Source organism: Eumetopias jubatus, unplaced genomic scaffold (genome assembly GCF_037043125.1).
Source record: "Eumetopias jubatus isolate StellerSeaLion01/CBP00866 unplaced genomic scaffold, mEumJub1_p1.0 scaffold_13, whole genome shotgun sequence".
In the NCBI taxonomy this organism is placed as follows: domain Eukaryota; kingdom Metazoa; phylum Chordata; class Mammalia; order Carnivora; family Otariidae; genus Eumetopias; species Eumetopias jubatus.
This window is the reverse complement of record NW_028274819.1, coordinates 63817110-63889198: the sequence shown is the minus strand read 5'-3', so window position 1 is coordinate 63889198 and position 72089 is coordinate 63817110.

Sequence of the window (72089 nt, the reverse complement as noted above, 5' to 3'; positions counted from 1 at the left end):
TTGTGATGAGCACCAGGTGATGTATGGAAGTGTTGAATTACTATATTGTACACCTGAAACTAATATAACACTGTATATTAGCTAACTGGAATTAAAATAAAATATTAAATTAAAATAAAATGAAACTTACAAAAATAAAAAAATGAAAAGAAAGATGAATGGCTGAAAGTCAGATATTATGAAAAACTAGTGTGAGAGGGAATTAACTGAACACAAGCGTTTGGGTCCTATTGAGTCCGGGACCTATTCAATCCTGTTGAAAACAGGCAGCTTCTCTTTCCGCTACACAATACCCAGCCTGCACATGTTTAGTCAAATGGTGTTGTGGACGGAACTCACTTTTGAAGTCAGGTAGATCAGAATTCACATTCTGGTTCTGTTCTTTACTAGCAGGGTCACACTGAGTAAGTTACTTACCCTCTCTGTGCCTCAGCTTCAAATGATTGAGGGGGATGGTTGATGATGATGAAGATGATGAAAATGAGAACTAACATTCATTGAGTTCCCACTGTGTGCTTGGCAAGATCCTTAAGTGTATGAATTCATCTAACAGGATTGTTGTGAGGATTAAATGAAATAGCATATTTAAAGTATGTAGCACGGAATCTAAGCAGGAATCTAAACACAGTAGCCAATAACTGTGGTGTAACAAGGGTGGGGCAGTTGAAGGGTCTGCTGCCCGTGTGAGCAATAAGGGGGTGCACTGTCTGTGGAGAATTTATAAACAATAATAAAGCTGTCTGGAAATTGGTTTGCTTTTTATGGTCACCATAAATAAGAAATTCTAAACAATGTCACTTACAAAATACTTGTCCCTGAAAAAACAAAAACAAACAAACCAACCAACAACTGTGGGTACTGTGGAGTTTGAATAATTTCAACATGCACAGATATATATGCATCATCTAGTACATTTTTGTTACTTATCTTTTATTAAAAATTGTAATTTACGTGGAAATTAATTTGGAGAACTTCCAGTTATTCCATGAGCCCCTGACACACGTGGACTCAGCTGCACAGGTGGATTTGGAAAGGAAATTTGAAACCATGTGGAATTGTTTTAGCCCATTTTGGGCATGTATTTCTGCCTTTAAGCAGTAGGTTCAAAATAAAGAGGGATAACACCATGATTGAAAGATGAAGAAACAGAGCTTGAGTTACTCCAATTCCTTTGTTCTCTGTGCCAATCATTCTTGGAACAATGTGCAGTTCAGTCTCTTGGTAGCAGTTCGTTACATGTTTACAACCCTCTCTTTTAAAGTAGCTAACATAAATATGAAGTGTTAACCCATACTTGCTTCCTTTTCTACTTTAATTATTTCAGTTTTAATTTGAATGGCATGCATAGATATACATAGTGCCAAAAAAGAACATTTTTACCGCTTGCATTCCTTGTTTTATCATCCTGATTATTTGTTTTATTTCATGATTATTACCGAAATTAAATTTATTTTATGGAGGAAGGAGACGTTAAAAAATGATCCCCACCAGATGTCAGATATGCTGGGTATGGGCCATGAGTGTTACTTTCTTCACTAGTCTTATTTCTGAGGTAGATTAGAAGCTTCATTGTCTTTCCTCACATAAGCCTGTCAATAAAATACTATTGCTCCGGCCTTGCTGCTTCAGTTTTGCCTTGGAAGGAGGTTGAGGTAGGGGTGAGTGATGACTCATTGACTTTTCTGTGGTCACCGAAGAAATTCCTGAAATGCAGGCAATTAGTGACTGAGGGGCAGATCATTTATTCTGAAAGCATCAATCACAGGAACGGAGGGATGTGATGAAAATACACAAATGCCTATAATAAACCTCTCGCCTGAGGCAGAGAAAGAACGAGGATGTTTACTGAATTGAAGAGCTGGAGTGATAGGGGAGAAATTCTCAGGGACGCTTGGGTCTCGGTAGCACCTGAAACTGCCCCCTAGACACTCTTTCTGTGGGAGGTGATCTGGGTAAGGGAGCGCGCACGGCCTCTTCTGTATTCACTGTGACTTCACCATCTTTACTGACAGATGGTGGTGGGCTGGGTTGTGCAGTCCATCCTGCAAGTTTCCACTGAACAGCCACTTTGCACCTGGGCTACATTCTCTCCTAGATTTTATTGAGTGCCTGTGATGTACAGGTACTGTGCTAGGAAGAATTTTCACATACACTCTTTTAAGAACTTGTGAAGCGCTATTAAGAGATGGCAATATGTGGAGTAAAGAAGCTGGGCTTTGTTGTTAACACCAACAAACCTAGGTTCAAATACGAGCCCTGCCCGTTCCCAGCTCTGTGACACTGGGCAAGTTGCTTAACCTCTCGGAACCAGCACTTTCTCATCAGTAAAATGGGAATAAATAATAACAGCCTCCCTGTGTCATTGAGACAAGTGAGGGCAGCAGGCTAAGTAAAGCCCAAGCATAGCATCTGACACATAGTAGGCCATAAAATGGGGACTGTTCTTACTCCTGTCGCAAACAAAGAAGACCTAGAGAGGTGAGTGACTTGTTTAGACTGTAGCAAACCAGCCACCCTTACGACTTTGCATGTTTATTTCTTACTAGGGTGCACTCTGTTATGGGTTTCCTCCAGGGGTTGGTGAATCCGTGCTTCTTTTGTTAGGTGGGGTCTCTCCCCAATGTTGATGCTGATAGAGGTGGTGGAATCACATACAGACATAACAGCCCTGGGAGAACCATGTGGTTAGAGCAAGAAGAGAGTACTTCCCAGAAGAAGCTTAGGTACCCCAGATGTGGAAGATGCGCAGGTGCTGGATAGACAGGAACAATGGGTGTCCACTCAGTGATGTTCTGCATTTTGTTAACCATTTGAAGCTACTAGAGACAACATGCATGCCCTTAGAACACCTGACTTTCCTCTCTTGCTAGGTGATATGTAGTCAATATGATATTGGGATTTGTGAGGCTGGTGCTGAGTAAAGATGCTTCGGTGCCCTAATGTTGAAACGCATGATGGAAGAATTGAGGAGCTCACATTTAGAAAATTGGTGGGGAATTCCCAGGACCTGCATCTCTGAATTAGGGGTCAGAGTATTGGTGGCATCTGATACCTCCCCAGGAATGCCCTTAATTGCTTTGGTTAAGGAAAGGGACTAAAGCCGAGAAGGGTAATAAGATGCTGCCACAGGGAAGGTCCTTTCTTTTCACTTCTAACTTAAAAAAAAAAATTTCAAAATGTACTCTTTGAACCCATGTGGGAAATATCCATCCCCTTTCCCCATGATTGGCAGGTCACAGGACATTGATAAAGTATCAGTGTGGCCCTGATGTTCTATTTCTTTTGGTTACTTCAGGACCTCAGAGAGGGTACTGGTACTATGAACTAGTTCACCAGTTTTATTTGTAGTCTTGCCTGCCTATAACCAGCTACAGAGTCAGGAGCTGCATTTAGACTAGTTTAAGTTCCAGATTAGAGAAATAGAGAATTTGGTCTTGTGTCTAATTCATTCCTTAATACACACAGGCTTAGTAAATGCTTCTTGAATAGATGAATAAACAGAGATACTTCCACATTTCAGAGGCAGTGTTGTGGGAATAGATTCTGTGATGGAGTGTAGTGTGCAGGATGGTTATTAAGGTGTGACATCCAGATAGATACCTATGGAAAAGAGGGATAGGAAGCATGACTAGGGACGGGGGAAGCTCTTTGAAATGCAGATCCAGTGACAGCCTCAGCCAACCCCTGGGGGAGCTCTGGAGCGAGAATGACTCTTCAGAGGTGTCTTTAGTTGGACAAAGACCACCAGTCTCTACATCACTGCATCCATCAGTCACTGTGTGTGAGTCTCCCTAGGAAGGATGTGACCTTGGGGAGGCAGCGCTCTGCAGCAGACGTAATTCCTGGAGCTGACACGAAAAGGCTGTCAACAGTTGTGCACTCCCTGCAGCTGGGTGACAAGTCCTTTACTGACAGGGAATGTAAGCAGAGCACACTGTGTCCACCATACAGTGGTATTTTGTAAAGGGGGGGTATATATGACAGTGTGTGTGTGTGTGTGTGTGTGTGTGTGTGTGTGTGTGATCATTACCATTCATCAAACTGGAAAAAAGGGACTTCTACCTTATTTACATACTTCAACTGGGGTGACATAATGGCCTTTGAACACAAGGTGGTGCTGTAGTGTCAGTTCTGAGGCGCTTTGGTGCCCCTAGGAATTCTGGAAGTAGGACCACCCTATTCTCTCTCTTTTTTTAAAGATTTTGTTTATTTATTTGACAGAGAGAGATACAGCGAGAGAGGGAACACAAGCAGGGGGAGTGGGAGAGGGAGAAGCAGGCCTCCCACTGAGCAGGGAGCCCGATGTGCGGCTCGATCCCAGGACCCTGGGATCACGACCTGAGCCGAAGGCAGACGCTTAACGACTGAGCCACCCAGGCGCCACCACACCCTATTCTCTTTAGAAAGAAAAAAACATAGCAAAGAGGCTGAGATGCTGTTTTGAAGTTGTTTTTTACCCGGACAACTGACTCAGAAGAGGTGAGATACCTTCCTCTCTCCCTCCCTCCCTCTCTTCCTTCCTCCTGAAGATACTCACCTTAGGGCTGGCTCCTGGGCTCCGGGCTCTGGCTGATCACTGGGGTAGCACAAATAACAAAATTTGGCTTCACTTTGGGAGCTTTGATGGAACAAGGAAATGGCATCTGTATGTATTCCATAAAGCGTAGGCTTCATGGCTGCTACATTCCCAAGTCAGAGCTTAGGGAGTGGTGGGAGACCCAGAGAGGAGTTAGGAGCCTGGAATCAGAGTACTTAGTTTTCCATCAAGAAGCAGCTGTAGCACAGGGGTTCAGCCCATTGTTCTCAAGAGGTCACATGCCTGGATCTATATCTGACCCCTACTACTTTCCAGCTATGCGAATTTAAGCAAATGACAATCACTTGGCTAGAACTATAATTATAGTTCTTCCATCATAAGGCTTCTGTGAGGATTAACTGAGAGCTAATCCATGCAAAGCGTTAAGTACCTGGCATATGACAGGGCTAACTATTATTTTTAATATTTTCTATTAGTTCCCAAATGTTCTTTTTTTTTTTTTTAAAGATTTTAGTTTTAAGCAATCTCTATACCCAGCATGGGGCTCATATGACCCCGAGATCAAGAGTCACATGTGCTCCACCAGCTGAGCCAGGCAGGCACCCCTAGCTCCCCAATGTTCTTGAGCATCTATATTTTGCCAGGTCCTATGCTAGCTGCCTGGGAAGCAAAGATGAGCACAGAACCCTCACGGAGCTCACAGGAGACAGGTGCACATATCCGGTAATGAAAATGAGGTGTGAAGTCCAGGATTGAGTTTATGGGAGCAGGAGGAGAGGCACCAAACTCATTCTTGATGGGGAAGGGACATCAGTGAGGAGTTTGGGGAAAGCTGCCAGACTGGGGTACTTCTTCTGGAATGGTCATTAAAAGATGAGTAAGAGTTCCACAAGGGGGGGTGGAGATGGATGGCTGGGCAAGAGCAATCCGGGAAGAGGGGACAGAAGGGAACCTCATGAGAGAAATTTGTGTGCAGGGAGTAACTGTTGAGTGCTGCTGAAGGACCAAGCCTGAGTATGAAGTGCCTCACAGACTTTGTCATGGCTGGGGACAGTCTTTGGAGGTTTTAAGTAGGACAGTGCATCCAGTGAGCAGGCCTGGCACTCAGAGCAGATTCGGTGTTAATGGATGAGTGAGTAAAGGCTGAGTAGGATTTTAGCAAATCAGTGTAGGGAGTATCAGTGGGATGAAGCTCAAGGTGGATGATGGCATCGGTCCAAGTCTAGAGACTCATTGTAAACAAGAAATATATGTGTCTATATTGTGAAGGCAATGCATGCTTATTATAAAAATAGTTGAGTAGTACAGAAGGCCATATATTAAAAGGTAAAACTTCTCCTCCCATTTCTTCAGTCTCCTAATCCTGACTCCTGGAGGTAACTACTAAGAATTTTCTTGGATTTCTTTCCAAACAAGTGTGGGCAGACCCACCTACAGAGAAAAAGGAGTTGTGGTGCTGAGATGTCGGACCCTGGAGCCAGCCTGCTTGGGTTCCCATGATAACTCTAAGTCCCTGTGAGCTTCATGGGCTCACTGCAGTTACATGACCTCCCTGGGCCTCAGTTTTCCTATGTGTAAATGGACACCTACACTATAGGGTCAGTATGAGGAGTAAATAAGTGCCTTGCATATATTAACTCAGAGTACCTGGCTTAGAGTGATATTTTTATAGAGAATCTCTCTCTCTTTTTTAAAAGATTTTATTTATTTATTTGACAGAGAGAAGGAGAGGCACAAGCAGGCAGAGCAGTAAACGGAGGCAGAAGGAGAAGCAGACTCCCCCGCAAAGCAGGGAGCCCAATGTGGGACTCGATCCCAGGACCCTGGGATCATGACCTGACCCGAAGGTAGACGCTTAAATGACTGAGTTACCCAGGCGCCCCTTTGTAGAGAATCTCTTAAAAATGATAGAGGATATTATAAAAATGCTTCGCAGTATGGCTTTTTCTCAGTTACTAGAGAATCTCGCACACATTTTCACATCAGTAAACATAAATCTACTGCATTGCTCTTACTGCTGTGTAGCACTGTATGGTATGGATATACTCTCGTTTATTTAACCACTCATATTTACGGACCTTCAGGTTGTTTCCAGTTTTCTGCTACGAAGGCTATCATTGTGTCCTTGTTCAAGTAGTTCTGTAAGACAAATTCCTACAAATCACATTTCTGGTATAAGGGAGAGCCCCACCATCCATTAACTATTCTTTTTCGGTGAAAGTAGCTGGCAACTGCTCTCCGTCCCCCAGCACATCTTGAGGGACGACATCTTTCATCTGCAGGGGTACACCAGGCTGCGTCCTTGCCTTGAATAAACGGTTTAATGGAGCCAGTGGGAAACTCTGGGGAGGAGTTAGGCCAATGGATGTAAGAAGTCCCTCTGGGAGGCAGGGGGTTCTACTCCTCTCTCTTTTCCTTCCTGCTCTCACCTTCTACCTGAGATTCAGAGTTAGGGAGAGCTTTGGGGGGTAGACTTGGGCGATCCTAGTGATGTGTAAGAGTGATGAGTGCGCAGGAACCAGCTCTCTGGGGGCTCCCTTGCTTTCTGGGGACGTGGCTCTGACTGAACAGAGAAGCCTGTAGCCCCTGCATGGAGCCCTGTGGTCTGGCTGTAACCCAGGCGCTCACGGACTCTCAAAGACCTCTGGCATCCAGAAGAGGGTCCAACACCAGCCGCTCTGGCAGAGGCCAGATCTGTCACAGCGCTCGGGCGCGGCCTACTCCCAAACCTTCTGGGGCATGTGTCCACCAGTGCAGAGCACCACCCCTCTCAGCCCGGGAAGGATAGCGCCTGGACCTCACCTCCACACTGGGAGGCACCCTCCAGCCCCGTGGAAGGGGAATGCAGCCCTCCCCCCATATGTGTAGTTTCGCTTCCCGGGGTTCCAGCGACTCCTGCTCAACCATGGTCTGGAAGCAGACGATCCTCCTCCTGACGAATCGTCAGAATACGTTGTACGTACGACTACGTCACAATGCCTGCGTCATTCATTCCAGGTCGTCTCATCCCACAGGCGTCTTCTCCCACGGTATCGCAAGACGGGCAAGTCCGGCACAATAACGTATTTTGAGAGGGAGAGGCCACATTCACGTAACTTTCATTACAGTATATTGTTATAATTGTTCTATTTATTATTAGCTATTGTTGTTAATCTCTTACTGTGTCTATAAATTAAGCTTTATCATACGTAGTGTTAACTTTAAACAGGGCGAAGAGCAACTTCGTTTAAGTAAAAGAATGAGTTTACTCAGGAAAAGCAGAGGAGCTGCAATTAGGGACAAGCAGGCTGCGGTGAACTGCAGGCGAGTCTGCAGAAACAAAGGGAAGGTCAGCTTTGATTAGGCTTTAGGAGGAAATTGGGGAGGGTCGTTCTGAACAGAAGTTCACTGAAGAAGGACAAGAGTTTGAGGCTGTGGCAGTCTCAGTGGTTGCAGGCGGTGGTTCGTGCATTCTTACTGGGGCGGGGTGGGCCCTTCCTTTATTTAAAGGCAGGAGATAAATTCCTATGTGAAATGTGCCCTCCCTTGTTGAAATGGTATCTTCATTCTTCCTGCTGGTTCTGTAGGCTGTGGGACTGCTGTGTACGTGACAGCTCCCCCTTCAGGGTTTACGACTCCATTTTAAATGAGGTTTCCTTTTATTTTTACAGTATTTATGTATAGGGAAAAACATAGTATATATAGAGTTTGGTACTACCTGTGGTTTCAGGCATCCACTGGGGGTCTTGGAAGATCCCCCCCATAATAAAGGGGGACTTATGTAGTTTTGTGCAGAAAACCTTGTGGGCCCCAGTGTGAAGGGGAGCCTGCTTCTCTGAGGTGGCCCTGGGAGGTGGGCATCTCACACTCTCGAAGAATCCCAGTGACGAAGGCAGGGACCACAAGGGAGATACATGCAGTGGGCAAGAATTGTCTGAGGACTACTCCGGAATGAGAAGCACCTGTAGGAGCAGACATTTAATTTTCAAAATCTCTTTCTGCTGGAAGATATGAGCAGGGCTGACAGCTACCCTTTCCTTCTGAGAAGCCCTTGGACTTCCTGGGGTGGCCCCTCAGGAAGGAGATTCTGGACTTGCACAAGAGATCATGTGTGTATAAAAACAAAAAACAATGCTAGTATTTGCACCTTGAATTGGGAAGTAGATTTTCCCAAATTGTTCTAAAAATTTGGACTAGTTTATACTTCCATAGTGTATGAAAGTGCCTATTTTCTCTCATCTTTGACAACAGTGAGTATTATTAAGCTTTATTTTGCCAACTGATAGAGATATAAAGTGGTATCCCCATGTTGATTTAATTTGTATTTTCTTGATTATGAATGTGACTGAACATATTCATATCTACTTATTGGATGTTAGCGTTTCTGTTTGGCTGTGTGGCTTTTCCTCATTGATTTGTAAAAACTCATTTTATAGTAAGGAAATTGGTCCTTTGTCTAGCAAATGAGTGGCCAATAATTCTCCTAAGTTTTTGTGTTCTTTAAACTTTATTTTCTTGTGCAGAAGTATAAACACTTTATATAGTCAGATTTAGCAGTCTTTTCCTTTAGGGCTTCTGGGATCTATGTCATACTTAGTTGTTTCTTCACTCCAAGTGTATAAAATTATTAACTCATTTTTTTCCTGTTGCTTCTCTATTTGTATTTCTTTGCTTTTATGTAAATGTTTTTTAAGTCTCTGGAATTTATTTTGGTATAGAAAGCGAGGTAAGAATCTAGCTTTATTTCCTTTTCTAAAATGGCCAGCTAGTTATCCCAGTGCTATTTATTGGCTAATCTTTCTTTTTCCTGCTGATTTGAAACACCTCCTTTTTCATATGTAGAGCATCTTGCTCTCTGTACTTAAGACATCTGGGTTCTGTCTCCAAGTCTGTCACTAATTTCATGTGATTTCTGCAAAGCTCCATCCTCATGGGCCTTAGTTTACTCCTGTGTAAAGTGAAGGATTGGAAGAGATGATGTTTGAATCCCCTTCCAGCCTTCGTACTGTAGGCTGATGCCACACTTCTATCATGATATCAGACCCTCCCTCCTCCAGTCTTTGCCAGTCAATTGTGAAGACAGGCTCACCAACCACCCAGGGCTCAGGGCCTGTTGCTAGGGCGGTGTCTACGCCCTTTTATTGTTACCTTTCTCTGCATGAGATCATTATGTTTGAATCTTTGAAAGGTTAAACCCTCTCTTACATGAATTCTTGTGTGACCTCTTGTAATGAGACAGAAGGAAAGAAAAGGGTCTTAATAGGAGGTTCTTAACTTGGGTCTCTGGGGAAGAGGGTTAGGAAGAAAGTGATGGGAAGTTATTTAAACACTTTACAAGCTTTAGGAAAATGGGACCCATGGACTGATTTCAACATTAACCTTCCTTGCTTTGGGTTAGAAGACTGTCTATACAGTAAGCTCACAGTGGTCTATGCTTGCTGGTGGTTGTAGGCTGTATGAACAGTTACTGAGTTCCAGGTGTTCTACATACAGAATTGATTTAATGCTTTATAACCTTGCCAGATCAGTACAACTATCTCCATTCTGAAGATGTGGAAGCTAAGCAGGAACTTGCCTTAGGCCACCCAGTAGGTGTAGGGCTCAGTAGGTTTTGCATTGGAGAATTTGAACTCAGGTCCATACAACAATGCTTTCCCCTCCCCCCCATACTTCCCACACTACAGTTCCCCAGGGGAAGGTCTGATTGGTAGTTAAATATGTTGATTGCTAATAAAAGGGCTAATGGAGCTCTTTCCCTTGGTAGACAATCATGATACACACCTGTTAAGCATTGGCCCAGATGCAATTCCTGGGCTCCAGAGGTTGATGCCTTTGACTGTGGGATTAAAGTAACTGTGTTGGCCAGAATTTCCACCAGGTGGCGCTGCAAGCTCAGTAATGGAGTCCTTCCTGAAGCGCCCACCTTGAGCCCACAAGTGCCCCTGGGGACCTGCACACAGATTCAGCATCCCCCAGCAGATGGAATTTCTGTTTAAGCTTACTCTGAACTCTGGGCAGGTGGGGCACGGCTGAGTTGGTTCTCTTTGGAGTTAAAGAGGGCTTGGGGTGATTCCCGTCCTTTCCATGACCTTCACTGGTACAGGATCTGTGTCCTTGGCAATTAGGTGGCCCACGAGGGGGCTCCTATGCTGTGGGGTGGTTGCACCGCTAGTTATAACAGATGGTAGATTTCAGGTTGAGGGAGATCTTTCTGCTTTTGTTTTTGGTGTGGTACAGGCAGGAGCATTTACTAAATGTGGACTGGAAGGTCCCAGTGGAAAGGTGAGAATTGAGTTATGAGACCCTGGTGTCCTACAGTTAAGGCAGCAAGGAGGAAGCAGCATAATGGAGGGAACTGTTATTTATTGAATGCTTATTCTGTGCCAGGCACTGAGAGGGGAGCTTTCCCCATGTTGTCTTACTTAGTCCTCACACTAATCCTGTGAGTTAGCTACTATTATTGTCCCCATTTTATAGATGAATGGACCTGCTTTGGAGAGTTGAACAGACTTGCCCAAAGTCTCTAAGGAGGACAGCTTTGCAGTTAGGATTCTGTACTAATTCATGCTCTAAGGAGCAGATCCCAAAGACTTGGGCAGAAGGGGTACAAGGAGGAGTTCTAAAACCCGTCATTTAGTGGTGCAGCCAGCACCAAACTCCCTCTTACCTTCTTAAAACTTTTGTTCCTGTAAATGTTCAAGAAACTATTTGTAAAAAAAAAAAAAAAAAGATGGGGAGGGGGAGAGAATGCGGTATTATCACCATTTTACAGATGAGAGAACTGAGACTCAGTAGCACAGCTAGGGTTCAAATAAAGTTTATGTGACTCAGAGTATCTGCTCTTTTAAGAAGGTAAATATCACTGGAATATGCAAACTCATCACTCATTCACTCAACAAACACTGACCAGGCAGCAACTAACACCAAGCATGGTAGCAGCTGCTTTCACTTAAGATTAGTCCTTTGTAAATATTCTTTAGCTCTCCAGGTTCATCCTTGTGTCATCCATCCAAGTGCAGTGTCCTGCATCATAGGCAGTCAATAAAGGCTTACTGAATGGAATGGGGTTGAATTGAACTGGTTGATACAGCTGGAGTGTTTGACGTGCTCCAGGTCCTTGGACTTTCCAAGTCTTAAGAAACCAAATTACTGGAACTATTCACTTTGGTTCAATGTGGCCAGCACTTGTTGAGTGACTGCCATTTTATTCCCTTACTATTTGGCTAATTTTGGCCATATCACCCAGCCGCTGCTAAAATTAGATTGCACATTATAATGCTACACTAAAATCTAAAGCAAGAGCAGGAACATATGAGCTTCATATTGGAGGGAGGTAGAACAGGGGAACCTGAAACTCTAGGCTATGGAAAGGTGGTATTTTGTTTACTATAAAGCTGTTTTTGAAGTTTGGTTATTTTAACTAGTGTGTGAACTTGCACAGATAACATACCTTTCTGAATATCAATTTCCCCTTTCGCAGGATGCATTCTTCATCTTATTGGATCATCACCAATTTCAGCAACTTGAGGACAGTACAGTCTGAGTGCTGAGTGTTATATTTTCAGTTCCAGGCAGAGAACCTGGAAACTAGTTAATGCCCAATAAATATTGAGAGAAGGACACTGTTCTTCAAAGTAGGTAGGACAAATTCCCAGTTTTATAGATGGAGAGACAGGTCCAGGGTTTTGTTGAATGAGAGAATTAATTTGAGATTTATTCAAGGTTATGCATCTAAAAGTGGTAGAAGCCAGGTTTTCTGAATCCTGGCCTTGTAATGTACTGATCTGAGTTTTCCTGTGAAAATAGCCTCCTAAGGGATCTATGTGGTCCTTTGTAACCCAAGTATCCTATGAGTTTAGGTCAGTCACTCTGGAAAGTGGAAGAGAATATGATCCAAGATCATAAACAATGACCAGGAATAGTATAGGCATTTGGAAAGTTGCATTCATTCATTCACTCACTCATTCATTCATGCAGCAATTATCCTTTAAGCACTTACTTTGTGCCAGAGCTCATGTTATATTTTGAGGGTAAACACAAAGATGGAATACAGTCCTACCTTCCACTGAGCTTACAGTCTGGTGGAAACAACAGAAAGCAGCAATCAGGAACAGGCTGTTGGTGCTAGGACTGGGGGGATAGAGGGTGTGTGGGAGTGAAAGTGAGAGGAAGGAAGGATCAGGGAAGGCTTCCTGCGAGACGTGTTGTGCGGGAGGTTGATAGCTTAAATATGAGTAGAGGCCAATGAGAAGAGTTGGAAAGAAGAGTCTCTGTGTGGTGCGGCTGGTTGTTCATGTCCTCTGTTAATGCTCTTCTCACCTGGAAAGAGGGAGAGGAACATGCATTCTCTGAGGTGAAGTATGAAGCGTGTGTTTCCTTTTGTAGGAAGGAGGTCAGCACATGCTTACTTGGCCGCTTTATCTCAGAGCATTCATGTTGACACAGGCCTATCTCTGATGACTCCTATTTCTAGGTTAATGGCTTTGGTATTTTGGTTTGGGTTCCCGAGAATCAGACCTTGAGATGAGGATTTGAATGCATTTGGTTTATTGGACGGTGGAAGGAACATAGAAGGTGAGGAGGAAGTGATGGGGAAGAGAAGTCAGCCACTTAAGGGAGAGCTTTAAGTCAGTTGTCACGACGGGAAATTGTTACTTTATTCCATGGAGAAACTCTAGAAAACACTGCAAAACACATGTCTCAGAATTCTCCCAGCCAATGGAAGAAGGAGCTGGGGTATTTGTAGTTACAGGCTAAGTCTGTCTACCCCTCCTCTCCCTGGTGTGTATGTGTGTGTTAAATGCCAGGCATTTCCAGCATGTGCAGTGTGTTCTGTTAGCTTGAGGTAGCCCTCCAAGAAGACACAGGTGATGACATGAAGGTAAATAGTGAGGGATCTGAGGGGATCTGGACAGAGCACTGACAGTGTCTCCTACACTTGGGGCCTTAGCATCACATTGTTATATATTGTATTACATTGGTGATGATTCTATCAGATGTCATTGAAGCTTTTCAGTTGTCAAATTCCTTCTAGTTCCAGGCATAGCCCTTCAGATGGGCAAAAGATGGATACCTAAGTTCAGGACAGAAAGCATGGTCTTGGTGACTAATCTGGAGACTCGTGGTTTATTGCATACTCTACAGGAATTCATCTGTGAATCCTCTTGCTTTTCATAGTGTTTGAGCTCCACAAATAAGACATACCACAATACCAACACCTGGTCCCATCTAGAGGCATGACTCCAGTAACAGGAAGAAAGTGGATCATAGGACTCCTCTCTCTTGATCTACATGGACCTGTAATGTGAACAGACCTAAATCTCTGGTCATATGTATGGACCACATGCCATGTGCCAGATACTTTGTGAAAATGAAAGATATGATTATTGTCCTTCAGGAGCAAATAGATTAGTTTAGAAAGCCCTATGCATGCATAAGAGACAGTTAACCATGCCAGATTAAGTACTGAATATTCCAAAATGGTGCCTCAGGTTCCAACGATGATTTTCCTAAAAGGAAGAATCAATGTGGGCCTAATTGGTGGGGATGGGGGATGTGGGAAGGAGAAGGGACTTGAGCTAGACTTCGAAGGATAAGGTAGGGTTTAGACAGGCAGAGGAGAGGACAGAAAGAATTCCAGTTGGGGAAAGCACTGCAGGAAGAGGTGAGGATGAATAGGGCAAACTCAGGGGGAGCTGAACACTCTGAAGGAGAAGGTTCATCTTAGAGAGGATGAGACAATGAAGAGGTATATGGATATGGTTATGAAGAGCTTTAGAGTTCAGCTTTAAGACTGTAAGTAAGTGGTTTTCAAAGCATTTTTCATGATGTTTTCTACTCCTTTTCAGAGACCAGTGCTAGAGGAGGAGGGACAGTGGGAAAGAGTCCAGGTCTCCTTCTCAGCTTCAACCTGGGTAGCTCTACTTAATGCCTTTGTGTTTTGGGTTTCCAAATAAACTCATTTTAACAAAGGTTTCTATGGGTAAAAAAAGGACTGAAATCATGGTGGTAGTGATGGGGGAGCCATCAAAATTTTAAATCAGTGGACAAATTGTTAATAAGTCATTATTGGACACTTGTATTACCACATGCTGGGGAGTGGGGGATGTACAGATGAGTAGGGCAATGGTGTGCAGATGGCAGTCATGGCACTGTGCGGGGTAGGTGCGGGGGAGGGTATCTGCAAGCATGGAGACAGATGAGTAGCAAGTTTTAGTTGTCCTGACATGAAGTGGTAACATCTGGAACAATAACTATAGAGCAGCGTTTTAACTCTTTCCTCCACACCTTCTGTGCTTTTGCGTTTACTTTGTGGTAAACTTCCTGCTGATACTTCCACCCTATGGTAAGTATTTCTTTTGTATTTTTTTGGACATGCCTAATGACTCTATGGTTAGAGGATCCAGCAGTGCATTTCTATATCTACAACGAGTAGTGAATGAGTACAGTGGCCAAGAGTGAGGCAGTAGGGTTTGGGAGTCACAATGACCTACAGAGCTCTTGCTAGGCTCTTTAGACATTCAAAGTCAATGAGAGAAAAACCATGAATGGGCCAAACAATAGACGCCTGTGAGCTGGCTGTCTGTTCTTGTTCAGTTTTTCTGATCCATGCCCATATAGCACATGACTTTTCTTTGCATTGGTATATACCTGCAACTTTCTGTATCTTTCTTGACTGCTCTAATGTGTTGACTCAGTGTCTTACCTCATGCCTGTGCAAAAGTTATTTGCTGAATCTTAGAAACCCACAACTTTGGCAGGAACAGTGACGTGCAAAGGGATGTGCTCATACCAATGCCATCTTGGGCAGATATAAAAAAGATTTTTAAAGGAAAAATTTAGAAGCAGAGGTATTGAAGGACAAAGGACAAAAACTCCATAGTTTCATTATCCCACAAGGATAGGTTTCATGCTTGGAGTTCCAGGAGAGAGATGTTCTGTTTCTACTTCTAAAATGCTCTACATATGAAGGGCTCTGGAGCCAGGAGATATCTATATTACTGTTAGAATAGAAGATCCCTGGTCATTAGGGTTACCAACCATCCTGTTTTGCTTGGGACTGCTGTTCATGTTATAGAACTTAATGTCCTACATCCTGGGAAACTCTTTAGCCTCCTGCAAACTGGAATGATTGAACAAGTAGCCTTGTTAGAACAAAGAAGTCATCAGAAAAGCTCAGGAACTGGTCATTGAATGTTTATTTGTTGAGCTAACCCATACAGAGGCAGTTCTATTAAGTTACAAAAGGGGAGATGGAAGTCAGCCTCCTCCTCCAAATCAGGATTTTTCTTTCCTTACTATATCCCCTACTCTTGGGGGCTTATGAAATTCTGTTTCCCCAGCTGATTCTATAGCAATGTGTAGGAGTGGGGAAGTCAATAAAGTTTCTTGCAGCTGGATTTGATAAGGAGTTATATATTCAACGTAGTGATGAGTTCACACTCTAATCCAGTGTTTGGGATTCTCAGGGAGAGCTCTTTGAGGCTCTTTGACCATATCTATAATAAAAATGCAGAAAGTTATTCTCCATCTGGATCCCCAAGAGGTAGGTCTATTATTCCTTTTTGAGGATTAAACAGACTGTCTACCCTTTTACTCCTGAGTGCAGAAGCAAATTCAAGGCCATTGTCTGTTTGTCCAACTGGGGGGGGCCTGCCCATACCAAATCATCCTGCATTCCCTAGGTCAAAACCTTATTGCTTAAGTTTCCCCCTGATGCCCTTGGGTCTTCTATAACCATGCCACCAGATCAAGCATTCACAGAGTGGCCACAACCTTGGGTTGTTTAGTTACATACACTTCTTCTGCGAAATCTCAGTGGTCTGTGGACACACAATTCCAAAAAGTGCCCAGTTTAAGACAGCAATTCTCCCATTGTTCTTAGCCAGAGATCTCATTCTGTGGTGAGAGTCATATGAAAGTCTCCCCATAACAGGCCAGTCAGCTTCATTCAACAAGGCTGATGGCATACTTCATGCAAACTAACCATTCAAACCTCTAAGGATGTCTCTGGCTTGGAGACTTATGATAGCTGCTCATCATAAGCGACAGTCTAATTCTAACACTAACACACACTGACACACTTGCTTCTGGTGATGTTTTCCTTGGGCCCCTGTTAGATATGCTACATTTAATATCACCTATTTCATATCTAGTGGGGTTGACTGCTGTGGCTTGAATGTATGATAAAGGGAGCCTGTCTTGCTTTTCCTTCTGGATATGCTTTCCCTGTTTCCAAGAGAGTCAGTTGCCCTGTTAGCTGAATCATAGTCCTGTAGAGGGTGGGATGCCCTACCTCTCTGTCTCCAAGATAATCTCTTATTACTTCTCCTTATGGCTCAAAAAGACTTCCAAGTTAGTAAAAATCCTCATGTTTTGAGCATTCTTATCTTCTTTAGGTGCCCTTTAACCGCAGATCTGTTGCTCTATAGCTTCCATGTTTAAGGGTATAACTTTTCCAGCTATCCAGTCAGTGACCATCCCAAATAGCTGGTGACCTACCACTGTTCCCCAGCAGTGAGGTTTTTCAATTGAAGTAGTCTGGTTAAATTCTTTTCCCACTTCCAAAATCCCATAACACTAGAATGAATGAACCCACCACATTCGATACCTCTCTATACATTGTGCATAGTAATCCACACTACTAATGATGTATGGTATTACTTATGAAAAGACTTACTGAGAATGATCTACAAGCAGAGGAGTAGCAGAGTATATAGGATCCCCCGAGCTTTCACAGTTGTGCAGTGAGGTGTGTTTGGCCTACAGAGCTGGATAATGCTATGGAAAGCACTCTGGTAGAAGAATGTTTTTCAGTACCTTACATATTTATAGGGAAGGCCAGGAAGAAGAGGCTGGCGTGAGCGATCACTTAGTTTTCCATGTAGCAAAGGGAGTAACCCTGAAGAACCTCCTAGTTTAGCTAGGGAGTTTGTGAAGCTACCCTTGCTAGCAGGGATACCCTCACTTCTGTTCGATAGTCGAACTAGTTTATTGTGAAGACCTCTGGACATGGGGAGGAGGTGGATGTCCTTTGGCCACTGGAAACCAAATGTTTGTCTTTCCTCAAAAAGGCATGCCTAGATTCTAGTTCGGTAGAAATATATGTCTTTCATTTGGCTGCAACTTCCGGTATATCCATACTGTAAATCCACCCTGATTTCTGTAGCTCTGGGGCTCAACTCTTAAACTATTTATACTCACTGTCTTGGGCTAATAACAAAGGATTTAAAATCAGAAGACAGGTTTGAGTACATGCTTGGTCATTTGCTAGCTATGTGGTCTTGGAGAAGTCATCAATCTTTCTGAATCTGTTTTCTCATCAGTAAAATATCTAACTCTTGGGACTTCTCTAAGAGTCAAATAAAACAACAAATGTCAATGCTCTTTTCAGACTCCAAGGCACTCTACAAGAATTTGCTATGATTATTATTGCTACCTGCAGAATCCTAGGGAACCTGACGGCACGTAAATGGTACTGCTTGGCTCACCCTGAAGCAGCTGTTCTGGTTCTGTTTACTGCACATGGGTGAATAGTTTATTCCAAGGGAATAGTTTACTCCGTACAGGATTGCGACTGCTACAAATAGCACAGGGTGCCTCCTACCTCATGTAGAATGTGGCCTACGCCATCCCAAGAGCCAGCTAGATGCCAGATGCCACACTATGTGTGCAATAGAGAGTAGCCAGACCTGCTGTTTTATAAAAATTTAATGGCAGGTATCTAATGTGATTAAAGTTTGGGTGAAGAAGCCTGATTCAATGACATGTTGTTCTGAACCCCATTACAGACATTCTTGGATGGCAAATTCCATTTTTCACCTGGTTGCCCATATGAGTTTTCCTGAATTTGGCTGAGCCCTCAATTTGATCTTCATTTTAAGCAATATGGTACAGTGCAATGAGCATTTACTTGAGAGAATAAACAGACCTGGGTTCAAATCCCAGCTCTGCTTCTTAAAAATGGCCTTTGGTGACTTACTATAACTCTCTGAGTTTTCTCACCTATAAAAGAGGAATAATAATCGTAGTGTGTTGTAAGGCGTAAGTAAGATGATGTATGTAAAGCACCCAATCCAGTATCAACTAAGCTGTACATAATGTCAACCGTACAAAAAAAATGGCTAGGGAGGCATCTGCAGCCCATCTGACCCCAGAGTAGGGTCCAATTAGGATTCATTAATATGTTCCAGTGCTTTTCAGGTTTCACTGTGCCTACAAAGCAGTGGGTAACCTTGCTAAAATCCAGGTTCAGATTCAGTAATTCTAGAGTGGGGCTTGAGAACCTACATTTCCCACAAGTTTCCAGGTGATGCCATTGCTACTATTCAAGGGCCATATATTGACTAGTGACATATTTTAACCTTAGCTAGCACATCTAACCTAGTAAGCTAATATAGCCCAACCATCTGTCCCCTACTGCTTTTGCTTTACTCAGAAGTTCTCAAGCACCATTTAATTAACCGGTGCCTATATGACTGCAGAAGAATCAACTGTAAAAATAAAGGTTCCTAAATCTACCCCAGGAGATTCTATTTCTTTTTTTTTTTATTATGTTATGTTAATCACCATACATTACATCATTAGTTTTTGATGTAGTGTTCCATGATTCATTGCTTGTGTATAACACCCAGTGCTCCATTCGGTACGTGCCCTCCTTAATACCCTTCACCAGGCCAACCCATCCCCCCACCCTCTCCCCTCTAGAACCCTTAGTTTGTTTCTCAGAGTCCATAGTCTCTCATGGTTCATGTCCCCCTCCGATTTACCCCCCTTCATTTTTCCCTTCCTGTTATCATCATCATCATCATCATCTTCTTCTTCTTCTTCTTTTTTTTAACATATAATGTATTATTTGTTTCAGAGGTGCAGGTCTGTGATTCAACAGTCTTACACAATTCACAGCGCTCACCATAGCACATACCCTCCCCAATGTCTATCACCCAGCCACCCCATCCCTCCCACCCCCCACCACTCCAGCAACCCTCAGTTTCCTGAGATTAAGAATTCCTCATATCAGTGAGATCATATGATACATGTCTTTCTCTGATTGACTTATTTTGCTCAGCATAATACCCTCCACAAGATTCTATTTCTATAGGTGAGGGGGTAGGGGGCTTGAAGTCTGTATTTTTGAAAGGCTTCTTTTAAAAGGTGATCCTAATGGGAACCAGCCACGCAACAACTGCTGCCAGGTGTTGAGTCAGCGTGTTGAGATCTATTAGTTATTATAATTGAAACTGAACACAACTCATATATAATCCTGAGAGCTACATCAAGAAACTGGGCACCATGGAGGCTTACTGACAGAAGGGTAAACAGAAGTGAGTCAAGTCTCTTTGGGCAGTTGATTCACATAATGACCATTATCAGAAATCCCTTTCCATTTGCCACTATTATTAATAAAATAGTCATATATCTACACATTTATGGGATTCTGAGTATGTGGCCACTGGTGGCAAAACTTGGATGTTCCTGGCTTTTGTTTTGCAAAGCAGCAATATGCAGTGTTTAAATGCTTAGGCTTTGGGGTCAGATAGACCAGGGCTTAAATCCTGGCTCTATAGCTGAAAAGTTGTATGATCTGTGGGTAAGTCACTTAACCATATAAACAACAGTTTTCTTATCTGTAAATGCAGATAACATTACCTACATCATGGGTTTCTGGTGAGGATTATCAAGACAAACATTTCCATTTTCCGTCTTTCCCACTTTAGAGGATGGCAACCTGATCCCTCCAATTTCTCAGGTCAGAAGGCATATAGTCATCCTTGACTCCTCTCTTTCTTATAGCCTACATTCAACATGCCAGCAAATTCTGTGCACTTCACTTTCAAAATAAACACAGAATCCAGCTACTTTTCACCAACTCCTCTGTTGCTCTCCTGGTTTGTGCCACCATTCCTGTTTTTGCAATAGCTTTCTAACTGGTTTCTTGGGTTCTACTCTTTCCCTGCCACCTTTTATTCTTAATATATTAGCCAGACATATTGGGTTAAAATGCAAGTAGATCATCTCACTCCTCTGATCCAACCCTATGCCCATTTTTCTCAGAATAAAAGCTGAAGTCCTTACATTGGTCTTTTACCAGGTCCTGTGTGATCAGAATCCCTGTTACCTCTCTGACCTCATTTCTGATTATTCTCTCTCTTCTGCACCCTATTCTAGTCATGGAATCCCCCTTAATTTTTTGACCAACATGTCAAGCAAACTCCAGCCTTTGTTCTTTGCCCTGGAATATCCTCTGTCTGCAGTGTTCTCTCTGATAATCTGCATGAACCAGCTGCTTCTGCTTCAAGTCTTTGCTCAAATGTCACAGTGCTGCCTACCCCAAACCACCCCATTTAAAATCTCTTCTTCCTCTGTCCCAGGACTCAGGAGCCCCTTTACTCAATGACACCTTTACCTTTTCCCCATCATCTTCTAACACATCGTATAATTTATTTTTTTTATGTTTGCTGTTTATTGTCTGTCTTGTATCACAGGAATGTCAGCTCCATGAGAGCAAGGGTTTGGTTTCTCCTCTGATACATTTCTGGACCTACATGTACCAGAATGTGTTACATAGTGGATGATCAATGCATATTTTTAAAATATGTGAATAATAAATATAAAATGCTGATCACAGTGCCTGGCATGTAGACGGCATTGAGTAAATGGTAGTTTTTATCACTTGTGCAACACCTGAAAAACTGTTCCTGTCTTGGAAACGCCTGTCTAGAGCTCTGCACAGCACGTTTTCACCTCAGAGAATCTCTCACCACAGCCCTGTGAGGTGGGTGGGCTGGCATTCCCACCCTTGTTCTGTCAGAGATGAGCAACTAGACAAATGGGGCTAAGTGATTCACATAAGTAGTATGTTGTAGAACCAAAGCAGAATGGATTCCTGGTCTCTCAGTTCTGAGCCATGCTCTTTCTGTGCTGCCAGGAAAAAAAGAAGAAGAGGACTTCCTTACACCAAGTTCTCAGCTTTCCCAAGCCTGGATTACGTGTTAATCAAACACCCAAAGTGCTGAGGTGTACAAGTGCCAAGAAAATGTCAATAGTCTAAAGTGAGACTCATTTATCTACATTACCTTGAAACAAAGATCTGTAAATTTGGGTGACATTGAATTGAATGACAAAGATCAATTACAAGAACTCTCACATGGTGGATAAAAAAAATCACTGATTCCCCAAAGAGATTGTAAATGTCTTGTCTTTTTCTGTTATTTGGCTAAAAGAAAGTCAGTTTGGAATAATGCTAAGCTGGAGTAGAAATAAGATATATTATAATAAAAATGTACTGAAAATTTAAAAATGAAGACCAAAACATCTTATGATTCTGTTATCCTTATAAATCCATAGTTGTCACTTTAATATTTTCTTCTGCTTTTTGCTTATAACATATGTTATTTTTGCATGACATAGTAATTTTCTCTTTTTGATTTAATGTATCCTGTACTTTTTAGCGTTAACTATCCAGCATTTAGAAATGCTCTAACAGTTACATAAAATACCATCTGGTTGGTGTACCACAGTTCATTTAACAATTCTGTTGTTGGATTTGTGGTTTATTTTCAGTGCTTCGCTGTTTACATGGCCTTGCGATGAATGTCTTTGCATCTGTAGCTTTTTCTGTAGGGATCTCGTCCTCCCACTCCTCTCTGCCTTGATGTCAATTCCCAAGAGTGTTTCTACTGGATTAAAAAAATATTTTATGGTTTCTTTTTTTGCTCTTGTTTATGGTTAGGGATGGTTTCATCAGGGGGCTGATATATGCTTTCTATATGGGAAATTAGAAAATAGACTATCATCCCTTGCTTGTTAATTTTCTCATCAAGGCAATAGCTTCTTTGATGACCCCATCCTGGAGATGATACTATTGGAATTGTTTTCTTCTCTGGAAATATACTCAGTAAATAAGGAGGTTTTTCTTTTTAGAGGATTATATTGTCATCCATTAGATCTCTGACCTCTTTTGATTTTTTAAAAGATTTATTTATTTGAGAGAGAGAGCATGCTCATGTGAGCTGGGGTAGGGGTAGGGGAAAGGGATTGAGAGAATCTCAAGCAGACCCCCAGCTGAGTGCAGAGCCTGATGCAGGCAGCTCAATCCCAGGACCCTGAGATGACCTGAGCTGAAACCAAGAGTCGGATGTGCAACTGACAGAGCCACCCAGGCGCCCCTAGGTATCTGAAATCTTGTTTTGATTCCCTTGAGACAGGCTTTTGTGGGAAGAGGGCTGGACTTGGAGTCAGAAAACTTGGATTTAAATCTTAGCTATGCCACTGATAAAAAAATACTTTATAAAGTTCTTTACATAGCAAGGTATTACTATCTTTTTATTATAGAGAAAGAAAAAAAACCCCAGTTATCCAAATGGACTCCCAAATTCCCAAAGAGTGTTCCAAGGGTTTAGATTTCTGCTTTGGTTTTTAGACCTGACTCATCAGAAAGGTATATCCCTGGTGCATGTGAGATTGTGTTTTCCAGTGGGTTGGTTGTATGTGGTAGAAAGATAGACCTGGATTTGATTCTAGGGAGATTTGACAACATCTCTGGAATGGGGATAATAATAGGGCCAGAGGGAGAATTAAATGAGACAGTATAAGTCAAAGTCATGTGGAGGGTTTCTCTAGTGCTAGTTACCTGCCCCCTGCCCCAACTCAGGAGAGGTTAATAGATATTGTCACAGATTTTTTTTTTCAGAAGCTTTAAGGGAGTAAGAGTTTATTGTAGTAGCAATCCATTTTATTTTGGTGTCCATAAAATATTTAGGAGGATTTTAAGTAGTGCTTTCTTGTTTCAAGGGCATCTTGAATTATTTCTGGAGATAGTCAACCCAGCTGGCTATTCAGCAAGCAAGAGCCTACATTAAGTTATTTATTTCAGTATATTCGCTATGCACTGTGTCTTTCCTGTTGGTCCAGACAGAATGGATTTATTTTCAAGTCAAGATGAATGCTGATGTCCAAGCCTCAGACTTTGGATGCAGAATTGCAAGTATTGGTAGTTTAAGAGCATAAATATTGCCGCAACTTGTCCATGAGAGGGAAAGTAATGATTTCTCTCATCTATTGCAATCCTATTTAAAAAGATCTTTGTTTTATTGTTGAAAATATAACAGTTCTTTCCATTTCTATACCACTTTACATTTTATATAATATATTCACATGAATTACCTCAACCAAATCTTACTACACTTCCTTGAGGGATTCAGATTCAAAAGGCATTTATTATTAAACACTCACTATGTTAGGTTCAGTCACTAAGCATGTCCACATGACTTTCAACACTTGATGAAATGTAGGTAATTGGAAAGCAGAGTAACCAGGCCACAAATCCAGGTCTTGGTTTCTTTGTCTATTGCTTTATTTATTTTCTTTTTTTCAATGATCTTATTCCTCAGGTTGATAGTGTGATGCTTTTGAAAGAGCACCAGCTTGAGTCAGAGGGCTGGGGCTTTAATCTCAGTGAGTGGCTCATGGGATCTTGGGGGAGTCATGTCCCTTCTCTGGGCCTCAAGTACCTCACTTATAAAATGAAGAGCTTAGATATTATGGCCTCTTTGGTTTCTCCTTGCACTGACAATCCATGTGCCTTTGGGACACACTCCTATAATGGGAAGATTTTGAGGGTGTGCTTTCACTGGATCACTGTCCAGATTTGGAAAGAAGCTTATGAGTTGACCTTTAGCTTTGGAATGATCTCCTCACCTGACTCTACCCCAATCGCAACAATCTTGACTTTCAGTGCCCCAGACAGCCTGCTCAGGGAAAACCAGAAGTTTGATCTGTTTAACACAGAAGACTTTTTATTCATTCTCAAGGAAAATAATGAGAAGAGAAAATGGAAAGAATTATTCTGATCTGTTTTTTAGATTTGAATTAAATTAGCCAACATACAGTACATCATTAGTTTCAGATGTAGAGTTCAGTTATTCATCAGTTGCATATAACACCCAGTGCTCATCACAGCATGTACCCTCCTTAATGTCCATCACCCAGTTACCCATCCCCCCCACCTCCACTCCAGCAATCCTGATCTATTTTTATAATAGCCTCATATACATAGACTGTTACTGTTGGTAGGAACTTTGGCAAGGATTTGTTTTACCCAATAATTTAGAATTCTAGGAAACTGAAGGCCAGATCAAGGGAGTGGAAGGAGGCCCAAGGTCTCAAAGTCGAGTCAGAGTAGCCTGAACTAGAAGTCAGGGCTCCTGGCTCCAGTCCTTTTACTTCCAGTAATTGGGAACTTGGAGTAATGCTTGTTTGGAGTTCCTGCTGGCCATCAAGTATATAAAGCTGTGGGTTATCTAATGCAGTCTTAGATTGCTTTAATAGGAGCAGCAGAAGTACAGTGTGTAGTACCGATAAGAACTTAGGTTTTGAAGTCACCCAGGACCTGCAAGTGTTGTGGTAAGACTGGAGCATAGGGGGTGAGGAGAAAAGTGTTGGCAGGTGAGACTGAAGAGCCAAGTAGGACATATGTCATGGAGAGATTTTTATTCTTGAATGTTGTGTCTGGATATACATCCTTCCATAGCTTCACCTTTTTCTCTTTGGGGAATAGAAAGAGAAGGGGATCTAATATGGAAGACCAGATTTGTGTTTTTAATTTGTGTCATCTTGGGCAAGACATTATAAGCCTTGTTACTTCACCTTTATGGGATCCCTTTTGTGTACTCAGTGCCTCACATCCTCTTTGGTTCCTCTCTGTTCCAGTTCAGCCACTGTAACAGTTCTGCTCAAGTGTCTACCAACTTCACTGTTAATAGCACCTCAATAAAGTGTGTGCTGCTTTCTTTCCTAGTATGCTTGCAAGAGCTTGTCCAACACTCACTCATGTACAACCTGGATGTATGAGAGAGTTAGTGCTCCATGGAGCATTTCTCAACCAGTGGGAAAGGAAAATGGGGACTTTTCAAAAAGGGGGCTAGGGATGAGGCTGCCTATTTTGCAGATGTGGAAACTGAAGCTTATGTGCTTTTTCAGCTTGTTGAAAGTCATGCAACTAGTGAGTGTTAGCCTGAAATCGAAGTGGGTCTGACTTTAGAACCCAAGTTCAAACCCAGATTCCCTATACTACATTAGTTCAGTTGGTTCCTCTTCAACATTTTCCTCATGGTTCAGTTATACAGACATACCTCAGAGATATTGTGGGTTCAGTTCCAGACCACCACAATAAAACAAATGTTATAATAAAACAAATCAAATGAATTTTTCATCTCCCGGTGCATATAAAAGTTACATTTATACTATACTGTAGTCTATTAAGTATACAATAGCATTATGTCTAAAAAACGTACATGTCTTAATCAAGAGTATTTTATTGCTAAGAAATGGTAAACATCATTTGAGCTTTCAGTGATTCATAATCTTTTTGCTGGTGGAGGGTCTTGCCTCAATGTTGATGAATACTGACTAATCAGGATGGTTGCTGCTGAAGGATGGGGTAGCTGTGGCAATGTCTTAAAATAATACAACAATGAAGTCTGCCACATTGATTGACTCTTGCTTTCAAGAACAACTTGTCCATAGTACATGATGCTGTTTGATAGCATTTTACCCACAGTAGAACTTCTTTCAAAATTGGGGTCAATCCTCTCAAACACTGCTTCTGCTTTATCAACTTAGTTTGTGTAATATTCTAAATCTTTGTTTTCATTTCAATCATCTTCACCAGGAGTAAATTCCATCTCCCAAACCACTTTCTTTACTCATCCAAAAGAAGTAACTTATCCATTCAAGTTTTATCATGAGATTGCAGCAATTTAGTCTTATCTTCAGGCTCCACTTCTAATTTTAGTTCTTTTCACCACATCTGCAGTTATTTCCTTCACTGAAATCTTGAACCCCTCAAAGTCATCCTTGAGGGTTGGAATCAGCTTCTTTCAAACTTCTGTTAATATTGATATTTTGACCCCGTCCCATAAGTCACAAATGCTCTTCATGGCATCTAAAATGGTGAATCCTTTCCAGGAGGATTTCAATCGACTCTGCCCAGATTGATCAGAGGAATCACTCTCTACAGCAGCTATAGCCTTACAAAATGTATTTCTTAAGTATTAAAACTTTAAAGTTGAAATTACTCCTTGATCTATGGGCTACAGAATGGATGTTGTGTTACCAGGCAGGAAAACAACATTCATCCTGGAGCAAGATGGCTGAGGAGTAGGAGACACCTAGATTTTGTTTGGTCCCAGGAATTCGGCTGGATAGGGATCAAACCATTCTAAACACATACGACTCAACAGGAGATTGAAGAAAAGAATAGCAACAACTTGCTGAACAGAAAAGCGACCACTTTCTGGAAGATAGGATGTGCGGAGAAGTGAATCCAAGGCAATATTCAGGAAGATGGATGGCGGGGGAGGGGGCCTCCGTCGGCTGCTTCTGGCAAATGATAGAGCAGTGGAGGACAAAATCAGAACTTTTAGAAGTCGGCTCCACTGAGGGACGCCGCTCCAGTGGCTAAGCAGGGGGTGGAACCCTCGCAGGACAGTGTGGTCTCAGGACCCTTGGGGTCACGGAAAGACCGGGGGTGCCTGAGTGTGGCAGAGCTCCCAGGTATCAGAGCGGGGAAGCTGGCTGCAGAGACGGAGCCGAGGAGTGGGCTCTCAGCTCAGGGTTGTCATAAACCGCGATCTGCGGCAGAGTCGGGCCACTGCTCTTCCAGCAGGGACCCAACAAGCGGTGGATCCAGGGAGACTCCCCTTCCTCCCCCGGGAGGAATGGTGCAAGAGCGAACCGCAGGGATCGGCTGGGTTTGGAGAGTCCACACCGAGTCGGGTGCCAGAGATAGAAACGCTCAGTCACAGGCTGGCTGAGCATGGAGTGTGGCCGGAGACTAGGAGAAGGGAGTGACTGACTGCTTTTCTCTGGGGGTTAACTGAGGAGTGGGGCCCCCAAGTTCTCGGCTCCTCTGAGGTGAAGATCGGGAGGCCACCATTTTCACTTTCGTCCTCCAAAGCTGTACGGAAAGCTTGCAGGGAACAAAAGCTCCCGAGAGCAAACCCGAGTAGATTATTAGCCCGGATCTGACAAGGGCAGGCCAGTTATGCCTCAGGCTAAGACATTTGGGAACCGCAGCAACAGGCCCCTCCCCCAGAAGATCAGCAAGAACAGCCAGCCAAGACCAAGTTTACCAACCAATGAGAACGACAGAACTCCAGCACTAGGGGAGTACTGCACATAGAATTCATGGCCTTTTTATAATGATTCTTTAGTCTTTCAAAGTTTTTTTTTTTTTTAATTTTTCTTTTCCCCTTTTACAACCAACATCTTATCAAGCCCTTTTTTAAAAATCCTTTTTATTTTTCATTTTTAGAGTCATATTCTATCCCTTCATAGTAGTTAACCTTATTTTTGGTGTGTTATCAGTTGTTCTCTCCTTAAAATTTTGGGATACAGTTTCTTCTAACAGATCAAAATACACCCAAAATCTAGTGTGTGGCACTGATCTGTGCACCAGCCTGATCATATTTGGTCATATTCTGTTTTTTGTTTGTTTGTTTTTTATCTTTTCCTTTTTCTTTTTTTTTTCTTTCCCTTTCTTTTCCCCCTGTTTCAGGTCTCTTCTGATTTCTTTAGTGTATATTTTTCTGGTGTGGTTGTTATCCTGTTAGCATTTTGTTCTCATTCATCTATTCTCCTCTGGACAAAATGACAAGAGAGAAAAAAAATCACCTCAAAAAAAAAAAAAAAAAGAACAAGCGGCAGTACCAACTGCCAGGGACCTAATCAATATGGACATTAGTAAGACGTTGGAACTAGAATTCAGAATGACAATTTTAAAGATACTAGCTGGGCTTGAAAAAAGCATGAAGTTATTAGAGAAACCCTTTCTGGAGAAATAAAAGAACTAAAATCTAACCAAGTCAAAATCAAAAAGGCTATTAATGAGGTACAATAAAAAATGGAGGCTCTAACTGCTAGGATAAATGAGGCAGAAGAGAGAATTAGTGATATAGAAGACCAAATGATGGAAAATAAAGAACCTGAGAAAAAGAGAGATAAACAACTACTGGATCATGGGGGCAGAATTCGAGAAATAAGTGATACCATAAGATGAAACAATATTAGAATAATTGGGATTCCAGAAGAAGAGAGAGAGGGGCAGAAGCTATATTGGAGCAAATTATAGCATAGAACTTCCCTAATGTGGGGAAGGAAACAGGAATCAAAATCCAGTCCAGGAGGCACAGAGAACCCCTCTCAAAATCAATAAAAATAGGTCAGCACCCCGACATCTAATAGTAAAACTTGCGAGTCTCAGAGACAAAGAGATAATCCTGAAAGCAGCTCGGGAGAAGAGATCTGTAACCTACAGGCCTTTCTGGCCTGGCATTATATCTTCAGAGCACTAAATCAGAAAAATATGCAGCCAAGAATACTAAATCCAGCTAGGCTGTCATTGAAAATAGAAGGAGAGATAAAAAGCTTCCAGGACAAACAAAAACTAAAGCAATTTGCAAACACGAAACCAGCCCTCCAAGAAATATTGAAAGGGATCCTCTAAGCAAAAGAGAGCCTAAAAGTAACACAGACCATAAAGGAACTCAGACAATATACAGTAACAGTCACCTTACAGGCAATACAATGGCACTAAATTCATATCTTTCAATAGTTATCCTGAATGTAAATGGGCTAAATGCCCCAATCAAAAGACACAGGGCATAGATTGGATAAAAAAAGAAGACCCATCGATATGCTGTCTGCAAGAGACTCATTTCAGACCCAAAGACATCCCCAGATTGAAAGTGAGGTCCATGCTAATGGACACCAAAAGAAAGCTGGGGTGGCAATCCTTATATCAGACAAATTAGATTTTAAAACAAAGACTGTAATAAGAGATGAGGAAGAACACTATATCCTACTTAAAGGGTCTATCCAACAAGAAGATCTAACAATTGTAAATATCTATGCCCCGAACATGGGAGCAGCCAATTGAAAACAAAATCAAAGAAACACATTGACAACAATACAATAATAGTGGGGGACTTTACCAACCCCCTGACTGAAATGGACAGATCATCTAAGCAAAAGATCAACAAGGAAATAAAAACTTTAAATGACACACTGGACCAAATGGACTTCACAGATATATTCAGACAATTCCATCTGAAAGCAACAGAATACACATTCTCCTCTAGAGCCCATGGAACATTCTCCAGAATAGATCACATCCTAGGTCACAAATCAGGTCTCAACCAGTACCAAAAGACTGGGATTATTCCCTGCATATTTTCAGACGACAGTGCTTTGAAACTAGAACTCAATCACAAGAGGAAAGTCGGAAAGACCTCAAATACCTGGAGGCTAAAGAGCATCCTACTAAAGAATGAATGAGTCAACCGTGAAATTAAAGAAGAATTTAAAAAATTCATGGAAACCAGTGAAAATGAAAACACAACTGTTCAAAATCTGGGATGCAGCAAAGGCAGTCCTGAGAGGAAAGTATATAGCAATACAAGCCTTTCTCAAGAAACAAGAAAGGTCTCAAATACACAACCTAATCCTACACCTAAAGGAGCTAGAGAAAAACAGCAAATAGAGCCTAAACCCAGCAGGAGAAGAGAAAAAATAAAGATCAGAGCAGAAATCAATGAAATAGAAACCAAAAGAACAGTAGAACAGATCAACGAAACTAGGAGCTGGTTCTTTGAAAGAATTAACAAGATTGATAAACCCCTGGCCAGACTTATCCAAAAGAAAAGAGAAATGACCCAAATCAATAAAATCATGAATGAAAGAGGAGAGATCACAACCAACACCAAAGAAATACAAACAATTGTAAGAACATATTATGAGCAACTCTGTGCCAGCAAATTAGATAACCTGGAAGAAATGGGTGCATTCCTACCAAAACTGAAACAGGAAGAAATAGAAAACCTATAAAATAGAAAAAATAGAAGACCTATATCCACTAAGGAAATTGAAGCAGTCATCAAAAATCTCCCAACAAACAAAAGCCCAGGGCCAGATGGTTTCCCAGGGGAATTCTACCAAACATTTAAAGAAGAATTCATACCTGTTCTTCTGAAACTGTTCCAAAAATAGAAGTGGAAGGAAAACTTCCAAACTCATTTTAGGAGGCCACCATTACCTTAGATCCCCAAACCAGACAAAGACCCCATCAAAAAGGAGAATTACAGACCAATATCCTTGATGAACATGGATGCAAAAATTCTCACCAAAATATTAGCCAATAGCATACAACAGTACATTAAAAGGATTTTTCACCACGACCATGTGGGATTTATCCCTGGGCTCTAAGGTTGGTTCAACATCTGCAAATCAATCAATGTGATACAATACTTTAATAAAATAAAGAACAAGAACCATATGATCCTCTCAATAGATGTACAAAAAGCATGTGACCAAGTACAGCATCCTTTCTTGATCAAAACTCTTCAGAGTATAGGGATAGAGGGTACATACCTCAATATGATAAAAGCCATCTATGAAAAACCCACAGCGAATATCATTCTCAATGGGGAAAAACTGAGAGCTTTCCCCCAAGGTCAGGAACACGGCAGGGATGTCCACTATCACCACTTCTATTCAACATAGTATTAGAAGTCCTAGCCACAGCAATCAGACAACAAAAAGAAATAAAAGCATACAAATTGGCAAAGAAGAAGTCAAACTCTCACTCTTCACAGATGATATGATACTTTATGTGGAAAACCCAAAAGACTCCACCCCAAAACTGCTAGAACTCAAACAGGAATTCAGTAAAGTGGCAGGATATAAAATCAATGCACAGAAATCAGTGGCATTCCTATACACCAACAACAAGACAGAAGAAAGAGAAATTAAGGAGTCAATCCTATTTACAATCGCACTCCAAACCATAAGATACCTAGGAATAAATCTAACCAAAGAGGCAAAGAATCTGTATTCAGAAAACTATAAAATACTCATGAAAGAAATTGAGGAAGACACAAGAAATGGAAAAGCGTTCCATGCTCATGGATTGGAAGAACAAATATTGTGAAGATGTCAGTGCTACCTAAAGCAATCTACACATTTGGTGCAATCCCTATCAAAATACCATGCACTTTTTTCAAAGAAATGGAACAAATAATCCTAAAATTTGTACGGAACCAGAAAAGACCCTGAATAGCCAGAGGAATGTTGAAAAAGAAAAGCAAAGCTGGTGGCGTTACCATTCTGGACCTGAAGCTCTATTACAAAGTTGTAATCATCAAGACAGTATGTACTGAGGGGCTCCTGAGTGGCTAGGTCGTTAAGTGTCTGCCTTCGGCTCACGTCATGCTCCCAGAGTCCTGGGATCAAGCCCCATATCGGGCTCCTTGCTTGACAGGAAGCCTGCTTCTCCCATTCCCACTCCCCCTGCTTATGTTCCCTCTCTCACTGTGTCTCTGTCTGTCAAATAAATAAATAAAATCTTAAAAAAAAGACAGTATGGTGCTGGCACAAAAACAGACTCATAGATCAATGGAACAGAATAGAGAGCCCAGAAATGGACTCTCAACTCTATGGTCAACTAATTTTCAAAAAGCAGGAAAGAATGTCCAGTGGAAAAAAGACAGTCTCTTCAACAAATGGTGTTGGGAAAATTGGACAGCCACATGCAGAAGAATGAAACTGGACCTTTTCTTATGTCACACACACAAAAAGACTCAAAATGGTTGAAAGACCTCAATGTGAGACAGGAGTCCATCAAAATCCTAAAGGAGGACACAGGCAGCAATCTCTTCGACCTCAGCCGCAGCAACTTCTTCCTAGAAACATCACCAAAGGCAAGGGAAGCAAGGGCATAAATGAACTCTTGGGACTTCATCAAGATAAAAAGCTTTTGCACACCAAAAGAAACAGTCCACAAAACCAAAAGACAACTGATAGAATGGGAGAAGATTTTTGCAAATGACATATCAGATAAAGGGCTAGTATCCAAAATCTATAAAGAACTTATCAAACTCAACACCCAAAGAGCAAATAATCCAATCAAGAAATGGGCAGAAGACATGAACAGACATTTTTCCAAAGAAGACATCCAAATGGCCAACAGACACAGGAAAAAGTGTTCAACATCGCTCGGCATCAGGGAAATCCAAATCAAAACCTCAGATACCACCTCACACCAGTCAGAATGGCTAAAATTAACAAGTCAGGAAACTACAGATGTTGGCAGGGATGTGGAGAAAGGGGAACCCTCCTACACTGTTGGTGGGAATGCAAGCTGGTGCAGCCACTCTGGAAAACAGTATGGAGGTTCCTCAAAAAGTTGAAAATAGAGCTACCGTACGATCCAGCAATTGCACTACTGGGTATTTAACCCAAAGATACAAATGTAGGGATCCGAAGGGGTACTTGCACTCTGATGTTCATAGCAACAATATCCACAATAGCCAAACTGTGGAAAGAGCCAAGATGTCCATTGACAGATGAATGGATAAAGGAAATGTGATATATATATATATATACATACACACACACACACACTGGAATATTATGCAGCCATCAAAAGAAATGAAATCTTGCCATTTGCAATGATGTGGATGGAATTAGAGGGTATGAGGCTGAGCGAAATAAGTCAATCAGAGAAAGACATATATCATATGACCTCACTGATATGAAGAACTCTTAATCTCAGCAAACAAACTGAGGGTTGCTGGAGTGGTGGGGGGTGGGAGGGATGGGGTGGCTGGGTGATAGACATTGGGGAGGGTATGTGTTATGGTGAGCGCTGTGAATTGTGTAAGATTGTTGAATCACAGACCTGTATCTCTGAAACAAATAAAACATTATATGTTAAAAAAAAAAGAAGAAGATAGCAGGAGGGGAAAAATGAAGGGTGGGAAATAGGAGGGGGAGACGAACCAGGAGAGACTATGGACTCTGAGAAACAAACTGAGGGTTCTAGAGGGCCCGGGTGGGGGAATGGGTTAACCTGGTGATGCGTATTAAAGAGGGCATGTTCTGCATGGAGCACTGCTTGGCATACGCAAGCAATCATGGAACACTACATCAAAAACTAATGATGTAATGTATGGTGATTAACATAACAAAAAAAAAGAAAACAACATTCATCTTGTACTTCTTCATCAGAGCTCTTGGGTGACCCAAAGCATTGTGAATGAACAGTAAGGTTTTGAAAGGAATTTGTTTTTCTGAGCAGTAGGTCTCTACAGAGGCCTAAAATACTCAGTAAACCATGCTCTAAACAGATGTGCTGTCCTCCAGGCTTTATAGTTCCATTTATAGAGCACAGGCAGTGTAGATTTAGCATAATTCCTAAGGGCTCTAGGGTTTTTGGAATGATAAGTTCGTGTTGGTTTCAACTTAAAGTCACCAGTTGCCTTAGCCCTTAATAAAGCCTGTTCTTTGAAGCTTTGAAGCCAGACATTGACTTCCCCTCTGTAGTTATGAAAGTCTTAGATAGCATCTTCCTTCACTAGAAGGCTGTTTCATCTACACTGAAAATCTATTGTTGAGTATAACCACCTTCATGAATTACTTTAGCTAGATCTTCTGGATAACTTGCTACAGCTTCTACATCAGCACTTGCTGCTTCATCTTGCACTTTTATGTTATAGAGACAACTTCTTTCCCTAAACCTCATGAACTGAATGCTGCTAGCTTCAGACTTTTCTTGTGTAGCTTCCTTACCTCTCTTGCCTTCATGGAATTGAAAAGAGTTAGGGCCTTGCTCTGGGTTAGGCTTTGGCTTGAGGGAATGTTGTGCCTGGTTTGATCTTCTATCCAGACCACTCAAACTTTCTCCATACCAACAGTAATGCTGTTTCATTTTCTTGTCTTTTGTATGTTCACTGGAGTAGCACTTTTAATTTCCTTCAAGAACTTTTCCTTTGTGTTCAAACCTGGCTAAATGTTTGGCACAAGAAGCCTAGCTTTTGGCCTCTCAGCTTTCAACATGCCTTCATCACTAAGCTTGATCATTTCTAGTTTAAATCTCACATTTAAAGTGAGAGATGTGCAATTCTTACTTTCACTTGAACACTTAGAGGCCATTGTAGGGTTATTAGTTGGCCTCATTTCAGTATTGTTGTATCTCAGGGAATAGGGAGGCTTTAAGAGAGGAAGAGAGGCCAGGGAATGGCTGGTCAGTGGGACAGTCAGAATACACACACATTTAAGTATGTACGTATGTATGTATGTATGTATGTATTTAAAAGATTTTATTTATTTGAGAGAGTGAGCAAGAGAGAGAGCACACAAGCAGGGGAAGAAGGAGAAGCACACTCCCCACTGAGTAGGGGGCCCAATGATAACCTGAGCCAAAGGCAGATGCTTAACCAACTGAGCCACCCAGGTGCCCCCACACAACATTTATTGGTTAAGTTTACCATGTTATATGGGTGCAGTTCATGGTGTTTCAAAACAGTTACAATAATAACATCAAAATCACTAATCACAGATCACTGTAATGAATATGACAATAGTAAAAGAGTTTGAAATACTGTAAAAATTGCCAACATGTGACAGACACAAATGGAGCATTAAATGTTTTTGGAAAATGGTGCCAATAGGCCTGCTCAGTGCAGCGTTGCTCCTTGCTCCTTCCATTTGTGTGAAATACAATATCTGTAAAGTATAATAAAGTGAAGCAAAATAAAATGAGGTATGTCTGTAGTTACTCCTGTGTATCTAGGGAGTGTAGATGATTTTAATTTCCTTTTTTCAGAGACAAGAACAACTTTACCAGAATGAAACCCCCATGACAAAGGAGCCCAGGAAGGAAATCTCATCAGAAAAGTAGAGGAAGTTTTCATGGAGTTGTTATGAGTCAGAAACTTTTAATGAATCCAGTTGTATTGTTTACCAAGTTAAGATCCTCTCAGATGTCAGGAGATAGATGCATAGATGTCAGCTCATAAAGTACCGTTCTGGTGTGATGGGAAAGATATGAGAGGCTGGAATCCCTCTGTGTAAAGAGATAATGAAGGAGGCCAGAGATAAGTTGGAAGAAACACTGGTTACCAAGAAGAATAGCAATTGTTTTTCGTTAAATCAAATATTTATGAGACTGGGATTTGATTACCCATGGTTTAACAATTCAAGGGAAAGATAATTTTCTAGAGATGCTCAAGGTGTTGGTGTAATTCAGATAACTGTACCTTGTATGAAAATAATTAACCACTAGAATTTGAAATGCATGCAAATTATGATGGGGATAGAAGATGTTTTGAAATATGAAGGCTTGATGGTATAACATGTTGGAAGGATTAAAATACATCCTGTTGTCATAGGCACTATTCCAATTCTTGTCAATACAGCACATTTGATTTTGATATTTGATTTTATTAACGTTTATGGAATGCCTATTGTGTGTCAGATACTTTTATATTGGCTTTAAAATTTTAATAATCCTAAAAACCATTAAGTTATATATTATTTCATTTTATGCAAGAAGGATATTCAGAGAAATTAAAGGGTGCTCAAGCACAAGGAAAATGAAAATTTGGCTTGGTACTCCTGTCTCTATGACACCAAAATCCACAGTCTTTTCCCCATGCCACTCTGCCACTCAGGCATTCCTAAACTATAATTTCTGGCCCAAAAGGGGGTTATGGAGACCTGGTATGAAATCTGTAGTCTAGGTGGAACAAAGAAAGCAATACATTATTTTGAGTGAGGATAAACTAAGGGAGGTCAAAATCATTCATCAGGTGTGTGCACTGATTCATTGCTGGAAAAATCCTGCTCATTACCTTTGGTGAGAAATGAAGCAAAGTCTAATCGAGCTGAAGGAACCTGGCACTCATGTGATTCAACCTCCTTATTTTACAGATGAGTACTCGGGAGTCCATAAGGGGTAAGTGATTTGTCCAGGCTTGTTATGTTATGATTCAGTGTCAGAGCTTGCTCACCAGAATCCTAGATTTTTGCAGAACAATTTTGGGTCTGTTCTCTGGAACTACATGAGAAAAGACTAATTCTTCTACATGACAGCCCTTTAAATATTTGTGCTCCCAAGTCTCCTCTTCTTCAGTCTAAGCAGGCTTTCATGGTCAAATGCTTCCATTGTGGCAGTCTCTGGATTCCTCACCACATTCAATCTTTTCCAGAAGTGTATCATATTGTCAATTTTCCTCTCAGACATTGGTATCTGGTAATGAATATGTCATCCCAGCTTATATCATTAAAATATTTAATGAAGGAGAGTGAATATAAGTTCTTGCAACTTGCCCAATTAAGATTGAAGCTACAATTTTGGTTTTAGGATTATGGAATCATGAATACTGGCAAATAGAGATGAAATGGAAGGACTGCTTTTCTTCAAATTTATGAACATGTTGGATACAGTAACAAAAGAACTTTTGCATACATAGCTGAAGAATAAAGCAAGAACAGAAAATACCCAGATGCCAAAACAAAGAGGGAGCTCAGAGTGGTAAAGCTGACAAAACTTATATAGGTATTGTAACATCATATAGAATTTTAAAGTCCAGGGACTGGTGATTAGAATTTTCTGATATTGGCATCAGGAGGTTATTAAAGACCTCAGATTTCAAGCTTATGCTATTGATGAACTAGTTGCCTAAAAGCAGGAGTCATGAAAATCTCTCTATTTCTGAATAAGGACCAGAAAAACCTGGCCTGCCTCTGCTGGGAGGCAGCAAGGAAGTTTGTTTTCTACCCAGGGCTGTGTCTGGTAAACAAATCACCAATGAGAAATAGAATTTCTGCATCACACATGGCTGTGGGATATGCGTCAAAGTAGTACCAATGTAGTATTAATACCAAACCAAAAAATTAACATAAAAACTAGTCTAAAACCAGTGAAAACTGTGGAGACTAACAGAGGCAGATTTGAAACAGGTATACTTTTTTTTTTAATTTTATTTTACTATGTTAGTCACCATACAATACATCATTAGTTTTTGATGTAGTGTTCCATGTTCCATTGTTTTCGTATAACACCCAGTGCTCCATGCAGTACGTGCCCTCCTTAATACCCATCACCGGGCTAAACCATCCCCCCACCCCCTCCCCTCTAAAACTCTCAGTTTGTTTCTCAGAGTCCATGGTTCGTCTCTCCTTCCGATTCTCCCCCTTCATTTTTCCCTTCCTTCTCCTAATGTCCTCCATGCTATTCCTCATGTTCCACAGATAAGTGAAACCACATGATAATTGACTTTCTCTGTAATACTTCTAAAGTACCATGGCTCCCAAAGTACTGGTGAAGATGAGTGCACATCAAATATTAAAAATCATACAATAGAAGAAAATGCCATGAGAGAAATCAGCAGGTAAAACATATATCAGCAGATGAGCTAAATATCTCAGTGTATAGCAATACTAGATCAATCTAAAAGATATTAAAATAAATAGATTTAAATTGATCAAAGAAATAAAAGATCAAAGAGGAATAGAAATGAAGCACAAACCAGATAATTTGAAAAATCATAGATAGATTTGAAACAGAACCAAAATGAAATGCTAGAAATGAAAGAAAAAAAAGTCATGAAAATAAAACACTCAATTGACAGATGAAGAGAGAAATAATCATTTTGAAGATAGATTTGAGAAAATTATCCAGAATATAGCATAGAGACATAAAGAGATGGGAAATATAAAAAAAGAAATTGAGACACAGAAACCAGAGATTCCAACGTTAAAGAAGTAACAGATGGAGATAATAGGATAGAGGCAACTTTGAAAGAAATAATAGCTGAAAATGTCTAGATTTATTTATTTATTTATTTATTTATTTTTAACGATTTTATTTATTTGAGAGACAGAGAATGAGAGACAGAGAGCACGAGAGGGAAGAGGGTCAGAGGGAGAAGCAGACTCCCCGCTGAGCAGGGAGCCCTATGTGGGACTCAATCCTGGGACTCCAGGATCATGACCTGAGCTGAAGGCAGTCGCTTAACCAACTGAGCCACCCAGGCACCTGAAAACTTCTAGATTTAAATACTTGAATCTATAGACTGAAAGAGCACACAGGTTCTGGTCGGATAAATTGATTAATTTATTTAGTAAATACTTAATGAGCAGCTATTATATGCCAAATCTGTTGTTAAGTGCTGAACCAAATAGATAAAAACTTTTGCCATCATAGAGCTTACATTTTAGTTGAGGCTGGGGGGAAATGGACAATAAACACAAATGGGAGATTAGTCCTTACCCTCTGGTCTTCTGAACCTGTACAGCCACTCTGCCCATGTATTTTCTGTTGTGCTTGGAGTCAGAGATCTGCTCTTGTTCATCTCTGCACAGGATGAGGCATGCTGTATCATGGTTCCTGACACAATCTGGATGTCCAGTCAAAATCAGATGAATTTAATGGAATTAAGGTCTCCATAATCTTATCTCAGCATCTTTTTGCTCTGGTTAATCTCATCTTACTGATTTCCAAGGCTGTACTCATCTGTTCTTGGAAAGAAGTAACCAAGAACTTTATTTTCTACCTGCCTGCAGCCATGCCTTTGGAATTGTCATTCTCATTTTGTGCTTGTCTGCTCATCTACATCCTTAGTGTTATTCCCTTAGGTTAGTTTTCATGGTCTCTTTTTTAAATGATTGCAACTGCTTCTTAATTGGTCTTCCTTAGTCTTGTCTCTCTCTTCTCCAAACACTATCCAGGCTGGCAGTCACAATGATTTTTTTCTAGAATATATTTTAGTGTATAATTTTCTTGATTAAAGTCCATCAGTGTTCCTGTAGCTTTCTTAAACTTCACAAGGCGTTCTGTCATCTGGCTCTTTCTTACCTCCCTAGCTTCCCTTCTCCCTCTGCCTCTATTCTACCCCATGTGCCATCCACATCAGAGGACTTAGAGTTCCTTGATTGCTTTCAACATGTTTCTGTCCCTTTATTTATAGCAGCAATGTCCACAATAACCAAACTATGGAAAGAGCCAAGATGTCCATCGACAGATGAATGGATAAAGAAGATGTGATATATATATATATATCCCTTTATTTATTCTGCTTCATCTGATAAGCTTTTCCTTTCTGAATTCCCATTTGTGACGGTCAGACAAGTCCATATTCATTTTGAGATTCAGTTTAAGTGTCATCTCCTCCATGGTGCTTCTCCTGACCCCCATCTTGTAGTAGAACTAATCCTCTGTTTTTTGAGATCCTGTGTACTGATCAGAATTTTGTCATAATGCCCTTATGCTTCTTTGAATTTCTTGAGCATATTTGCTTTTGCTAATCTTGAAAATAGATGCCATTTATTTTTCTCTCTTTCCCCTCCAAATATCTGACACATCTCTCACATCCAGTAAATGTTTTCTGAGAAAGGAAATAGATAAAGGAATGATGATTGGCACAAAGAGTATGTCTATTTTGAAATAGAGAATTGATTTAGTTGGCTTTGTTTCATCCTGGAAGCCTGGTTTGCTACTTTTTGGCCATGGAGAGGTAATCAACTTGAAGTCCTAAATTTATGGTTTTCTTTTTTCTGTCTTTATAGGAAGCCTCCAGCCACTTGGAGACCTTGAAAGTCCCCCTCAAAGGTAAAGAATGACCACATTTGCTTTAACCACAGAAGCAATTAACTCTCCAGAAGTGTGGAAAACAGCTTTTGAGCTGTATTTATTGATGCATAGATTTCACAGAGCTGTGATATTTGAAGACAAATGGCTGTGTCCATAATTAAGACTGCTTAGGAATTGGCAAGTGTGATATGATGATGGAATACCCAGAGAAAGGGCAAGGGAATGAGAGTGGTCAAGACAGTACTGTCTCTGTGACCTTGATACTCTCTTTCTATTCATTGATTTTCCAATTAAATACAACTTTTCATTCAGTCAGTTCCCATATACTGCAAGGTATTGATGCCCTGCTGTAGAAAGTAAAATAACCTATGGATGAAACTGTAGGGGAGGATGATTTCACTTTATTTTTTTTATTCAATTTAACAAGATGCTGAAGAAGAGATTCTCTGCTAATAATCTTTTCTGTGAAGACTGTTTCATTATATAATAAAACTCAAGCAGGAAGCAGTCAAAATTGGCAAGACTCGACTTTGTACAGGGCTTGAGTTCTTACTCCACTATATTTAAATATTTTGTCTCATTTAATCCTCACAAAAAATTACAAGGTATTGTGATCCCCATTTTAGAGGTGGGGAAGATGAGTCTTAGAGAAGTTTATTGGTTTTTCTAAAATCACACAGTAAATGGTGGAGTCATTTGGTATCAAACACTGATTCCAGAGAAATAAGAATACATGTTCTTATTTATTTTGGGTATCAGTCTCACTAGTTATGTAATAATTAGGGGTTATAATGATTCTCCATCTTTGACGAGGTAAAATTCAAGATCATTGTCATGGCACGCAAGCACTCTGTGTTCTGACTTCCATCCACCTCTCTGGTTTCATCTCCTTTCCTCCCTGCCTCATACCTTGTGTTCCAGCAATATGAACTACTTCTAGTTCCTAGAGAGCACAGTTCTAATCTTTGCTTTCACTTATGCCTATTCCTTACACCACTCCTCACTAACTTCTACTATGCTATTTAGTACTCAATGTACTCAAATAAAAAGTTCAAATAAAAAAGGGTATTCTTGAACTACTTCATTCATGTAAACTCACTTGAACTTTCCAAGTTGGGTTAGGGACCTCTTTGATATAGAGTGATGATATTCTGCATATCCTAATATTACGTTTTTCTCATTGTATTATAATTATTTCTTTGCTCTCTGTGTTTCTAACTAATCTGTGAACTTTTTGAAGGGAGGATCATGTCTTTGTAATTTGAGAGTTTAGCAAAATGTCTGCCACTTTGTAGATATTTAGTACATATTTGCTGAATGAAAGTGTATTAGTCAGGGTTCTCCAGAGGTACAGCTAATAGGATATATATATAGATATATGTAAGATAAGATTTATTATAGGAATTGGCTCACATGACTGTGAGGGCTAGAAAGTCCCACAATCCTTCATCAGCAAGTTGGAGAACCAGGAAAGCCTGTGGTATAATTCAGTTTAAGTCTGAAGGCCTGAGAATCAGGAGCTCCAAAGTAGAAGGGCAAGAAAAGATAGATGTGCCAGCTCAAGAAAAGAGAGAGAATTCACTTTTCCTTGACTTTTTCATTCTGTTTGAGCTCTCAAAGGATTGGATGATACTTACCCATGTACTGAATCAAATGCTAATCTCTTTCAGAAACATCCTTGCATACATATCCAGAAATGATGTTTTATCAGCTATCTGGGCATTTGTTAGCTCAGTCAGGTTGATACATACAATAACCCCTGCAGAAGATACTGAGACATCCACTTATATTAATTTATGATACCATTTTGACAGACTCAGTTGGTTGGATTGGTGTATAGACCAGAGGAGACTCAGGTGGTGGTAGAGCTCAGGAGTCTAGTCTCTTACTGCTCTAGCACCAGTAGGATACAGGTACTGAAGATATTCAGCTTCTAGGCTCAGTTCCTCTTCGGGGTGAGGTGATGAGTGCCAGATTTGTTGCTGTGCTGAAATTTCCTTTATTAAACAAGTAGAATTTGGACTTAGTCTTATTGTCCTTGGAATGACACTTGGTAATGGATGTGTCTTTTGGGCATATATTTTTTCCTTAATACCCTGTAGGTGCATTTAGGCTTTATGACTGACCATACTATGAAACTTCCTCTCCTTAGGGATAGTTATTTCCCATGAAGTTACTTGAACCCTCAAGAAAGTAAATCCCTGGATCGCTGACCCTGGACAATGCATATGGGCCTGAGGCTAGGGTTCAAATTCTCCACGTATAAATCTGCTGCCAGCTACAACCCTGATATAACCAGATAAATAGGGACAGTGAATATCATAAATGACCATAGGTTCCTGCTGCTATATGCCATCCTATAAAATCAGACCCTTCACCTGTTGATGCCAGCCTGGATCAGACCTGGGTTTTCCAAACCCCTTTAAACAGAGGTCCTTGGGTTTTATTTAAGGCTTACTTTATTCTCTTTGGACCACATTCAGGTCTGGCACGTCTTGTAACCCAGGTTTTTGGGTTACGGCAGAGAAATGGGGATGGTGGGAGAGGTCTTCTGCAAGTTTTCAAGGTTTGAACAGCTCCATCTGGATGAAACCAAAACAAAGAAAAATTCTGATCATAAGTGTAATGCCTTATGCACTTAGGGAGATAGATACGTCAACACAATAGTCAAGAAGAAATTGAACCATTCGAGAAATTGAAATACACAGTATTTTTGAGTAAGTCAGTCATTCTCATTCTTCTTTTGGACAGCTACAAGGTCATGCATTCTTGGGGGAATTTTAGAACTCTTGAGAACTCACTCAGTGGGCTGGCTTTAATCAGACTGCAACCATTTCCTTTTCTGTTTCCTTGTCATTGAAGGGGATTTGGTCAGACACCATCTCTCCAGCCCATAAGTTGTAATGCGAGTTTTTATGCCTGGCCTGAACATGTAGGTTATAGATGGTCCCCAAGATGCTTGAGAAGATTGCCTTATGACTTTGCCCTCAGCAACTGACCTTCACAAACTGGAGGCATCACCTTCACAGGGGCAGCTTCAGTGCCTCCTTTGAAAAAGTAATTTTCTTTTGTGAGTAACATGCTGTGTCATGGTTTATAACAATGGGAAGAACTAAAAGCTATAGAACCCAGGAGGCAAAGAAGGGCTGTCTGTCTAAGGAATAACAAGAACTGATTTTATTCTCTGCCATGCAGTGATGAAAAGGCATCTTGTAAAAGCTTTTAGTTGGTTTTCTGTTCTCCTAATCATGTTCAGGAATGCATCTAATGTGTTTTGTGGTTTTCAGAGGAAAAAGGAGAACCACTTTAAAGAAGAATTGCCTTTATTTAAAAAGATTTTATCTGACTGGAGTTGGAGACATGGGCTCCTTTATGAAGTATACAAGCCAACACCATACTATAGGAACATAGGAGAGTTAGCATGAACTCTGCTGGGAGAATCTGGAAAGGTTTCACACAGGAGTGACATTTGAGCTGGACCTTAAAGGGTTTATAGGAGTTTTCTAGGTGAAAAAGAAGAATGGACATTCCAAATAAGGGGAAAAGCATGTGCAAAGGCACAAAAACATTCCCAAAATTGATATATTTTTAAAATAAGCACTCAGACTGCTTTTTTCCTGGACTCAGTGTAAGAAATGCTGCTTAGGTTTCCAGAGTAAACAAAAATTCTACATTAGTAATAATGTACCTAAAATATTGAGTTAGCAGTATATTTTTTTGTTACAATTTATAACAGTACCAATGTTTTTGAGTACGTGCACTGTTCTAACTGCACAATAGCTAGGTGATATAGCAATAAATAAAACTGATAAAAATCTCTTCCCTCATTGTGATTAGAGCTTAATACTTTATAACATTTCTGAGAGTTTTGGTTTGAGGATGCTGGAAAAGCAGTCACCTTCTCTCTCTTTCTCCTTCTGTGTATTTTAGTGAGAATATATGGATACTTCTGTGCTATTGCAACAGAAGTAAGTATATGTCAGGGATGGGAAATATAGGCACATGTGGTCTTTCTCCCTGCTCTTGTTCCTTTTTCAGACAGCTAACTATGACTTTGTTTTGTGTTAAATCTGGATCTAGCCTCAGAATCCTTCTCAATGTAGCACTTCACATAGCCACTTCCAGCTAATCAGAACTGACTTGTGAAATGAAAGCTCAGGACAGTCACTCTGTGTAGTCTTAAATTTGGGTGGAAAAGGGTACTTCAGCAGGCTCTGTCCTGGATGTGGGAGTCAGTCCACCCTGGCTGATAATGATAGTGATAAATGTTTAGCCTTCTGCTTAGTTCAATTCAACACAGAAATTTCTTGGGCACATACTATTTTTTGGCATAAGTTATGAATCTTGCTATCAGGAGCTTAAAGTCCAGTGAGTAGGGGATGGAGCTATGTTAGCCAGTCCTTAAAGTGGAGGGTTAATATACATTATATAGATTAAGATAAAACATACAGGGAAACAAAGGCAGGGATGACCCACTCTACTACGGGGGTGGGGGTGGGGAAAGGATCATGGAAGACTCCGAGAATATGATACTTCATCTATGTTTTAGAAGATAATTAGGAATCCATCAGGTGTGTGGGCAGTTGAAGTGAGAGAATTCTAGACAGAGGCAAAGGCATGGAAGTATAAAAACATTTACATTATCATCGCATGGATCACCTGTGTAATAGAATCCTAGGCTTCTGCTAGGTACCTTGTCCTTGAGAGAAGAATCACATATTAACATCTGCATAGCACCTAGCTCAATGTAGGTGTTCAGTAAATATAGAAAGAATGAAAGTTATCTAGTTTTTCCTTTGTCTCTTTGATAGTATTACCTATTTTATTAATTCCTATGTCTACTGATGTTTTCCAAGTGTTTTAAGTTCAGCTGCATTGAGAAATCAATTTGATTCTGTTCAGTTAATCAGCATTGAGTGCACATTCCACTTAAGGCCCTACCTTGGAGGATCAGAAAAAGGTTCAGGAGGAGCTAACTTTTGAAATGAGCTTCCTTTGAATATCTACAACTAGGATGGCTCTATAATTTATCATCCAAACCTGAGCCTTTTTGACAGTAAAAGTGTGTGCTATTAATAATTACATTGGGATAATAGGCATGAGCTGAAACTGTCCCAGGTGAACAGGGGCACATGGGTCACTCTACCTGTAACTAATGGGCTTTGGAACCAGTCTTGAATTTAAATTTCTTCTTCTTTTTAAAATTAACTATATGGCTTTGAATAAGTTCCTTAATGTCTCTAAATCCTAATTTCCTCAACTGGGTTAAAGCTGAAATTATTATACATACTTCATAGCACAGTTGTGAAGACCAAATGAAATAATGTATATCAGAGTTTGTGATGGTCCCCAATGGTCCCTGCTTGTATTCCCTAATATAATCCCATCATCTGAGTGAAGACTGGACCTAGTGACTTGTTTCTAATGAATAGAATGTTGTAAAAGTGGTGGGTTGTCACTCTTGAGATTAGCTTATAAAAAACTTGATTTCTGTTTTGCTCTTTCAGTTCTCATTCTGGGAGAAACAAGCTGCTATGTTGAGTGTAGCTCTGTGGAATGGTCCATATAACAAAGAATTGATATCGTTAGCCAAAGGCCTTCTGATAACCTTATGAGTGAGCTTGGAAGCATATCTTCCCCTATTTGAGCTTTGATGTGAGATTGCAGCCTTGAGCAAGAACTTTTTTTTTTTTAAGATTTTATTTATTTATTTGAGAGAGAGAATGAGATAGAGCATGAGAGAGGGGAGGGTCAGAGGGAGAAGCAGACTCACTGCTGAGCAGGGAGCCCCATGCGGGACTCGGTCCCGGGACTCCAGGATCATGACCTGAGCCGAAGGCAGTCGCTTAACCAACTGAGCCACCCAGGCACCCAGCAAGAACTTGATTATAGCCTTCTGAGGGAAACTAAATCAGAGGCACCCAGCTAAGTCATGCCCAGATTCCTGACCCACTGAAACAGTTTTTTTTAAATTAAGTTTTTTTTTTTTTAATTCCACTGTAGTTAGCATAGTGTTATATTGGTTTCTAGTATATAATATAGTGATTCAGCACTTACATCCATCATCAGGTGCTCATCAAGACAAGTGTACTCCTTAATCCCCATCACCTATTTCACTCATTCCCCCACCATCCCCCTCTGGTTACTGTCAGTTTGTTCTTTATAGTTAAGAGTCTGTGAAACACTTTTGTAAAAAAATATTTTATTTATTTATTTATTTGTGATCGCACACACTTATTTGAGGAGCAGAGGGAGAGGGACAAGCAGACTCCATGCTGAGTGCAGAGCCTGATGCAGGGCTTAATCCCAGGAAGCTAAGATCATGTCCTGAGATGAAATCAACATTAGGACACTAACCGACTGAGCCACCCAGGCACCCCTGTGAAACACTTTTAAGTCACTAACTTTTAGGGCAATTTGCTACACAACAGTAGGGGCTGATGCATGCTTGTTGCTAAATAATTTCTCTTCTAATGGAAATACCTATATAATCCTTTATTAATGAGAACCTTTCACATCAAAAGCTTCTCTTCTGATTTCCCCTTCAGTAACATCTTAGGTTTTTCATTGCCTTTGATGAACAGCACTAAAAATGTGTCAGGAGGCCTAATGCACTTTAAGTTGTACAATTTCACCCATTTGCTAGATGTTCACATTGGCTTTGGAGATAGTTTCATATGATAATGAAATCAAGATATCAAGAAAATGCCGTTTTGAGTCAATTCTTTTTTTTTTTATTAATATACCTTTATTTAGGTACCAAAGAATGTCTAGTAATATAGTCAACAGATTACTAACAGAGGTTAACCTGCTTATTAGTTTTCTGTGCCTGCTATAGCAAGTTACTTAAGTTACTTGAAGCAACACAGATTTATTATCTTACAGTTCCTGGGGTCAGAAGTTCAAACTGAGTCTCTCCAGGCTAAAATCAAGGCATTGCAAGGCTGCATTCCCTCTGGTGGCTCTAGAATAGAATCCTTTCCCTTGCCTTTCCAGCTTCAGGAGGCTACCCACAGTTCTTGGATTGGGGCCCCTTCTGTCTTCAAAACCAGCAATGACAGATCGAGTCCTCCCATTTTATCACTTCAACCTTATTCTCTTGTCACTGACTTTGCCTGTTTTATGTTCCTCTTTCATTTATAAGCTCCCTTGTGATTATATGGGGCCTACCCAGACAATCCAGAATAATCTCCCTATCTCTAAATCAACAGATAAGAGACCTTAATTCCTTCTTCATATTCCCAGTTTCTGGGGATGACAGTGTGGGCATGGGAGGAAGGGTGGATATTCCTGTGCCTACTCTACCACTCTAGGTTATGGGATTTAAATCAGGGAAGTGGGGTTTGCACTTCTTATTTTATGTTTGTCTTTATTTCTTGAAGTTATAAAAAAGCTGTATTACTTTTAGAATTTAAATTTAATTTTATCTAAAAGGAATTTAAAAGAATATGTTAAATCAGATATATATCAAGTAAATTGGAGACTTGAGCATTTTGGTGAGTATTTTGAGTATTAGTTTCTCTGAAATCATGAAAATGAAACTTTATGAATAAAATGAAGCTGTTGAACTATATACTTTGTATATTGATGGGAGTACTGAAGCTAATAAAAGGTTAAATGACTTACTCAGGTCACACAGATCATTTTTAGGTAAACTAGGTTGAAAATTCAGCTTATCTGATTTTTATTTCAGTCACTAAGAAAATGAAAGTAACCCTAGTAAAGGTTTTCTTTTATATCATTTTATCTTTGGGGCACGTGGGTGGCCCAGTTGGCTAAGCATCTGCCTTTGGCTCAGGGCATGATCCCAGGGTCCCGGGATCAAACCTCACATCCATCCCCCTGTTCAGCGGGGAGTCTGCTTCTCTGAACTCCGCCCCTCCCCCTGCTGGTGCCTCCCCTACCCCCCCAAACAAACAAATCATTTTATCTTTATTGAGCTATAATTGATATCCAACATCATGTAAATTTCAGGTATGCAACATAATGATTTAATATTTGTATATATTTGTGAAATATTCACCACAATAAGTCTACTTAACCTCTGTCAGCATACATAGTTACAAAACCATGAGAATTTTTTTTAAGATTTATTTTTTTATAATTTTTTATTGTTATGTTAATCACCATACATTACATCATTAGTTTTGGATGTAGTGTTCCATGATTCACTGTTTGTGCATAACACCCAGTGCTCCATGCAGAACGTGCCCTCTTTAATACCCATCACCAGGCTAACCCATCCCCCCACCCCCCTCCCCTCTAGAACCCTCAGTTTGTTTTTCAGAGTCCATTGTCTCTCATGGTTGGTCTCCCCCTCCAATTTCCCCCCTTCATTCCTCCCCTCCTGCTATCTTCTTCTTCTTCTTTTTTTTTTCTTAACATATATTGCATTATTTGCTTCAGGGGTACAGATCTGTGATTCAACAGTCTTGCCCAATTCACAGCACTCGCCATAGCGCATACCCTCCCCAATGTCTATCACCCAGCCATCCCATCCCTCCCAACCCCCCACCACTCCAGAAACCCTCAGTTTGTTTCCTGAGATTAAGAATTCCTCATATCAGTGAGGTCATATGATACATGTCTTTCTCTGATTGACTTATTTCACTCAGCATAACACCCTCCAGTTCCATCCACGCCGTTGCAAATGGCAAGATCTCATTCCTTTTGATGGCTGCATAACATGCCATTGTGTATATATAGCACATCTTCTTTATCCATTCATCTGTCGTTGGACATCTTGGCTCTTTCCACATTTTGGCTATTGTGGACATTGCTGCTATAAACATTGGGGTGCATGTACCCCTTCGGATCCCTACATTTGTATCTTTCTGGTAAATACCCAGTAGTGCAATTGCTGGATCATATGGTAGCTCTATTTTCAACTGTTTGAGGAACCTCCATACTGTTTTCCAGAGTGGTTGCACCAACTTGCATTCCCAAAAAGAGTGTAGGAGAGTTCCCCTTTCTCCGCATCCCCGCCAACATCTGTCGTTTCCTGACTTGTTAATTTTAGCCATTCTGACTGGTGTGAGGTGATATCTCATTGAGGTTTTGATTTGGATTTTCCCGATGCTGAGCGATGTTGAGCACTTTTTCATTTTTCTGTTGGCCATTTGGATGTCTTCTTTGGAAAAATGTCTGTTCATGTCTTCTGCCCATTTCTTGATTGGATTATTTGTTCTTTGGGTGTTGAGTTTGATAAGTTCTTTAGAGATTTTGGATACTAGCCCTTTATCTGATATGTCATTTGCAAATATTTTCTCCCATTCTGTCAGTTGTCTTTTGGTTTTGTGGACTGTTTCTTTTGGTGTGCAAAAGCTTTTTGTCTTGATGAAGTCCCAAGAGTTCATTTATGCCCTTGCTTCCCTTGCCTTTCGTGATGTTTCTAGGAAGAAGTTGCTGCGGCTGAGTTCGAAGAGGTTGCTACCTGTGTTCTCCTTTAGGATTTTGATGGACTCCTGTCTCACGTTTAGGTCTTTCAACCATTTGGAGTCTTACTTTTGTGTGTGGTGTAAGGAAAAGGTCCAGTTTCTTCTTCTGCATGTGGCTGTCCAATTTTCCCAACACCATTTGTTGAAGAGACTATCTTTTTCCCATTGGACATTCTCTCCTGCTTTGTCTAAGATGAGTTGACCATAGAGTTGAGGGTCCATTTCTGGGCTCTCTATTCTGTTCCATTGATCTGTGTGTCTGTTTTTGTGCCAGTACCATACTGTCTTGATGATGACAGCTTTGTAATAGAGCTGGGAGTCAGGAATTTTGATGCCGCCAGCTTTGCTTTGCTTTTTCAACATTCCTCTGGCTATTCGGGGTCTCTTCTGGTTCCATACAAATTTTAGGATTGTTTGTTCCATTTCTTTGAAAAAAGTGGATGGTATTTTGATGGGGATTGCATTGAATGTGTAGATTGCTCTAGGTAGCATTGACATCTTCACAATGTTTGTTCTTCCAGTCATGAGCATGGAACGTTTTTCCATTTCTTTGTGTTTTCCTCAATTTCTTTCATGAGTATTTTATAGTTTTCTGAGTACAGATCCTTTGCCTCTTTGGTTAGATTTATTCCTAGGTATCTTAATGGTTTTGGGTGCAATTGTAAATGGGATCGACTCCTTAACTTGTCTCTCTTCTGTCTTGTTGTTGGTGTATAGGAATGCCACTGATTTCTGTGCATTGATTTTATATCCTGCCACTTTACTGAATTCTTGTTTGAGTTCTAGCAGTTTTGGGGTGGAGTCTTTTGGATTTTCCACATACAGTATCATATCATCTGCAAAGAGAGTTTGACTTCCTCTTTGCCGATTTGGATGCCTTTGATTTCTTTTTGTTGTCTGATTGCTGTGGCTAGGACTTCTAATACTATGTTGAATAGCAGTGGTGAGAGTGGACATCCCTACTGCGTTCCTGACCTTAGGGGAAAAGCTCTCAGCTTTTCCCCATTGAGAATGATATTCATTGTGCGTTTTTCATAGACGGCTTTTATGATATTGACGTATGTACCCTCTATCCCTAACCTCTGAAGAGTTTTGATCAAGAAGGGATGCTGTACTTGGTCAAATGCTTTTTCTGCATCTTTTGAGAGGATCATATTATTCTTGTTCTTTCTTTTGTTGCTATATTGTATCACATTGATTGATTTGCAGATGTTGAACCAACCTTGCAGCCCAGGGATAAATCCCACTTGGTCATGGTGAATAATCCCTTTAATGTCTGTTGGATCCTATTGGCTAGTATTTTGTTGAGAATTTTTGCATCCATGTTCATCAAGGATATTTGTCTGTCATTCTCCTTTTTGATGGGGTCTTTGTCTGGTTTGGGGATCAAGGTAATGGTGGCCTCCTAAAATGAGTTTGGAAGTTTTCCTTCCATTTCTATTTTTTTGAACAGTTTCAGGAGAATAGGTATTAATTCTTCTTTAAATGTCTGGTAGAATTCCCCTGGGAAGCCATCTGGCCCTGGGGTTTTGTTTCTTGGGAGGTTTTTGATGACTGCTTCAATTTTCTTAGTGGTTATAGGTCTGTTTAGGTTTTCTATTTCTTCCTGCTTCAATTTTGGTAGTTGATACATCTCTAGGAATGCACCCATTTCTTCCAGGTTATCTAATTTGCTGGCATAGAGTTGCTCATAATATGTTCTTATAATTGTTTGTATGTCTTTGGTGTTGGTTGTGATCTCTCCTCTTTCATTCATGATTTTGTTGATTTGGGTCATTTCTCTTTTCTTTTTGCTAAGTCTGGTCAAGGGTTTATCAATCTTGTTAATTCTTTCAAAGAACCATCTCCTAGTTTCGTTGATCTGTTCTACTGTTCTTTTTGTTTCTATTTCATTGATTTCTGCTCTGATCTTTATTATTTCTCTTCTCCTGCTGGGTTTAGGCTCTATTTGTTGTTCTTTCTGTAGCTCCTTTAGGTGTAGGGTTAGGTTGTGTCTTTGAGACCTTTCTTGTTTCTTGAGAAAGGCTTGTATTGCTATATACTTTCCTCTCAGGACTGCCTTTGCTGTATCCCAAAGATTTTGAACAGTTGTGTTTTCATTTTCATTGGTTTCCATGAATTTTTTAAATTCTTCTTTAATTTCCTGGTGGACTCATTCATTTTTTAGTAGGATGCTCTTTAGCCTCCAGGTGTTTGAGTTCTTTCTGACTCTCCAATTATGATTGAGTTCTAGTTTCAAAGCACTGTGGTCTGAAAATATGCAGGGAACAATCCCAGTCTTTTGGTACTGGTTGAAACCTTATTTGTGACCTAGGATGTGATCTATTCTGGAGAATGTTCCATGGGCACTAGAGAAGAATGTGTATTCCGTTGCTTTGGATGGAATGTTCTGAATGTGTCTGTGAAGTCCGTTTGGTCCAGTGTGTCGTTTAAAGTCTTTATTTCCTTGTTGATCTTTTGCTTAGATGATCTGTCCATTTCAGTCAGGGGGGTGTTAAAGTCCCCCACTATTATTGTGTTGTTGTCAATGTGTTTCTTCGCTTTGGTTATTATTTGCCTTATATAATTGGCTGCTCCCATGTTAGGGGCATAGATATTTACAAGTGTTAGATCTTGTTGGATAGACCTTTTAAGTAGGATATAGTGTCCTTCCTCATCTCTTATTACAGTCTTTGTTTTAAAATCTAATTTGTCTGATATAAGGATTGCCACCCCAGCTTTCTTTTGGTGTTCCTTAGCATGGTAAATGGTTTTCCACCCCCTCACTTTCAATCTGGGGGTGTCTTTGGGTCTAAAATGAGTCTCTTGCAGATGGCATAATGATGGGTCTTGTTTTTTAATCCATTCTGATAGCCTGTGTCTTTTGATTGGGGCATTGAGCCCATTTACATTCAGGGTAACTATTGAAAGATACAAATTTAGTGCCATTGTATTGCCTGTAAGGTGACTGTTACTGTATATTGTCTGTGTTCCTTTCTGGTCTATGCTGCTTTTAGGCTCTCTCTTTGCTTAGAGGACCCCTTTCAATATTTCTTGGAGGGCTGGTTTCGTGTTTGCAAATTCCTTTAGTTTTTGTTTGTTCTGGAAGCTTTTTATCTCTCCTTCTATTTTCAATGGCAGCCTAGCTGGATATAGTATTCTTGGCTGCATATTTTTCTCGTTTAGTGCTCTGAAGATATCATGCCAGTCCTTTCTGGCCTGCCAGGTGTCTGTGGGTAGGTCTGTTGCCATTCTAATATTTCTACCATAATAGGTTACATATCTCTTCTCCCGAGCTGCTTTCAAAATTTTCTCTTTGTCTCTGAGACTCGTAAGTTTTACTATTAGATGTCAGGGTGTTGACCTATTTTTATTGATTTTGAGAGGGGTTCTCTGTGCCTCCTGAATTTTGATGCCTGTTTCCTTTCCCAAATTAGGGAAGTTCTCTGCTATAATTTGCTCCAGTAAATCTTCTGCCCCTCTCTTTCTTCTTCTGGGATCCCAATTATTCTAATGTTGTTTCATCTTATTGTATCACTTATCTCTCGAACTCTGCCCTCGTGATCCTGTAGTTGTTCATCTCTCTTTTTCTCAGCTTCTTTATTTTCCATCATTTGGTCTTCTATATCGCTGATTCTTTCTTCTGCCTCATTTATCCTAGCAGTTAGTGCCTCCATTTTTTATTGTACTTCATCAATAGCCTTTTTGATTTCGATTTGGTTAGATTTTAGTTCCTTTATTTCTCCAGGAAGGGTTTCTCTAATAACTTCCATGCTTTTTTCAAGCCCAGTAGTATCTTTAAGATCATGATTCTGAAATATAGGTCCGACATCATACTAATGTCCATATTGAGTAGGTCCCTGGCAGACGGTACTACCTCTTGTTCTTTTCGCTTAGGTGATTTTTTTCGTCTTGTCATTTGTCCAGAGGAGACTAGATGAATGAGAGAACAAAATGCTAACAGGTTAACAATGTCCCCAGCAAGTATACTCTAAACAAATCATAAAAGACCTGAAACCAGGGGAAGAGAAAGGGAAAGAAAGAAGAAAGAAAGAGGAAAAATAAAAGAAAAAAAAAGATAAAAACAAACAAAAACAGAACAAAACAAAAAAAAACAGAATATGATCAAATATGATCAGGCTAATGCATAGATCAGTGCCACACACTAGATTTTGGATGTTTTGATCCGTTAGAAGAAAGTGCCTCCGAAAATTTTAAAGAAAGAAAGACTTATATATGTACAAAATAAGGGTTGATACTATGAAGGGATGGAAGATGACTGTAAAGATGAAAATTATAAAAGATTGTATAAAAGGAATTGATAACATAAGTAGTTGTTTGAAAAAAGAAAGAAGAAGATTTAAAAAAAAAAAGGGAGAGAATGTGATCAGGCAGGAGACTAGAACAAAGCCATACAATAGTGATTTAGGGTATATTTTGATCTGTTAGAAGAAATTGTATCTCACAATTTTAAAGAGAACAACTTTTATATATATGCCAAAAATAAGGGTATCTACTATGAAGGGATAGAATATGACTCTAAAAATGAAAAATATAAAAATTTTTTTTCAAGAAGGGATTGATAAGATGTTGGTTGAAAAAGGGAAAAAGAAAAATTAAAAAAAAGGTAAAAAAAATTAACTTTGAAAAACTAATGAATCGTGGTAAAAAATCCATGAATTCTATGTGCAGTACTCCCCTAGTGCTGGAGTTCTCCCGTTCTCCTTGATCGGTAAACTTGGTCTTGCCTGGCTGTTCGTGCTGATCTTCTGGGGGAGGGGCCTGTTGCCATGGTTCCCAAATGTGTTAGCCTGAGGCGGAATTGGCTTGCCCTTGTCAGGTCCGGGCTAAGCAATCTGCTTGGTTTTGCTCTTGGGAGCTTTTGTTCCCTGCAAGCTTTCTGTACAGCTTTGGAGGAGGAGAGTGAAAATGGTGGCCTCCCAATCTCCACCCTGGAGGAGCCGAGAACTCGGGGCTCCGCTCCTCAGTGCACCCCCAGAGAAAAGCAGTCACTCCCGTGTCCCCGTTCTCCGGCCGCACTCTGTGCTCACCTGGCCTGTGACTGAGCATTTCTATCTCTGGCACCCGACTTGGTGTGGAGTCTCCAAACCCAGCAGATCCCTGTTTTGCGCTCCTGCGCCACTCCTCCTGGGGGAGAAAGGGGAGTCTGTCTGGGTCTGCTGCTTGTTGGGTCCCTGCTGGAGGAGGAGTGGCCCGACTGGCCCGCAGATCACAGTTTATGGCAACCCCGAGCTGAGAGCCTGCGCCTTGGCTCTGTCTTTGCAGCCGGCTTCCCTGCTCTGATACCAGGGAGCTGTGCTGCTCTCAGGCACCCCCGTCTTTCTGTGACCCCGAGGATCCTGAGACCACACTGTCCCACGAGTGAGACCCCCCCGCTTAGCCACTGGAGCGACGTCCCTTAGCGCAGCCGACTTCTAAAAGTTCCGTTGTTGTGCTCCGCTGGTCTATCACTTGCCAGTAGCAGCCTACGGAGACCCCCTCCCCCGCCATCTATCCCGAATATCGCCTTGGATTCACTTCTCCGAACGTCCTACCTTCCAGTAAGTGATCGGTTTCTGTTCAGAGAGTTGTTGCTATTCTTCTCTTTGATCTCCTGTTGAGTTCGTAGGTGTTCAGAATGGTTTGATCCTTATTCAGCTGAATTCCTGAGACCAGACGAAATCCAGTCCTCTGCCATCTTCTCTTTTTATTTTTAATAAACTTTTATTTCTATTTTATGATTGCAGTGCCTTCTTTTATTTCTTAAAAAAATATTTTTTCCCCAGCTTGTCACTGATTGTATTTCTAGTATTCTATTATAATGCAGGAATGTTTAATTTTTTTGTGATCAGTTGAAGGAGAGATTTTAATTTTTTTCCTTTTTAAATTTCCAGTTGAATACAGCGTTATATTAATTTCAGGTGTACAATATAGTGATTCAGTACTTCCATATGACACCTGGTGCTCATCACAAAAAGTGCACTCATTAATCCCCATCAGCTATTTTGCCCGTCCTCCCCACCCATCTCCCCTCTGGTAACCATAAGTTCTCCATAACATAGGGTCTGTTTCTTGATTTGTATCTCTCCGTCACTCTCTCGCACTCTTTTTTTCTTCTTTTTCTTGTTTGTTTTGTTGCTTAAATTCCACATATGAGTGAAATCATATGGTATTTGTCTTTTTCTGACTGACTTATTTTGCTTAGCATTATAGTCTCTAGCTCCAACCATGTCATTGCAAATGGCAAGATATCATTCATTTTTATGGCTTAATAATATTCCATTATATATATATATGTATACACACATATATATATAACTTCTTTATCCATTCATCAATTGATGGATACCTGGGCTGCTTCCATATCTTGGCTATTGTAAATAATGCTGCTATAAATATAGGGGTGCATGTACCCCTTTGAATTAGTGATTTTGTATTCTTTGGATAAATGTCCAGTAGTGTGATTGCTGGATCATAGGACAGTTTTATTTTTAATTTTTTGAGGAACCTCCTCCACACTGTTTTCCAGAGTGGCTGCACCAGTTTGCATTCCCACTAACAGTGCAAGAGGGTTCCTTACCCCCATCCTTGCCAACCCTTGTTTCTTGTGTTGTTGATTTTAGCCATTCTGACAGATGTGAGATGGTATTACATTATAGTTTTGACTTGCATTTCCCTGATGATCAGTGATGATGAACATCTTTTCATGTATCTGTTAGTATCTGTATGCCTTCTTTGGAGAAATGTCTGTTCATGTTTTCTTCCCATTTTTAAAATGGATTAATAGTTTTTTGGGTGTTGGGTTTTATAAGTTCTTCATATATTTTGTATACTAACCCTTTACTGGATATGTCATTTGCAAATATCTTCTCCCATTCAGTAGGTTGCCTTTTAGTTTTGTTGATCATTTCCTTTGTTGTGCAGAAATTTTTTATTTTGATGTAGTCCCAATAGTTTATTTTTGCTTTTGTTTCCCTTGTCTCAGGAGACATATCTGGAAAAAAGTTGCTTCGGTGAATGCCAAAGAGGTAATTGCTTGTGTTTTCCTGTAGGATTTTTATGGTTTCAGGTTTCACATTAGGTTTTAACCATTTTGAATTTATTTTTGTATATGGTGAAAAAAAAGTGGTCCAGTTTCTTTCTTTTGCATGTTGCTGTCCAATTTTCCCAACACCATTTGTTGGAAGAGACTGTCTTTTTCCCACTGGATATTCTTCGCTGCTTTATTGAAGTTTAAGTTGTGGGTTCACTTCTGGGTTTTCTACTCTGTTCCATTGATCTATGTGTCTATTTTGTGCCATAATGTTTTGATTACTACAGCTTTGTAATATAACTTGAAGTCCAGAATTGTGATGCCTCCAGCTTTGCTTTACTTTTTCAAGATTACTTTGGTTATTTGGGGTCTTTTGTGGTTCCATATAAATTTTAGAATTCTTTATTGTAGTTCTATGAAAAATGCTGGTAGTATTTTGATAGCGACTGCATTAAATGTGTAGATTGCTTTGGGTAGTATGGACATTTTAACGATATTTGTTCTTCTAATCCATTAGCATGCAATGTTTTTCCATTACTTTTTTTTGTTATGTTATGTTAATAACCATACATTACATCATTAGTTTTTGATGTAGTGTTCCATGATTCATTGTTTGTGTATAACACCCAGTCCTCCATTCAGTACGTGCCCTTTTTAATACCCATCACCTGGTTAAACCATCCTCCACCCCCCCTCGCCTCTAGAACCCTCAGTGTCTTTCTCAGAGTCCATAGTCTCTCAGGTTCATTGCCCCCCTCTGATTTCCCCCCCTTCATCCTTCCCCTCCTGCTATCTTCTTTTTCTTTTTTTTAACGTATAATGTATTATTTATTTTAGAGGTACAGGTCTGTGATTCAACAGTTTTACACAATTCACAGCGCTCACCATAGCACATACATTTCCCAGTGTCTATTACTCAGCCACTCCATCCCTCCCATTCCCCACCACTCCAGCAATCCTCAGTTTGTTTCCTGAGATTAAGAATTCCTCATATCAGTGAGGTCATATGATACCTGTCTTTCTCTGATTGACTTATTTCACTTAGCATAATACCCTCCAGTTCCATCCATGTCCATTGCAAATGGCAAGATTTCATTCCTTTTGATGGCTGCATAATATTGCATTGTATATATATATACCACTTCTTTATCCATTCATCTGTGGATGGACATCTTGGCTCTTTCCACAGTTTGGCTATTGTGGACATTGCTGCTATAAACATCAGGGTGCATATACGCCTTCGGATCCCTACATTTGCATCTTTGGGTTAAATACCCAGTAGTGCAATTGCTGGATCATAGGGGAGCTCTATTTTCAGCGTTTTGAGGAACCTCCATACTGTTTTCCAGAGTGGCTGCACCAGCTTGCATTCCCACCAACAGTGTAGGAGTGTTCCCCTTTCTCCGCATCCCAATCAACATCTGTCATTTCCTGACTTGTTAATTTTAGCCATTCTGACTGGTGTGAGGTGGTATCTCATTGAGGTTTTGATTTGGATTTCCCTGATGCCGAGCGATGTTGAACACTTTTTCATGTGTCTGTTGGCCCATGTCTTCTTTGGACAAATGTCTGTTCCTGTCTTCTGCCCATTTCTTGATTGGATTATTTGTTCTTTGGGTGTTGAGTTTGATAAGTTCTTTAGAGATTTTGGATACTAGCCCTTTATCTGATATGTCATTTGCAAATATTTTCTCCCATTCTGTCAGTTGTCTTTTGGTTTTGTGGACTGTTTCTTTTGTTGTGCAAAAGCTTTTTATCTTGATGAAGTCCCAATAGTTCATTTTTGCCCTTGCTTCCCTTGCCTTTCGTGATGTTTCTAGGAAGAAGTTGCTGCGGCTGAGGTTGAAGAGGTTGCTGCCTGAGCTCTCCTTTAGGATTTTGATGGACTCCTGTCTCACATTGAGGTCTTTCAACCATTTTGAGTCTATTTTTGTATGTGGTGTAAGGAAAAGGTCCAGTTTCATTCTTCTGCATGTGGCTATCCAATTTTCCCAACACCATTTGTTGAAGAGACTGTCTTTTTCCCATTGGACATTCTTTCCTGCTTTGTCAAAGATTAGTTGACCATAGAGTTGACTGTCCATTTCTGGGCTCTCTGTTCTGTTCCATTGATCTATATGTCTGTTTTTGTGCCAGTACCATACTGTCTTGGTGCTGACAGCTTTGTAATAGAGCTGGAAGTCCGGAATTGTGATGCCACCAGCTTTGCTTTTCTTTTTCAACATGCCTCTGGCTATTTGGGGTCTTTTCTGGTTCCATACAAATTTTAGGATTATTTGTTCCATTTCTTTGAAAAAAGTGCGTGGCATTTTGATAGGGATTGCATTCAATGTGCAGATTGCTCTATGTAGCACTGACATCTTCACAATATATGTTCTTCCAATCCATGAGCACAGAATGCTTTTCCATTTCTTTGTGTCTTCCTCAATTTCTTTCATGAGTATTTTATAGTTTTCTGAGTACAGATCCTTTGCCACTTTGGTTAGATTTATTCCTAGGTATCTTATGGTTTTGGGTGTAATTGTAAATTGGATCGACTCCTTAATTTCTCTTTCTTCTGTCTTGTTGTTGGTGTACAGGAATGCCACTGTTTTCTGTGCATTGATTTTATATCCTGCCACTTTACTGAATTCCTGTTTGAGTTCCAGCAGTTTTGGGGTGGAGTCTTTTGGGTTTTCCACATGAAGTATCATATCATCTGTGAAGAGTAAGAGTTTGACTTCTTCTTTGCCAATTTGTATGCTTTTATTTCTTTTTGTTGTCTGATTGCTGTGGCTAGGACTTCTAGTACTATGTTGAATAGAAGTGGTGATAGTGGACATCCCTGTCATGTTCCTGACCTTGGGGGAAAGTTCTCAGTTTTTCCCCATTGAGAATGATATTTGCTGTGGGTTTTTCATAGATGGCTTTTATGATGTTGAGGTATGTATCCTCTATCCCTGTACTCTGAAGAGTTTGTTAAAGAAAGGATGCTGTACTTGGTCAGATGCTTTTTCTGCATCTATTGAGAGGATCATATGATTCTTGTTCTTTCTTCTATTAATGTATTGTATCACACTGATTGACTTGTGGATGTTGAACCAACCTTGCAGCCCAGGGATAAATCCCACTTGGTCATGGTGAATACTCCTTTTAATGTACTTTTGGATCCTATTGGCTAGTATTTTGTTGAGAATTTTTGCATCCATGTTCATCAAGGATATTGGTCTGTAATTCTTTTTGATAGGGTCTTTTTCTGGTTTTGGGATCAAGGTAATGGTAGCCTCATAAAACGAATTTGGAAGTTTTCCTTCCATTTCTATTTTTTGGAACAGTTTCAGAAGAATAGGTATGAATTCTTCTCTAAATGTTTTGTAGTATTCCCCTGGGAAGCCATCTGGCCCTGGGCTTTTGTTTCTTGGGAGATTTTTGATGACTGCTTCAATTTCCTTAGTGGTTATAGGTCTGTTCAGGTTTTCTAGTTCTTCCTGGTTCAGTTTTGGTAGTTGATACATCTCTAGGAATGCATCCATTTCTTCCAGATTATCTGAATTGCTGGCATATAGTTGCTCATAATCTGTTCTTATAATTGTTTGTATTTCTTTGGTGATGGTTGTGATCTCTCCTCTTTCATTCATGATTTTATTTATTTTGGTCATTTCTCTTTTGGATAAGTCTGGCCAGGGGTTTATCAATCTTGTTAATTCTTTCAAAGAACCAGCTCCTAGTTTTGTTGATCTGTTCTACTGTTCTTTTGGTTTCTATTTCATTGATTTCTGCTCTGATCTTTATTTTTTCTCTTCTCCTGCTGGGTTTAGGCTTTATTTGCTGTTCTTTCTCCAGCTCCTTTAGGTGTAGGGTTAGGTTTTATATTTGAGACCTTTCTTGTTTCTTGAGAAAGGCTTGTATTGCTATATGCTTTCCTCTTAGGACTGCCTTTGTTGCATCTCAAAGATTTTGAAGAGCTCTGTTTTCATTTTCACTGGTTTCCATGAATTTTTTAAATTCTTCTTTAATTTCCTCGTTGACCCATTCATTCTTTAGTAGGATGCTCTTTAGCCTCCATGTATTTGAGTTCTTTCTGACTTTCCTCTTGTGATTGAGTTCTAGTTTCAAAGTATTGTGGTCTGAAAATATGCAGGGAATGATCCCAATCTTTTGGTACCTGTTGAGACCTGATTTGTCACCTAGGAAGCGATCTGTTCTGGAGAATGTTCCATGGGCACTAGAGAAGAATGTGTATTTTGTTGCTTTGGATGGAATGTTCTGAATATGTCTGTGAAGTCCATTTGGTCCAGTGTTCATTTAAAGTCTTTATTTCCTTGTTGATCTTTTGCTTAGAAGATCTGTCCATTTTAGTGAAGGGGTTGTTAATGTCCCCTACTATTGTTGCATTGTTGTTGATGTGTTTCTTCACTTTTGTTGTGAATTGGCTTATATAATTGGCTGTTCCCACGTTAGGGGCATAGATATTTACAAGTGTTAGATCTTCTTGTTGGACAGACCCTTTAAGTAGGATATAGTGTTCTTCCTCATCTCTTATTATAGTCTTTGTTTTAAAATCTAATTTGTCTGATATAAGAATTGCCACCCCAGCTTTCTTTTGGTGTCCATTAGCATGGTAAATTGTTTTCCACCCCCTCACTTTCAATCTGGGGGTGTCTTTGGGTCTAAAACGAGTCTCTTGCAGACAGCATATCGATGGGTCTTATTTTTTTATCCAACCTGGTAGCCTGTGTCTTTTGATTGGGGCATTTAGCCCATTTACATTCAGAGTAACTTGAAAGATATGAATTTAGTGCCATTGTTTTGCCTCGAAGGTGACTGTTACTGTATATTGTCTGTGGTCCTTTCTGGTCTGTTATTTTTAGGTTCTCTCTTTGCTTAGAGGACCCCTTTCAATATTTCTTGTAGGGCTGGTTTTGTGTTTGCAGATTGCTTTAGTTTTTGTTTTTCCTGGAATGTTTTTATCTCTCCTTCTATTTTCAATGACAGCCTAGCTGGATATAGTATTCTTGGCTGCATATTTTTCTGTTTTAGTGCTCTGAAGATATCATGCCAGTGTTTTCTGTCCGGACAGGCCTCTGTGGATAGGTCTGTTGCCAATCTAATGTTTCTACAACTGTAGTTTACATATTTCTTATCCCGAGCTGCTTTCAGGATTTTCTCTGTCTCTGAGACTTGTCTGTTTTACCATTAGATGTTGGGGTGTTGACCTATTTTTATTGATTCTCTGCCTTCTGGATTTTGATGCCTGTTTCATTCCCCAAAGTAGGGAAGTTCTCTGCTATAATTTGCTCCAATATACCTTTTGCCCCTCTCTCTCTTTCTTCTTCTGGGATCCCAATTATTCTAATATTGCTTTAGCTTATGGTATCACTTATTTCTCGAATTCTGCCCTCGTGATCCAGTAGTTGTTTATCTCTTTCTCAGCTTCTCTATTTTCCATCATTTTTTGTTCTATATCACTAATTCTCTCTTCTGCCTCATTTATCCTAGCAGTTAGAACCTCCATTTTGGATTGCATCTCCTTAATAACCTTTTTGATTTCGACTTGGTTAGATTTTAGGTCTTTTATTTCTCTAGAAAGGGTTTCTCTAATATCTTCCATGCTTTTTTCAAGCCCAGGTAGCATCTTTATAGTAGTTATTCTGAACTCTAGTTCTGAGATGTTAATAATGCCCATATTGATTAGGTCCCTGGCAATTGGTACTGCCTCTTGTCCTTTTTTTTTTTTTTTTTGAGGTGATTTTTTCTGTCTTGTCATTTTGTCCAGAGGAGAATGGATGAATGAGAGTACAAAATGCTAACAGGGTAACAAAAACCCTAATAAAATATACCCTAAGCAAATCAGAAGAGACCTGAAACTGGGGGAAAAGAAAGGGAATGAAAGGAAAAAAAAATAAAAAGGAAAAAGAATATGATCAAATATGCTCAGGCTTGTGACTAGATCAGTGCCCCACACTAGATTTTGGGCGTATTTTGGTCTGTTAGAAGAAAGTGCCTACCAAAATTTTAAAGAATGAAAAGTGTATACATATACAAAGATAAGGGTAAATAAGATGAAGGGATGGAATGTGACTGTAAAGATGAAAACTATAAAAGATTTTATAAAAGGAATTGATACATTGGTTGAAAAAGGAAAGGAATTAAAAAAGAAAAGGGAGAGAATGTGATCAGGCAGGAGACTAGAATAAAGCCATACACTAGTGATTTAGGGCATATTTTGGTCTGTTAGAAGAAACTGTATCCCAAAATTTTAAAGAGAGAACAACTTATATATATATATGTACCAAAAATAAGGTTAACTACTATGAAGTATTAGAATATGACTCTAAAAATGAAAAAAAAAAAGATTTTTAAAAAAGGGCTTGATAAGATGCTGGTTGAAAAAGGGGAAAAGAAAAATTCAAAAAAAAATTAAACTACAAAAATTAACTTTGAAAGACTAAAGAATCATGGTAAAAAAAGCCATGAATTCTTTGTGCAGTATTCCCCTAGCGCTGGAGTTCTGCCATTCTCATTGATCTGTAACCTTGGTCTTGGCTGACTGTTCTTGCTGATCTGGGTGAGGCGCCTGTTGTAGCGGTTCTCAAATGTCTTTGCTGGGAGCTGGGCTAAATAATCTGCTCGTGTTTACTCTCGGTAGCTTTTGTTCCTGCAAGTTTTCTGTACACCTTTGGAGGAAGAGAGTGAAAGTGGCATTGCCGCAGTCTCCACCCCAGAGGAGCCAAGAACTCAGGGCCCCACTCCTCAGTGAGCCCCCAGAGAAAAGCAGTCAATCACTACTCTCTCCCCATCTCCACACGATCCCGTGTGGAGTCTCCAAACCCAGCAGATTTCTGTGGTGCGCTCCTGCACCACTTCTCGCAGGGGAAGAAGGGGGGGTCTCCCCAGATCTGCTGCTTATTGGGTCGCTGCTGGAAGAGCAGCGGCCTGACTGTGCCGGGGATCACAGTTTATGGCAATCCCGAGCTGAGAGCCCACTCCTCGGATCCATCTCTGCAGCTGCCTTCCCTGCTCCAATACCTGGGAGCTCTGCTGTACTCAGGCACCTCTGGTCTTTCTGTGACCCCGAGGGTCCTGAGACCACGCTGTCCCAGCGAGGGTTCCACCCCCAGCTTAGCCACTGGAGGGATGTCCCTCAGCGGAACAGACTTCTAATAGTTCCAATTTTGTGCTCTGCTGCTCTATCACTTGCCAGAAGCGGCTGACGGAGGCTCCCTCCTGCCATCGTCTATCTTCCCGAATCATCACTTTGGATTCACTTCTCTGCACGTCCTACCTTCCAGAAAGTGGTCGCTTTTTTGTTCAGAGTTGCTGCTATTCTTTTCTTCGATCTCCTGTTGAGTTCGTAGGTGTTCTGAATGGTTTGATCCCTGTCTAGCTGAATTCCTGGGACCCAACGAAATTTAGGTCTCCTATTCCTCCGCCATCTTGCTCCTCTCCTCCTGTTTTCCATTTCTTTGTATCATCTTCAATTTCTTTCATCAGTGTTTTATAGCTTTCAGAGTATAGGTCTTTCACCTCTTTGGTTAGATTTATTCCTGGGTTTCTTATTATTTTTGGCGCATTTGTAAATGGGATTTTTCCCTTAATATCTGTTTCTGCTGCTTCATTAGTGATTTCTAGAAATGCAACAGGTTGTTGTACATTGATTTTTTTATTTTGAGACTTTACTGAATTTATCAGATCTAGGAGTTTTTTGGTGGAGTCCTATGGGTTTTCTATAGTATCATGTCATGTGCCAATAGTGTTTTACTTCTTCCTTACTTATTTGGCTGCCTTTTATTGTTGTTGCCTGATTGCTCTGGCTAGGACTTCCAGTAATATGTTGAATAAAAGTGGTGAGATAGGACATCCTTGTCTTACTCCTGACCTTAGGGGAAAAGCTTTCAATTTTACCCCATTTTGGATGATGTTAGCTATAGATTTTTCACAGATCACCTTTATTATGTGGAAGTTATATTCCCGCTACACCTACTTTGTTGAGTGGGTGGATGTTGTACTTTGTCAGATGCTTTTTCTAGTTCTATTGAAATGAGTATATGGTTCTTATCCTTTCTCTTATTGATGTGATGTATCACATTGATTGATTTGCAAATATTGAACCATGCTTGCAAACCAGGAATAAATCCCATTTGATTGTGGTGAATGCCTTTTTACATATATTGTTAGATTTGATTTGTGAATATTTTGTTGAGGATTTTTGCATCTATATTCATCAGGGATATTGACCTATAATTCTCTTTTTTAGTGGTATCTTTATTTGTTTGTGGTGTCAAGGTAATGCTGGCATTATAGAATTAATTTGGAAGTTTTCCTTCCTCTTCTATTTTTTTGGAATAGTTTGAGAAGAATTGGTATTAACTTTTTTTGAAATTTTTGGTAGAATTCGCCTGTGAGGGCACCTGGTCCTGGACTTTTGATTGTTGGGAGTTTTTTGATTACTGATTCAATTCTTTGCTGGTTTTTGGTATATTCAAAATTTGTATTTCTTCCTGTTTCTGTTTTGGTAGTTTATATGTTTCTAGGAATTTATCCACTTCTTCTAGGTTGACCAGTTTGTTGACATATAGTTTTTCATAACATTCTCTTGGAATTGTCTGTATTTCTGTAGTGTTGGTTGTTATGTCTCCTCTCTAATTTATGATTTTATTTATTTGAGTCCTTTCTTTTTTTTTTCTTGATAAATCTGGCTAGAGGTTTAGCAATTTTATTGATTTTTTTCAAAGAACCAGTTCCTGGTTTCATTGATCTCTTCTACTGTTGTTTAGTTTCTAAATTATTCTCTAATCTTTATTATTTACTTTCTTCTACTGGTTTTGGGTTTTGTTCACCTTTTTCTAGTTCCTTTAGGTATAAGTTTTTGTCGTTTATTTGAGGTTTTTCTTGCTTCTTGAGGTAGGCCTGTATTCTATAAACTTCCCTCTTAGAACTGCTTTTGCTGTATCTTAAAGGTTTTGGATTGTTGTGTTTTAATTTTCATTTGTTTCTATATACTTTTTAATTTCTTTGATTTACTGGTTGACCAATTTATTGTTTAGTAGCATATTATTTAACTTTCATGTATTTGTGATCTTTCCAGATTTTTTCTTATGTTTGACTTCTGGTTTCATAGCATTATGGTCAGAAAGTATATATGCTATGACTTCTATCTTCTTGAATTTGTTGAGGCTGAATATATATGTTAAATCCATCTGGTCTAGTGTATCATTCAAAGCCATTGTTTCCAAAATCATTGTTGATTTTCTTTTCTTTTCCTTAAAGATTTTATTTATTTATTTGAGAGAGAGAAAGAGAGCACAGCAGGAGGAGGGGCAGAGGGAGAAGGAGAAGTAGACTCCCCGCTAAGCAGGTAGTCTGACATTGGGCTTGATCCCAGGACTCTGGGATCATGGCCAGAGCAGAAGGCAGTTGCTTAACTGACTGAGCCTCCCAGTCTCCCCATCATTGTGGATTTTCTCGTTAGATGTTCTGTCTATTGATGTAAGTGGGGTGTTAAAATCCCCTACTATTATTGTTTTATTACCAATTAATTCCTTTATGTTTTTTATTAATTGTTTTATGTGTTTGCTCCTATGTTTGGTGCAGGAGTATTTACTATTGTTATATCTTCTTGTTGGGTTGTCTTCTCTATTAGTATATAGTGCCCTTGGTCTCTTGTCACAGTCTTTGTTTTAAGTCTATTTTGTCCAATACAAGTATTTGCTCTCTGGCTTTCTTATGACATCCATTTGCATGATAGATGTTTCTCCATTCACTCACTTTGTAGGTCTTTAGGTCTAAAATGAGTATATTGTAGGCAGCATAGATGGGTCTTGCTTTTTTATCCATTCTGTCAACCTGTGTCTTTAGAGTATCTAGTCCATTTACATTCAAAGTAATAATTGATAGATACTGTATTGTCATTTTGTTATTTGTTTTGTGGTTGTTTCTGAAGATTTTCTCTGATTTTTCTTGTCTTTCTCTCATAGTTTGTTGATTTCCTTTAGTGATATATTTGGATTTCTTTCTTTTTATTCTTTGCATATTTATTAGTGGTTTTGATATATGGTTACCATTAGGTTTGTATATAACCTACTCTGCATATAGCAGTCTATATTAAGTTGATGGTTAAGTTTGAACCCATTCTTCTCTCCTCCTCATGTTTTAGGTATATATTATTATATTTTACATCCTTTTATTTTTTGAGTTCCTTGACTGAGTTTTTACAGAAATATTCATTTTTACTCCTTTTGTGTTTCCTACCTTTATACTGTTGCTTTTGGTCTCTTTCCCACTCAGAGAGTACCTTTTAAATTTCTTGCCCAGCTGGTTTAGTGGTCATGAACTCCTTTAGTTTTTGTTTGGGAAACTTTTTATCTGTCCTATTCTGATTGATAGCTTTTCTGGATAGAGTATTCTTGGCAGCAGATTTTCCCCAGGCAGTACTTTGAATATATCATGCCTCTACCTGCAGGCTTGGAAAGTTTCCACTGAGAAAGATCCAGATAGCCTTATTGTTTTCCTATGTAAGTTACTCTCTCCTTCTCTTCCTCCTCTCCTCCTCCTCCTTCTTCCTCTTTTTTTTCTTATTGCTTTAAAAATTTTTTCTTTATCACTATATTTTGCCAATTTAATTACAGTATGTCTTGGTGTGGGTCTGCTTTTGTTGATTTTTATAGTTCTCTGTACCTTCTGGATCTGGATGTCTGTTTCCTTTTCCAGATTAGGGAAGTTTTCAACCATTATTTCTTCAAATAAATTTTCTGCCTTCTTTTCTCTCTCTTCTTCTGGGATTCCTATACTATGTATGTTACTATGTTTGATGGAGTCACCGAGTTCTCTAAGGCTGTTTGCATTATTTGGTGTAATTCTTTTTTTTTTTTCTGTTTTGTTCAGCTTGATTACTTTCCATTACTCTGTCTTCTAGGTCACTAATTCATTTTTCTACTTCCATCCTGCTATTCGTTCCATCAAGTGTGTTTCTAATTTTGTTTATTGTATCATTTATCTCTGCTATTTATTCATTTCTCTCTGTGTTAAGCATCTAATGCATGTCTTCCACTTTTTTCTCAAGTCCAGCGAGTATCCTAATGATCATTACTTTAAATTCTCTATCAGGCATGTGACTTATATCTGTTTTGCTTAGATCTCTGACCATGGCCTTGTCCTTTTTATTCATTTGGTATGAATTTCTCTGTCTTTTCATTTTGCCCAAGTCTCTATGTCTGTTTTTGTGTGTTGGGGAAGTCGGCTATATCTCCTGTTCTTCAGGGTAATGGCCTTATGAAGAATAGGTCCTGTAGTGCCCTGCTGTGTGGTGTTCTCTGTTCCCCAGGGCCTTCCAGGAGTATCTCCACTGTGATGTGTACTATGTGTTCTCTGCTGTTTTGTCCTGGCCACTTTATCTTTTAGGCTTGTTATCTGCAAGGATTCTCTGCCTGTTGTGGGAAGTGTTTGGTCCCTGGCCTGAATGTGGTGCATTTTAACTAGGTGTACTTTTGTCTGTTAGTGAAATGAGACCTGTCACCACTGCTGCCTGAATGAAAGCTGTGCAAAACTCCCATGTCAGGAGACATGGTGTTGGCAGAAGTTTGGGCTGGTCTCTTGGGGGAGTGTGCCCACCATGCTGGGACTGAGACAAGTGTGATTGAGAGGGGTAGTTCCACTAGAACACAACAGGGTGGGGCTTGGTGTAAGCAAACTAGGTAGTTAGTGTGGACGTTGTGCTGATTCCCGCAGGTGGCCCTATGCTTATGATGAGGGGCAGGGCAGCAGGAGTGGTGCCAGCCAGTTCCTTTGTCCCTGGAAGGGTCTCTTCATGAATGCTGACTCTATGGGATGTGCTCTGAGATGAGTGAATAACCTCCCCACTATGTGCTCCAGGCACTCTTCAGATCATGCTTCTACACTGTGCATCTGTGGCTTGTTTGCTTGCCTTCTCTCTAAGAGCAGCATAATACCTTCTTGGCTCTATCCCAGCCAAGTCTGCTGGCCTTTAAAATTCCAGACTTTAAGCTCAGCTTTTTTTGCCAGAAGTCATGAAATTCAGCCCCTCTCACTTTCCAAGACCATTGCTGATGGGATTCATTTCCCCCATGCACTCCCTGTGTGTTAGTCTGTCTTTCACCCTTCTCTGTGACCATGGCTCCCTCCCCACTGCAGCAGCCATGATTTGTTTTTCTCCCAAATTACATCTTTGCAATTCCTAACTTTTTTGATGTGGCTTCTTCTCTGCCTTTAGTTTTGGAGTTTGTTCTGCCAGTCTTCAGGTGGATTTCTGGGGTATTTAGGATGATTTGATAGTTATCTGTTGTATTCATGGGGCAAGGAGAGGCTAGGGTCCTCCTACTCCACTCCCATCTTCCTAGAATCAAATATTTATTCTTTTTTCTGGTTTTATCTCCATGCATCGTCTATTTCCTGATTAAGTTGCTAACTTATGTTTCTTTTGACTTTTGTTTTTTCATTTTAAAATGTTTTTCTCAAGTAGCTGGTGATCACTGTTGACCATTTATATTTAAGAGTGGGATATAAAAAACTTAATTGTGAGCTGTATGCACCTGGGTAGGGCTTCTTTTTAACCACGGGTGGGTTTTCTTGCCACCTGTGAGCTTTACCTTAGAGAGATCTGCCTGAACATTTTCACTGGGGAGCCCTTGGTATCACTATCTTTGGGTCTTTTTCTTTAAGCTGGTCAGATTCCCCATGAATATCTTCTCATCTGTTGCATCAAAGATGTTGTAGTTTGGGTTCTCTGAGAAGAAGAGATGAGCGTGCAAGAACTTTGTTAGAGAATACCCTTGGGATCAACACTTGTAGAAGTGAAGAGAGAAAATCAGGATTGTGCAAAGAGAATTTGGGCTCTGATGTATTCTCAGTGAAGGCCTTAGTCAATCCTATGGGAGCTCTGAACCTGGGATGGCCCTTCTAAATCATCTGCATGGATATGAGTGGTGGCTGGGTCTTTATGCCCTTAGTCAGTCATTGGATATAGTTGCCCCTCACAGGAGCCATGGCCTTGGGGATTCTTCAGCTGAGACATTTCCTGAATAGGGCTGACAGCTGAGAGTTGTCTGCTGTTAGAAATTCTGGAACCTGGTGGGGGAATTCTTTAGTCCTTGAGATGATTAATTTTATGTGTCAACTTGACAGGGATAAGGAATGCCTAGATAGCTGGTAAAACATTATTTCTGGGTATGTCTTTAAGAGTTTTTGGGAGAGATATTTGAATTGTAGACTGAATAAATAAGATGCAGGTGGACATTATCCAATCTGTTGAGTGCATGAATATAACAAAATGGTGGAGGAAGGGAGAATTTGTCCTCTTGGCTTAAGCTGGGACTCCATCTTCTACTGCCTTCAGACATCAGTGCTCCTGATTTTTAGGCCTTTAAACTTGGACAGAGACTTACATCATCAGCTTTACTGGTTCTCAAGATAACAGCAGCTTTCCTCGTTCTCCAGCTTGCAGATGGCAAATGGTTATGGGACTTACTGGTCTCTATAATAGTGTGAGTCAATTCCTATAATAATGCTATGTATCTTCTATATCTTTATCATCTATATCTATCTAATCTATCAGTTCTGTTTCTCTGGAGAACCTTGAGCATTACAGTACTGAAGAAGCATCTAGGTGGCATACCACATCATTCAATATAGTGGTATAAGCTTGGCTTCTAGAGTTCTGCCTATTAAGTGGGGGTAATAGGCCCTTGAAATGTCTCAACATTTAGTATGTATGTGGAGTTCACAGGAGAAGAAAAATGTTTAACAAATTATTGAATAGAAATGTGAATATTTTATTCTTCCAAAATAGGTGCTGTAGATACCAGAGTTGTATTCAGCAACTTGAAGCCCACTATTCCCCATTTCCTCTTTATCTGCTAACTTTTATTCATTGTTTTATTTTGTCATAGTTTATTGTCTATATATTTATTTTTGCATCCTTTTCACCTAGAAGGATGCTTGATACATAGTAGCTACCCAGTGAATGTTTATTTTGTTAAATAGGAATTGTCTACTAGTAATATATGTATTACCTAATTCATGTATTCTTTTGAAACTGATGCTGTCCCCTCATTCTTAGCCAAAAAACCGGGTGAAGATAACCAGTGAGAGAGACAAGGTTATGGTAAAGTCTCTATTAGTGAGCTCCCTGGGGAGTTCTTCCTTTCTCCTAGTATCATCTAGAGGGGCTTTGTGCCCTCACCTTGGTGGCCTTTTGTGTCCTCTTGCTGGTAAGGTCTCCTCCTAATCTTGGCTGGGGCTCCTACTGCTGCTTCTGGGAGGCTCAAATGGTAGCTGAGGTTGCATTGTTCCTCCTGTGAGGCCCAGACTGTTCCTTCACTCCTACTGTTGCCAATTTGTCATCATTCCTCCTGGGCCCATGTGATTCTCTCCACTTCCTTGCTCTAATAATTGATCTTACTGAGATCAGGAAACGGCCCTCTCTGCATTGACCCTTTCTTTGATCAATGCTTCTACTTTTATATGATTAAGTTTTTATTGTTTCTGTATTTTTAAAAGAGTTCCATATATATTTTTAATTTTCTGAGGCTGCACCAGTTGGCATTCCCACAAACAGTGTAAGAGGGTTCCCCTTTCTCTGCATCCTTACCAACATCTGTTGTTTCCTGAGTTTTTAATTTTAGCCATATGTCAGTGCTATGGTCTGAATGCTTGTGTTCCCCCAAAATTCATATGTGCCCAATATATTGGTATTAGGAGGTGAGGTCTTCTGGAAGTGATTAAGTTGTAAGGTCTCATGAATGGGACCCTAGAGAGCTCCACTGTGTGAGGATATGATGATGACATATGAAGAGGGCCATCTGTGAACCAGGAGTAGATTCTCACCAGATAGGGAATCTGCCTAAATCTTGATTCTGGATTGCTCAGTCTCCAGACCCAAGAGAAATGAATTACTGTTGTTTATAAGCCAACCAGTCTATGGTATTTTTGTTACAACAGCCCCTGAGACAATAAGGAACTGTAAACAAATTCTCTCTAGGACCAGTGGTAAGATGTTAGTGACACCATATGGCTTTCTAGTCTAAATAGTCTCTCTTCATTTACACATAGATGGTATCTCTGTCCTGACCCTAAGCACTTTACCTATTTCCTATTTCAGGACAAATCTGCTGTCTATCTGAGATTTTTCTCCAAGATTTAGGAGGAGGATTTTCTTCCCTATATTGGATTATGGACTTAAATCTCAAGACTGAGGTCAAATATATACCAATGTCCACCAAGCAGAAAGAACCCTGAGCTGGCCCCCTGCCCTTCCCCACCAATTTCCCACCTACAGAATGGATACCTCCATCAGGTTCCCTCCGGAACCCTCTGCACACAGGATGTCTGAAACATGCATTCAGTGAAATACATAGTAGCAGAGTACTTGATATGCAATAGCAATTCAATAACTGTTAGGGAAAGGAACCAAAAGTTTTTATTTATTTTTTAATTTTTTTTTTAACCATAGGTAAGGCATTGGTTATGTGATTTATTACCTTTGTCTTTTTTAAACCTTAAAATAGCTTAAAATATACATGTTAATTATCCATATCTTATCAATGAAGCCCTCAGTTTCAGAGAATTTAAACTCTTCAATGTCACTTAACTAGCAAGTGGAAGAACTCAAACTCAAGGCTGTTTCTATAATTCATGCTCTTTCCATAGCACCCTGTGTCTTTCTGTTTGAACTTGAGTATGAATGTGAATATCTATATT